Source organism: Triticum aestivum, chromosome 6B (assembly GCF_018294505.1).
Source record: "Triticum aestivum cultivar Chinese Spring chromosome 6B, IWGSC CS RefSeq v2.1, whole genome shotgun sequence".
In the NCBI taxonomy this organism is placed as follows: Eukaryota; Viridiplantae; Streptophyta; class Magnoliopsida; order Poales; family Poaceae; genus Triticum; species Triticum aestivum.
In genome coordinates, this window is record NC_057810.1 from 640,953,690 (window position 1) to 641,025,778 (window position 72,089).

Here is a 72,089-nt window from a genome sequence, read left to right on the forward strand (position 1 = left end):
AAAAGCAAAAAAGAATTATCATAAAATAAATAAAGCAAAAAAGAAAACAAAAAATGGGAAAAATAAAAAAATGCCACCTATTGGGCCACCACGACCTGAATACGACTAGAAATCTTATTGGGCCAGGATTCAGGCCCGCAGACTGCCCAGCAGGCCCACAGGCAGAGACACAAGTTTAGGCCAGTAGGCCTGCAATAGTGTGGAGTTCAAATAGGAGGGCAGAGTTGCACTTATAAATAGGTGCGGCCGCTCCTCAGCTAGCGAGGTGGGACTAAACATCCCACTGCACCGCGCCAGCGCAAGGCCTTTAGTCCCGGTTGGTGGCACGAACCGGGACTAAACGGGTGCGTTGGTACCGGATGATGGCACAAACCGGTACCAATGCCCCCCCTTTAGTCCCGGTTGGTGCCACCAACCGGGACTAAAGGCCTCTGCTTCCCGCCCTTTGGGCTGCTGAAAAGAGGCCTTTGGTCCCGGTTGGTGCCACCAACCGGGACTAAAGGGGGCATTGGTCCCGGTTGTGCCATGAACAGGGACCAACGCTCTGCCTATATAAGCGGCAGTCGTGAAATTTTGGTTCAGTTTCTTCCCCGCCCGCCCGACGTTGCCAGGCTGCCCGCCGTCGCCATCGTTGCCCCGCGCCGTCCTGCGCCGCCCCGATCGCCGAGCCGGCCCGCCCCACCCCTGCCCGTCGCCGCGCCGCACCGCCCCGCCCCGCGCCGCACCTCGACGTCGCCGCCGCCGTCCCCGACACCGTCGCCGTGAGCAACTAATTTAATTTGATGTTAGTAGTAGTTAATTGAGTTAGATTTTGTTAGTTTTTTTGTAGTTCATAGATTTTTTTTGTTAGATTTTTTTTTCTGTTCACTGAATTTTTCTATTAGATGTGTTAATTGAATTTTTTCTGTTCATAGATTTTTTTCTGATCATAGAATTTTTTTGTAGTTAATTGAATTTAGATGTGTAGTTTATAGATTTTTCTGTTATATTTTTTTCATATTGTGTTAGATTTTTTTATGATTTTTTCTGTTGTAATTTAGATGTCAATTTTTTATGATTTTTTTTCTGTTGTAATTTAGATGTCAATTTTTTTCATATTGTGTATGTAATTTAGATGTCAAATTTTTATGATTTTTTCTGTTCATAGAATTTTTATGATTTTTTTCTGTTGTAATTCTGTTGTAATTGTTTATGTATAGGAAAATTGTGAATGATATAAGTCATTTATGAATATGTTCGTATTTAGAATAGAGGAAAAAGGAAAAAATAAGAAGAGAAAGTGTTTAATATAATTAGTTAGAAAAATAATAGAACTATAGTTAAACTAGTTTATTTTTAGTAAGTACTACTTTATTTTATTTATAGTAAGTGCTTCATATATAGTTGAATTAGCTAGTTGATTTAATAAACTACTTTATTTAACTATATGTAGAAGTAGTTCCCGTGTTGACGTCGGCGATGCCTATCCCGCATCCTCGTCGTCGTCGACTCGGTGGTGGAGGCCTGTTTGATCAGGGCCATATTCGGGACCGGGCTCCGCCGGGCTGGTATTGGGAGGTGCTACCTTCCGGGGGATGTAGGTTGGTGAGGAGGCAGCCCGTTGTTGACCCGATTCTTGTTTGGTGGCGGTCCCGTGGGCCAGTGACGATGCCGAGGCTTCCGGACACCGCGGAGGTGGTACGTCATCGTGTCAGCGAGGAGGACGAGCACGTCCGTCGCTACATGGTTGCATTGGAGGGCAGGTTCGACAATACCTGGCAGGTTCTTCAGGGATCTCACTGGAGCTATGATCCTGTGATGGTTCCTTATCTTTGGGTGTCCACCGCCCGCGACGATACCCGTCGGGCGCTATGGTTCTAGCTGTATTAGTGATGCTATATGTATGATAGTATTTGAGGAGTATTAGTGATAATATTTGACGATGTACGGACACAAGAGATATGTACTTTTGCTTATAATTGAATGCATGCTAATTTGAATACTACTTTATTTTATGATTTGGTTTTGCTTATTGAATGCTCATATTGGAAAAGTACTCCTACTTTGAATGCTAAAATTGGAGAGCACTATGCAGAAATCTAGGAGCCCCCTCCATCATCCACTCCGTCGTGGGGGTAGCTTCTCCTTTATTCCCGTGTGCTAGACAATTAATAATGCACTCGGGAATGAAAGGAGGAGCTACGTACCATCACCGATAGTCAACCCGTGATTAATAATAATGATCTAGTTTAATATTTGAATTATGAACATAGGCCGGAAATGTCGTACTCGGACGACGAAAACCGCCCGGGGGAGTGCGACTGGTGCCACGACGACCGAGGTATGTGCGACAGGTTCATTGAGCTGGACGAAGATCGGCGCTTCAGCATTAAGCTCGAGGAGACCTTCGATGTTCATACCGTACGCAACGACGACAATAGTTTATCGTAATTAAGCACGACTTCAACTATTTTAACATGTATTTTTCATCTTTTCCAATTCGACTAGCTTATCCCATGATATGCAAGATGCTATGTCTTGGAGAGGATGGGTTTTGAAGACCATGAAAGTATGGAAACCAAAAAAATTCTCCTAAGGGCCCATCATGGTGTGGATTTTCAAGTAAAGCTGTGCAATGCTGAGAGTGTAACCCATTTTGGTTGCAAAAATTGGGAAGCACTTTGCAAGATGTATGGTTTTGATGAGGGTATGCTTGTCACCATGGATCTTGGTGATCCTACAATCGAGTAAGACAGACCTTCGATTTGGGTCCTTGTGGATACACCTCCAATTCTTCCCCCATGTGAGCTTAACATAGTTATTAAGTAATTTATATTGTTTATTTCAAAATAGTTGATAGCTTATTTCCATTGACAGCTTATTTTCATTCTTCAAAGAATGTGCGGAAGATGGTAGACAAAACTCACTACACCGATGGCTTCGAATTAACTTATAGGGAGAAAAATCATCTGATCACATTTTGTACTGATCTTGAGAATTACAATGTCTACAATCGAACTCCTCAACATTATGGTCAATACGTGCCACTAGTGCACGTGTTGAACTACGGTAACTACCATGGAGATACCCTGGTAAGATTTTTTACTATTACGACATCCGTGCATCTTTTTGCACACTTCTAAAACTAGTACATCATTGCTAACTACGAAGTTATTACTATGTTTTTCAACAGATAATCCCGAATGATTGTGTGCCTCATCTGATGTATACGCACGGTAGCCTTCGTGTTTTGAACATACAACCAGGTCTTCCTACGAATCTCAACTGTCCATACCGGGTTTCTAAAAGAAGTGGAGACATGACAATCAAAGAATGAAAAAAATGTATGGACAGTCGTAAGGAGCTTCTTGGAAGCAAAAGGCAGCGAAGCGCAAGAATTTGAGACAGGATGATCTCCATTCTTCATAATGGAGAGTCAGGGTTTATATTGTTTTATGCTATTTGACCTTAAGGGTGTTTAGGTCCTACCTGATACTGATGATCATGTGCTAAGAACAATTATGTAGGGTTGGGTTCGATTACTATGAGGATGATGATCGTATGACTTATTATTAATAACGAGTAGAAGTTGTATGATGATGCATGATTAGTAGGACTTGTTATTATATATGATGATGTATGATGCGAGCATGCATGAGTTATTATATCAGCGGGTGAAATGAACATAGCAGCAGCGTTGGTAAACCGAGGACGAAGATATAAGAGAGGACACTTCTCTCTATTAGCTAGCTAATAACAACCTAAAAATAACCCCCAAAACCCCTAAAGCAGCCACTTTTTTTAAAAAAAAGAAAAACATCAGCTCCAGCCACCTGCTATCGCGTGGATGCCTTTTGGTTCCGGTTGGTACCACCAACCGGGACCAAAGGCCCCCCTGCCTGGACTCGGCGCACCGGCCACGTGGAGGCCCATCTGTCCCGGTTCGTGTTAGAACCGGGACTAAAGGGGGGAGGTATTAGTAACGACCCATTAGTCCCGGTTCATGAACCGGGACTAAAGGCCCTTACGAACCGGGACAAATGCCCCCTTTTCTACTAGTGATGTATTTTAGACTATAGGTTCACTCATTTTATTCCGTATGTAGTCCATAGTAAAATCTCTATAATAACTTATATTTAGTAACGGAGGGAGTACTTGACTGTAGTTCCTGCAAGAACGATGTGAAGAGAAGACTCCAGAATACTTCCTCCGTTCCTAAATATAAGTCTTTATAGAGATTCCACTATGAACCATATACGGATGTATATAGATGCATTTTAAAATGTAGATTCACTCATTTTGCTCCGTATGTAATTTATAGTAAAATCTCTATAAAGACTTATATTTAGGAACGGAGGGAGTAGGTGCTATTGTGACTTGGGAACATATCAAGAACGGTACATAAACGACGTCACTAGTAGAAAAGTCTAGTATTTCCAGTGATCAATATCCAGTTGAGTTAGGCTTCAATTATGTTTATAGATGAATCGGGAGAGATGCTGCATGCACCGGTGATATGCTCCACTACATCTGGATGCCAGGTTCAGTTTCCATTTGCAGGAACATGCTCGATGACTCCGTTCAGGAAAAGGTGAAAAAATTCTACTTGGCTAGGATTGCTTCTGAAAGAATGTTCGGCGACGTGCATCAACCTCTGTATTGGTTGGCTATAATGGACTCATGGAGAACGTGGCTATACGTTTATCTAAGAAAATTTAGCCAAGAGTTAGGTAAATTTTTAGTTATGATTACATCGCTGCTTACACACAAAAGTTTTTGAAGGAAGAGAAAGGACTTCATAGTTTATTGCTTATCGGACTCTCCATGGATTCATGAACAGAACTTCAGGTTGGATAGGTAATAAGAGCAAGTTTAATAAGGAGTACTTTTAACTATAGTTGTGGCTAGGTCTCAGTCAAGTGATATACTATATAAAAAGAAAAAGGAAAAACTGAAGAAAAAATATTGTACGAATCTCCATGCAATATCAAAGGCATATAGGATCAACTGTGACATAACCAAGCCTCAATCGAATGAGACTTAGCAAAACTGTTTATCTATGCGGACAAGAGAGAAGAAAAATGAGAGGCGGCGGTTTTCATGCAAGGGCACACACTCTACACATTTGCTCTAAACAAACATAATAAATGTGGAGGCAGAGAAATAGAAAGGTGAAGAATGACAAATATCATAGCCAATCTTATTATGCGTGATTATAAATGATAGTTCTGAATGAAATGGCAACAACATATAGCCATCGGCTGGCTATGCTACTGGCCATGTTCTAAAAAGCCAAATGACATGATAAGAATTGAGAAACGTGTTAGGGCTGTCCAATAATGCCATGTCATTGTCGTTTAAGGTAATAATTAGGGGATCTGTTATTCAATCTGTTTTGTGTAGCTTTACTTATTTTTGTGATCACCAAAAAATATTGGGGGATGGGGATTTGTTGGAGCAATGTTTTTGGCCCCAGCTCTCCCTATAGTAGAATATTTTTGGGGAAAGAGGATCGGCTGGAGATGCTCTTACACATCTCAAAAAACTCAGGGGCAAACGCCTCCAATCATCAGCCACCCATGCATGCGCTTCCAGAATGAAGCTCCATGTTGATGAATGTTTCACTTTCTATTAGATTTTATTTCGACATTTACGTATTCACTTCATTGAATCCTCCACATACAAATCTCTCTTTTTAAATTATAAGAAAAGGGGGTTAATTTGAGCCAAGCATGCATGCCAAACTTGTCCGTACTTGCCATGAAATGAAACTAGTATATATCAGCGAGGATAAGGGGATGAGTATGCCACAACGGAGAAGATGCAGCAAGCAAAAGAGTAGGATTTTCCTTCCAGCAAAAGGCATCGCGTACATATTTCATGCAAAGAAAAGCAAAAGCAAAGGCGCGCAGATACCACATATCAGATCCGCGGCCGCGTGATAGGCCGGAGTGGCCCTGGAACTCCAGCCACAAATAGTTTAAGCTGACAGCGCATTCCCAAAAGCCACAAATCATTGCTGCAAATATGACGTCGGACACCGGGCTGCTGCTCCTGCATGCGAGCACTGGCAGGGATTGAATAATCGATGATTGATATCCCCGCGGTGTCATCTTCTAATGACAGGGTTAGCATTACATTTTGTTAATCCAAAGTTTCAAAACTTCAGCAAGAAGCGGCTGGGAGTAGTCCTTCTGGTACCAATAATGCCTCTGTGCTGTCGATGTACGTACGTAGGAGAGTACGCAGATTACTATAGGTTTACAGCTAGCTACGACGACTGGCTTTGGCGAGACGACCGGTGCACTCCGGCTGGTGGTGGTGGCCGGCAGTGTTGTTCTATCAGGGAGCAGCGCGGATTGGAGGCGAATTGGCCATTGGAATGGCTTAAACTAGTTAGGCCAATTGGCCTACGTATTTCCTTTCTTCCTTCCATTTGCCTTTCTAGCTCCCGGGTGACACTGACCGGAGAGGAAGAAAGGATGCGGTTTGTGCGTGGATTCACGGCGGGCCAAATCAGATGGGAACTGAGACGTGTGATGTACCACAGCTCGAGCTGGATTACCTGCCGGTGCCGGCGCCCGTGTGCATGGCTGCTTCGAAGATACGTCCATCTCTGTTCTCCCTTTTCAGGCGAGGCGACGCCGACGGGGGCTAGACGGAAAGTGAAGTGTTACTGCCGAGTGCTGCCTTCGAGACACAAAACCACCAGCTGCCATTGGACGATCAAACGCTGTCCGATGTGGGGGAGAGTCAGACGAACTTTTGTCCTAACCAGCCCTACCCTGAAGAAAGAAAGGGCACTTATTTCATGTGTACAGCACCGAACAGTGGATATGGTACCTTAATTAGTCATTAAACTGCAGCGTCAGTTACACATTGTGCTATATTGGGTGTACGAATCATACTTGACATATGCCGGCCAGCCAGCATAGCCTAGTCCCGGCCATGGCAGAGAGAAAGCGCGAACCGAAGCCGCGAGATGCTATAGTGGAGAGGCCACAATCTCCACCGTGTACGTTCGTGTCAACCCTATCCCTCACCACCACACTCACCCATGCCTCATTGGTACAGCAGTCCGGCATGCATCCCATCCGTACCACCAGATCGGGCGCCATCGCTCCTGGTACGATCGACCGTGCGTTACTTTACAGGGATGCATGCGTTGGAAGGATGGAACTGAGGCAAAGGCAGAGCGATCGATCGAGGAAGTGTTTTCTGCGGGGAGGAGATCGTCCGATTCGACGGATGGATGGTCGTGGATCCTAACAGGAGCGCACCATGCACGGCGCACTAGCTAGCTAGCATTAGGTGGCATGGCGGCCGGGCGCCGGACGTCGATCCATCCGGTCGTACGCCCTCCATTAGCATGCATTAGGTGGACGCCCCTCTCATGCCTCGTCTATGCAGAAAAGGAAAGCCAGCACCTCGCACGGTGATATTATTTATGGCACTAATCAGTCGGATCTTGTCTTGGTTAGAGGGAGATGAGCAGGAGAGGATGAGAAGATATGCCTCAGAGCTAGCGTACGTGGGACAATGAAGGGGGTCGAAAAAAGGAGACGCCTGACCACGAGAATGTGACTTTTCTCTGAACTTCGCTGGCGAGGCTGCACTTGTGGAAACAAGGTGCGGCTTAGTGGTTTTTTAATTCTCTATTAGGCGAGGGTGGGTGGTTTGGTGGTTAAGAAAGATCATTTCATCAATGATGTAGCTATATCTCAATCAAGTGACATAACATGCATGAAATAAAAAAGAACTGAAAATAAAAAAATACACAGATCTCAATGTAAAATCTCATGAATATTAGTACCGATTAAGATATAACCAACTGTAAGTCGACTGAGATTTAACAAGACTATCTTGTGCCTCACTTTTTTTTAAACGTAGTCGTTCCACGCACATCCATTCACTCCTACGAACCCCTATGAATGCACGCCATGTACATGTGCACAATCTTTCCCTAGAAGCATCTCTGAAAAACTGAGCCGTTGGAGGGGCGTTGAGGTGGCCACTCCTGACTATGGTGGCGCTTCGGCATGATGGTTCCACTCCCGCGAGGGTCGTGTCCATGTCTGTGCTTCGGTGACTTGTTCCCTTCGCGGCGGTGGTGGTGTGTCTTTATTGGATGCCAAGGCGGCGGACCTGGATGGTGAGTCTGCACGGCTAGCTCAGCGTGGCGGCAGTGGCGGCATCTCCTCTTGGCTATGCGGGTGGCAAGGCGAAGATTGGCGGGTGTCCCAGGAGTCGTAGTGGCTTCGTCAGTGGCGATCCTTAGTTCTGATCTAGAGGCTTGGCATGGGCGCCCCCCTCCCATCCACCCCTCGTGGGATGGGTCGACAAACTTGAGTCGGCGGGTGGCTATCATGTGGGTCTGAGCGGAAGCTATGCGCTCTGGCATCGGCAGCACCGGCACCTATAGGTGTCACTTCCCTCTGGGTGGGGGGGGGGGCGTTGCTATTGGTTCCCTCATGGTGCCGGGGTTCCGGGGTGAAAACCTTAGTCCATCTTCCGAGCTCGACGACGATGGTGTTTGGCGTCATCACCCTTTGGATGGCATCGTCGTGGAACCTCAGTCCCTCTCGGTTGCAGATGGCATATGCCATCATGTTTGCCTCTTCCTTGGCGCACATCCTCATCTCTGGAGCGGGATGGATCTGTTGATATCCTATCTTAGATGTGTTCCCATGATCTCTGTCTTTGGTCCTTGTTGTGTCCTGGCAGGAGCGGCGCTCCAAGGCCCGGAGCGAGAGGGCGGTCTCTATGATTAGGGGACCCCTTCAAAAGATGGCTCTATGTGTTCGGGTCCTCGCGGTGTATGGTGGTTTCTCATGGCAGCTCGGCTTAGGCCCTATTCAGTGGCCTTGAGTGTTGTTTGGTAGGGATGGCCCCTCTTATCTTTATTGCTCGGTGTTGAGTTTTGTGGCACTTGTGTCATCTGCCCAGTGTCATTCTATTTTCCTTTCGACTTCTTGTTTGAAGGTTTTCACACCACTATGTATCGACTCGGCTGTTTGTGCTTAATCTAATAGGGGTGGGGGGGAGAAAGCCTGTTTCAAGAGATTGAGAAAATTGCCACAAAGACATCACAGTTGGCGAATACACCATACTACTCAAAGAATAGAGCCCAAAAAAACTGGTATATTTCTAGAAAAATGTGAGTCCCTATGCCAAGTCTAAGACTCTATCCCGGGTGGACGAATTCCATCACAAGGATATCAAGGTTCTTTTCGCATGGTGTTAGTCATAAGAAGGAGTGCCATATCGTTATGTAACATTTGTAACCGGCAAGTGCCCTCAAAGACCCCGGGAATATCTCACTCCTTCGAGCCTTCAAGCCGCTCGGATGGTTTAGTGGGAGGCCCTTCTTCAAGAAATTGAAGTGATTACTCCTACCATGACACCAGGTTCCGCCTCATGGCACCTTAAACCTTTGGGCAAGTTCTCGATGAAATCTCTCTACCATGCCATCGCCACTAGTCCTTGTTTCTCCGATCTTTCAAAGCTTTGGTCGTTTTGGTTAGCCCTGAAGATACATATCTTCATGTTTGTCGCAGTTGTTGAGGGGTCGTCTACCTTCTGGTGACCAAGTCCTGAAGCGCAATGGTCCTGGAGATGGATTATGCTCTCTGTGTAACATCAACGATGATATCAACCACATGTTCTCATGCATGTGTTATGCTCTGTTCTATTGGAGCCACTTTCGGAAAGTCGTGAGGCCCAGTTGGTGCCCCCTCAAACTTTCCTAGTTTCTACGAGATCACGGCGGCCAGCTTAGGCTACCACCGTTGCCTATAGTGGGTGGGCTTCATGGTTCTCCCTTGGATGCTATTGACAATTCGCAATAAACTTGTTATAGAGCGGATCCATCTGCGACTTGCCATTGATGCCATTTTCAAACTATGTGGTATCTTGCAGGGGTGGAAGATCTTGAACAAGAGGTAGGCTCGGCATGCCATCGCCGAGGATTCCACACCTTGGCCTAGTAGTAAAAGTTGGCCTGAATAAGTTTTATTAATGTAAGATATCATGCCTTTGTCCCCCTCAAACAAAAACAAAAAGATATCATGCCTTTTGTTAGCAGAAAAAAAAAACAAGATATTGGTCCTTTTTGGAAGAATCTCTTGATTTGCAATGACACATTTAGGCCCAAGAGAAGAGCAGTCACTTGAGTTGCCTGGTATTGATGCTACATCTTATCAGCTGATTTGTTGGGTCTAACCCTATTCTAACTCTTGCTCTCTCTCGCTCGGACGAAAGGTAGATGAAGCACAGAGGACACGATCGAGGTTTACTGGCGACGTACGCCCGGGCAACGAACGCCCTACTTTTGATTGCTGGACTAACCACCGCCCAAGAAACACAACTTAACCCAGCCGGTTTTGTAGCACTGGCAGCAACGCAGCGCCCTGCAAAAACGACAAATTTGACGGGTTGACGAAAAAATTCACAAAGTGAACTGTCACTAGAAAAATCGCTCCGCTAACCCTTTCATGTAGCGCCCGACAGCTAGGCTTCACACTAAACTGTGTAACGCCTGACTGACAGACGCTACACGCCTAGCCAGCGTCGCATCCCGGGCTGCCTGATAATTGCTAAGTTAGTGTGCAGCGGCTGAGAGCTGGACGCTACACTATACAGTGTAGCGCCTAGCGTCTAGGCACTGCACTAGTGGCCCTTCAAGATGTAGTGCAACCACCAGTACAACGCCTATACACCAGGCGCTGCACTGTATAGTATAGCGCCTAGCTCTCAGGCGTTGCACACTGACTTAGCAATTTTCGGGCAGCCCGGGATGCGACGCTGGTCAGGCATATAACGTCTGTTAGTCAGACGCCGCACAGTGTGACGCATAGCTGTCGAACGCTACACAAAAGGATCGAAAAAAAATCATCAACAGTTCAGTTTGTGAAATACTTTCGTCTTGAGATCAAATATGTCCATTTTGCCCGCAGCGCCGACCGCGCGCTTCCGCCAAGCACGCATGCGCGAACGGCTGGCTGACTCCGCTGCACGCGAGTGATCCGCTCGGCCATGCGCATGACGCACACAGCGAGCAACAGACTGCTAACAACCTAGCTACTACCGCCCATGCACACACACGTACGCCCATACGTACACTCACACAGCCAACGAACTAGTTAGCCACAGTCGCCCACACGACGCACACCAACGACCTGAGCTGACTCCGCGGACTCGACCTGACGCTCTCACGCCGGCCGGTCTGCACCGCGCCGGACTCGACTTGGACACGCACGCCGGTCGCCACCGCATGGGCTTATTCCCAACATGATTAACTCATTAACAGTATACCCTGATCCTGACTGCACTAGCTTAGCTCTAGCTAGGGGCAAAGTGACAAAGGCAATGTGTTAACACAAATTCCCTGTCGCGAGTAGTATAGCATTCTCCTCAGGTGGCCGGAAAGTTATCCAAACCCACCGCATTTGGCTCTACGTGCTCCCTACATTTTCCAAAGAAAAAAAATACAAATTGATGGGACGAGAGAGAGAGAGAGAGAGAGATTTGTTCTCCTTTGCGCGGAAGTGGAATATTAAACTGGGAATGGAAAATGTGGCTAATCTAGCACTTGGACGCACGGACATGCTAGCTGAGGCAGCCGCATCCATGACGCGGATCCACCCATGGGCTACAGTACTCCACTTTGCATCCAGCTGCTGAACCCTACGTGCACACTGTAGCCTGTAGGTGGAGCGCGTCTATATAAAGGAGGCGGGTCGCGGTGTTAGCTCATCGCCTCATCGATTGCAGCCATTGCTTGCCAGTGGGAGAGAGAGTGGGAGTGGAGACTCTCGATTTTAAGTCAGAAGAAAGGAAGCTAAGCTAGCCAGCGAGATCTAGAGAGAGAGAGGATGGGTATGGGGTGGAAAATTCTGAGCGATGTGAAGCCATACCTGGCGATGGTGCTGCTGCAGGTGGGGTTCGCCGGGATGTACATCATCGCCGTGGCGTCCCTCAAGGCCGGGATGAGCCACTTCGTCCTCGTCGTCTACCGTAACCTCGTCGCCACCGCCGTCATGACGCCCTTCGCCCTCTACTTCGAGAGGTAACCAGCTAGTAGTTCCATCCATGGGTCATTCTCACACACGTATCGAGCAAACACCACGATCGAGCAAACACACACGTATAATTCGTTCGGCTCATTCTCATTTTTGTCTCATTTAGATGGTGCAACCTGCACAACCACCACTCGAGGATCCTAATCCACAAAAGTAGTAGACATATATGCATCTTAATACCTTATTCTATTTTGTACAGGCAAGATAGATAGCTTTCATCATGCAGCATCTACTACATATGGATGGATCAATCAAAATATCAGAGTGCATTAATTAACATAAGTAGAAAATGACACATAAGTAGGTGCATGTAGCTAGCTAACCGGCCTGTGTGCGGTATGTGTGTTTACGTACGTGTAAACGCACCTGGACGACCTCCACTAGGCAGTGTGCCCTGATTGGCCACTGGTGGAGGTCCTGCCATGCATGGAACCCACATGTCAGCTGGAAGCATGCACCCTTGATTCATACTCCATCTGTGCTGGAAAAGAACGCTTACAATTTTTTATGAAACATAAGATAGCTTTTTTTTAATAAACTTTGTCAAACTTTTCAACATCTCACTTAAGAAAAATCTTGTAACCTTCTTTCCAAGCACTGAGGGAGTACAATTTTGTAGTAGTGTTCATTTTCACGTAGCTAGATCATGATTAATGGAAGATCACCAGCTTACTGTATATTTGCTCCCTAACGTTCGTACAACATGTGCAGGGGACTGCGGCCAAAGATGACAATCACCATCTTCCTCAAGATCATGGGGCTCGCATTCCTCGAGTACGTCCGTACGATTAATTATTTGATCGTCCGTTCATGGTGATCAAGCACATAACTCTTTCTTGATTTCTAACTGATGTGATGTGTTGCATGGGTCTCTCAGGCCTGTGGTTGACCAGAACCTCTACTTCATGGGCGCGAAGATGACCTCGGCGGGATTCGCGACGGCGCTCGTGAACATCCTCCCGGCCGTCACCTTCGTGCTCGCCCTCATCCTGCGCATGGAGAAGGTGCGGCTGCGGAGCCTGCATAGTCAAGCCAAGATCGCCGGCACGGTCCTCACGGTGGCCGGCGCGGTGCTGATGGTACTGTACCACGGCCCCATGGTGCAGTTCCCGTGGACCAAGGGCCAGCACCACGCCACCGCCAGTGGCCAGGGCGTCGGCGGCGCGGCCAACGCGCGGGACTGGCTGAACGGGACTATCATGGTCATCATCGCCTGCGTGGCCTGGGCGTGCTTCTTCATCCTCCAGTCCAACACCCTCAGGAGCTACCCGGCGGAGCTGTCGCTCACCGTGCTCATCTGCGGCATGGGATCCCTCATGAGCGGCGCCATCGCCCTCGTCGCCGAGCGCGCCAACACTCAGGCCTGGGTCATCGGCTTCGACATGCGCCTCTTCACCGCCGTCTACGCTGGCATAGTGTGCTCCGGCGTGGCGTACTACGTACAGGGCATCGTGTCGAGGCAGAGGGGCCCGGTGTTCGTCACGGCATTCAACCCGCTCTGCATGATCATAACCGCCGTCATGGGCTCCATCATTCTCAAGGAGGAGATCAATCTCGGCAGGTACATAATTTTGTGCTGCCACCACATCAAGATGGATATTGATGTATTATACATTAGTGCAACAATACTAATGATCTCATTTCATTGTTGCATTCAGTGTGATTGGTGCAGCGATCATCGTTGGAGGCCTATACTTTCTCATATGGGGCAAGAGCAAGGACGAGGTCAGCAAAGCCGGCGGCAGCAGCAAGGGCGCCGGCGAGCTGCCCTTAACCTCGGTGACCAACGGCCACGGCAGCGGCAGCGACAAGCAAGAGCTCGGCAACGGCAACGGCGGCCATGTCTTCGTCGTCGAGACGCCGGCAGCCAATGGCCACTACTAGTCAAAGGGATCGATCGGAGTAACTATATACTCCAATACATACGATGATCGATCCGTCTGTCTATATATTTCCTGGTAATGCACACATGGTCCATCGATCATGTATGTAGACGAATTTTTCCTACATTTTCTTCTTCTGGTCAGCTTCTCGCTAGCTACGATCCAATCATGTCATGTGAGAGTGAGAGAAGACCAGCGAGTGGTGGCTGTAGCAAGTGTAACGGATGAGACCAGTGATGTACGTGTCCGGATCGCTTGCTTAATTTAATCACGCCTGCTTTGCTTAACTGGTGCTTCAACTGATTAACTATCTTTAGTTGTGACTAGCTAGTTCATTATTCTCATTATTGATGAAAACAGTCCAAATGTGCTTTAGCCTTTGAGAGAAGGACGTCGTGGCATGCAACCACTTCGCATTTCCAATCTACTAAGTGTTTGTGTCTTTAGTTAGGCTAGTTTCATGGATGGCACTACTCTCAAGAAAAGGAATTCCCGATCTAGTGTCCACTGTTTATTTTGAGATTTTTTCTATTTGGTAAATTTTGTTTTCCTTTCTTGTTTCAACATGTATCAAAATGTTTCATTGTGTAACAGTAAATCCAATCCGGAACAAGTGTGGTCTTATTTATTGGTACATGAGGGGACCTTATAATACACTTATGGAGCAAGGAAAAAAGTCATGAAACACGGCAAAGTTTACCCATAAAAAAAACATGAAGCTCAAAGCAGCGGTGCACGGAGGATCCTTGAACGGTATATCCCGTGCATAGTAGGAAAACCACTCTCCACTACATGACTCGCCAGCGCTTTTGACGGCGGCGTCCGTTGCCGTCAGACGGGAAACAACGCCGACGGCTAAACTATGCCGACGGCTGTCCCACGGCCGTCGGCATACGCACCTATACCGACGGCTATACTACGCCGACGGTCTGACACATCTACGCTGACGGGGCTATGCCGACGGCAGCCGTAGGCATAGATCTATGCCGACGGCAAAGGACCTATGCCGACGGTCCTGGGCCGTAGGCATAGCCCGCGAGTCCGGTAGTGAGTAGTAGTAGTGGTGGTGGTTTAATTAGTTGGGATTAGCTACCAGTAAGTTGGCTAAAAATCAAATTTCAGTTTGTCGGTTTTTCTGAGAGATGGAAGAGTCGTGAAGTAGAGCTCCGAGGCCGAGAGTGGATGGTAGAGGGGGAGGGGGAGGGGAGTGCCAACAAGGTGTGGGGATGCCGGCAAGGCTGAGCCTGGGCCAATGACAAAGAGGATTGGGTCCGTTACGTTTTGCCCACATATACGATAAACTGAGCACTTGGCCGGAGGAGGTAAGGGAGGCGAGCTTCGAGGAGTAAGATCAACTGATTTGGATAGAGAAGGCTGGCAGAGTCCAAAAATCAGCTAACACTAGAAAAATTCGGAAGACCTATCTGGCGAACGTCGGATTTTTGGCTTCTCTTAGCGAACGTATTGCTGTCGTTGGATGCGCAGCACATATATATCTTGTTGTGTGTTTGCTTGCCACATCAGCTTTTGAAACTCGTTCATTACAACACAAAAGTTGTGTGAATGCATCATCCTATTCAAATACAACCCACCTGATTCTCAAAAAAAAAAATATACAACCCACCTACCGTACAAGCTAACGCCTCAAGCCTCCACTTGGGAGACCTTAAATCGAAGCCATGTTCCTCTTTTTCTTTACTAGGTGGTAATTTCTTTTTCGTTTAGGTACATGGTTACTTTCCGAAAACAAATGTGTGTGGCAGTTTTATAATTTTTTGAACTTTTTCATATGGAAAATTTAAACATTTTTTAAATGTTCATATGTCAAGTTGTTTTGTACACATGGCAAATTTTAGGAAAAAAATCTTCTGATCCCATGATAAATTCATCACATTTTTTGTCTTGCGAACATGGCAATTTCAGGGTCTTCTTGTAATGCTCCCATGGCATGCTTTGGGAATTTTATTCATGGCAATTTTATCATTAATAGCATATTAATTTTATTATTAAGAGTATGGCAATTTTATTATGAAGAGCACATGGTAGTTTTATTTTCAGTGGCATGACAACTTGTATTTAATTTTCATCACGGCAATTTCCTGTTTGTAATTTTTATGTTTTGAAAACAAAAATATAAAGCATGGCAAATTATGTACTTTTTACACTCAATTGCCATGAAGTGTATTTTTAAACATCATGGCAATTATGAACTTGCTTCAGTATATTTTATTGTACAAACTTTTTTATAAAATAGAGGATGGCAATTGTAAATTTATGTTTTCTCCGTCTTTTTCTGTATAAGAAAATGTTTTTTTGTTGATGACAATTTTCGGACGCTCGAGGGAGAGCATTTCGTTCGCTGGTTTGATAATAAAAAACTGGCGATCGCCAAATATTAGTGTCTATTATGTTTTAGATAACTTACCAATAGTCGGCCCCAATTAGCCCTTATCCCAAACAAATGGTCAACTTTTGTCAACTCGATACTACATCATAAATCTGGCAGGTTGGAGCTAGAGTGGGGCATCAATCGATGACAACGAAGTGTTATGTTGCGCGTACACGCGCATGCATGACTGAAACAGAAAGTGAAGGAATTGAAGCGAGAATCCCAGACGTTCCATCTGCCAAGGTCAATCACTCGAAAGTAGCCACCATATATACCCCGATCGTCGGAGCTGCCTGTAAATTAGCAAGTTCGTTCATCTACTTTGTGTCACACTCACGATTCCCAAGCGCGCTCTCTCGGTGTGCATGCATGTGTGCATGTGTGCGTGTGCGTGACGCGAAGTAATGGTCGTATGTCTTGAAAGAAGAAGAAAAGGCGTGGAAACAGATACCTTCCTGGCATGGACGCGTTCATGTTAAATACTCAAAGGATCAAGTACATCTTGCACATATTGTTGCTAGGCTTTGCCCCTACTCCAAGCTATACAGGATAAGGCTAATCCTATACTAACAACCTGCGCCATCTTTACAACACACACACGCATACAATATACATGACAACATGTCACGCTTATACAACTACTAGCTTATCTTTTAACATCCTCCCTTAATCTTAACGTATTAAGGTTTAGATTACGCTTGAAGGCTTGTAGTTGTCTGACTTGAAGAGGTTTGGTGAATCCATCCGTGACTTGGTCTCCTGTTGGATTAAACCGAATGTCCAGCAGCTTTTGTCCAACTCTTTCTCGAACAAAATGATAGTCAATTTCTATGTGTTTTGTTCTTGCATTAAACACAGGATTTGTAGAAAGATATGTTGCCCCAAGATTGTCACACCGCAGACATGACATGTGTGATCTTCCAATGCCTAGCTCATCAAGTAGGGTTTCTATCCACATTACCTCAGCAGTTGCATATGCCAGAGATTTATATTCTGCTTCAGTGCTAGAGGGTGAGACTGTGGCATGTTTCTTTGCATTCCAGGATATATGATTTGATCCAAGGAAGATTGCAAAACCTCCAGTTGATCTCCTACTATCATCTGGACATCCAGCCCAATCTGCATCAAAGAATGCACTTACTGTTGTCGAAGAAGACTTACATATCTTGAGACCTATTTCAGCACTCCCTTGAATATATCTTACTATTCTCTTAACAGTTGTCCAGTGCAGAGAAGTAGGAGCATGCAGAAATTGACAGACCTTATTAACAACAAAAGATATATCAGGTCTTGTCAATGTTAGATACTGTAATGCACCTATTGTACTCATGTATTTAGTCCCTTCTTCTGGACTCAACAATTCACCTTCATGCAAAGATAGTTTGTCAGTGGTAGACATGGGTGTGTTAGAAGGTTTACAGTCCCTCATGCCTACTCGCTTGACTATGTTTCTCGCATACTTTTCCTGAGTTAACATAATACCATCATGACTCTGTTTTACTTCAATACCTAGGAAGTAATGCAACTCTCCTAGATCCTTAAGAGCAAATTCTCTTTTCAAAAAAATTAGCAATGTTGTGGTGGCTTCTTGTGATGAGCTAGCAACAATTATGTCATCAACATAAATCAACATAAATATAGTCACCTTCCCTCTTTTGAAGAAGAACAAAGAAGTGTCTCCTTTAGATGCCTTGAAACCAAGTTGATGTAGCTTTGTACTCAGCTTGTGGTACCATGCTCTAGGTGCCTGTTTTAGACCATACAAGGCCTTGTTCAATTTACACACATGATGTGGTCTTGAACGGTCATCAAAACCAGGTGGTTGTCTCATATAGACCTCCTCCTCAAGAACGCCGTGTAAGAACGCATTCTGTACATCCAATTGGCGAAGACTCCAGCCCCTAGAAACAGAAATAGACAAGACAAACCTGATAGTAGCAGCCTTAACTACAAGGCTAAAAGTATCTTCACAATCAATCCCATAGCGTTGCTTAAAGCCTTTAGCTACTAATCTAGCCTTGTACCTATCTATCGTGCCATCGGGTCTTTTTTTAATTTTGTACACCCACTTACAATCTATGATATTCCTCCCTTGCTTTGAAGGAACTAGGTGCCAAGTTTGTTTTTTCATAAGCGCATCATATTCTGCATGCATAGCATTTCTCCAGTTGTCATTGCTTAGTGCCTCTGTCAAAGTGTGAGGTTCACCAGAAGATGCAAAGTTCGCAAACTTAAAGTTCTTTTCATACATGATTCTCCCGTCTTTAAATTTCGTAGGTTTCAAAATACCTTTCTGGGCACGTGTAGTAACCCATGGTGACATGCACACAAGAGCCGCCTACTCCACAGCCGCAGAGGATCCCTCCCCTCGTACTGTAGCCAACCAAGCCGGTGTGGCTGATCCTTCTTCAGCCGCTGGGCTCGAATCCCATGTGTGTGGGTCCGACGAGAGTGACCCACCAGCCCGTCCAGCATCGCTCGTGTGCGCGTCGGGTGGTGTTCCACATGTCCCACCTCGACAACTGGCGCGTGTGGGCGAGGGAGGATCCGACCGGGGGCCTGCCACGAGGCGAGTGCCTAACTGCGACCGCGACGAAGACGCGTTCGACCCACCTGACCAGTCGACAGGCGGTGAATCTGGAAGCATCAGGAGATCCTCCTAGTATCCCACAACCGTGTCAGCCGGGGCGCTCGCGCCAGACCCAGAGGGTGTATCCACCTCGTGTTCGGCGTCAGGAGTTCTCTGTTGCTGCTGCATAAAATCACAGGTTGGAGCACTGTTTTTCACCGTTGTCTCCATTAGGGTTAGGATTATTAAACAAGTGATCATTAGCATAATATTCACCCCCTTGATCAGTAGGATTTAATAACTCTGGAGACAGCAAAAGTATTACTGCACGTAAACGAGCGCCGGTGTTAGGATGCAAGGAAGAGAAGGGAAAGATATTCTCATCAAACACAACATCCTGGAAATATAAACACGTCCAATGGAGATATCAAGACATTTGTACCCCTTGTGAAGGTTGCTATAACCAAGAAAAGCACATTGTTTGGACCGAAATTGAAGTTTATGATTATTGTAGGGCTGTAAATTTGGCCAACAGGTGCATCCAAAAATTCTGAGGATAGAATACTTGGGTTTATCATGGAATAGTCGTTCAAAAGGTGCTAGGGGTACGATTTATCAAGTAAGTTGCAGTGATGAATGCTTCGTCCCAAAATTTTAGAGGCAAAGAAGCTTGGGCAAGAAGGGACAGACCCACTTCGATGATGTGGCGATGTTTTCTCTCAGCTGAACCGTTTTGTTGGTGGACATGAGGGCAGGAGACATGATAGGATATACCTATCTTGGTAAAAAAGGAGTTTAACTTAACATACTCACCACCACAATCTGTTTGGAGAGCAAGAATCTTACGATCAAACTGACGTTCCACAAGATTCTTGAAGTCATGAAATTTCTGGAAAACCTCAGACTTATGCTTGACTAGGTAGATACATGTAAATTTGCTGCAATCATCAATGAAACTGACATAATATTGTTTTCTTCCTACTGTTTCAATAGCAGGACCCCACAAATCAGAGAACACAAGTTCTAAAGGGAACTTTGATTCACATATTGGATAGGGAAGTTGGTGACTTTTGCCTTTTTGACAGGCGTCACATACAAGCTCACTATTGAGATAACTAGCACACGGGAGATTATTTTGACTAATGACTTTCTTAAAAATAACAGAGGAAGGATGCCCTAAACATCGATGCCACATGTCTGGAGACAACTTTGTGGCACTTAGAACTTGCTTGTTGACGTTGGATCCCGTGTGCCTAACTGGGTAGATACCTCTCCTACCACTGCCTCAAAGGAGTACCTTCCTCGTTCCCCGTTCCTTGATAAGAAAAGAATAGGGATGAATTTCAACAAAAGAGTCATTGTCAATGGCAAGACGACTAGCCGAGATTAGGCTCTTGTTGGCTTCGGGTACACGAAGGATATTATTTAGATGAAGGTCACGATCTTGGGTGTGAACGGCTGAATGACCAATGTGTTTAATATCCATACATGAACCACTTGCGGTGTGAATCTACTCGTTGCCTTGGTAGCGGTCGCGCACGGTCAGCTTCTCCAGGTTACCTGTGATATGGTCGGTGGCACCACTGTCAAGATACCAGTTGGTGTCCACCCCATACTATGGCGCCGTGAGATTGACCGACTTCTCTTTTTCTCCTTGGTAGGACTCGTCGTAGCGTTTCCAGCACTTCCATGCTGGGTGGCCTATATTTTCCATAGATTTGACACTGCATCATGGGCGCAGAGGCATTGTTGTTGTAGTTGCCCCCGCCACCGCCGTTGTCGGCATGTCCACCACCGCCACGACCTCCAAGCTTGGAGTATTTACGGCCGCCACGATCACCACCGGCGCCGGCTTGCCTGCGACCGCGGTCACCACCTCCGCCGCCAAACTTGCAGCCTCGGGTGTCAGCGTTGGCAGAGGACTGAGATGCTCTACCATGAAGGTTTAGCCTCGTCTCGAAGCTGAGCAGCTGTGAGTACAGCTCGGCCACGGTCATCGATTCCACCCAGGAGCACATGGCAGAAACCACCGCGTTGAAATCTTCTTCGAGCCTAGCTACGATGTGAGAGATGATGTCATCCTCGTCCACCCTCTTCCCTGCGGCGATCAGTTCATCGCAGAGGGACCTAATTTTCTCGACATATTCAGTGATGGAGGAGTTTTCCTTCTGCAAGTTAGCGAGGACGATCCGGACGTTGGTGGTTTGGGAATGGGTGCGGGATGCATGCATCCCTTCAACTGTATTCCAGAGTTCCACCGAAGTGTGGCATGATGCAACCTGGATGGCTATCTCATGAGGGAGACTCGTCAGAAGGTATGAGAAAACTTGCTGATCTTGGGCGTACCAGGTTTGGAACTCCGGGTTTGCTGCCTTCGTTGTGGTCTAGCCATCAGAGGAGGTCACGTCGATCTGCATCGATGGTGGCGGCTGCTCGATGTCGAGGTACTTCGCCATATGCGCTCCTCGGATGGCGGAGAGCACAGTCACGTGCCACAGCGCTTGGTTGCCCTTGCTAAGTTCCTCTATGGCGGCGTGAGCAAATGGCGAGGCAGGGAAGATAATTCAAGGCGTCACCATGGATGAGCTCGAGGACAACTCTGATTACCATGAAAGAAGAAGAAAAGGTGTGGAAGCGTATACCTTCCTGGCAGGGACACGTTCATGTTAAATACTCAAAGGATCAAGTACATCTTGCGCAGGTTTTTGCTAGGATTTGCCCCTACTCCAAGCTATACAGGATAAGGCTAATCCTATACTAACAACATGCGCCATCTTTACAACACACGCACGCATACAATGTATGTGACAACATGTCATGTTTATAAAACTACTAGCCTATCTTTTAACATCCTCCCTTAATCTTAACGTATTAAGGTTTAGATTACGCTTGAAGGCTTGTAGTTGTCTGACTTGAAGAGGTTTGGTGAATCCATCCGTGACTTGGTCTCCTGTTGGAATAAACCGAATGTCCAACAGCTTTTGTCCAACTCTTTCTCGAACAAAATGATAGTCAATCTCTATGTGTTTTGTTCTTGCATGAAACACAGGATTTGCAAAAAAGATATGTTGCCCCAATATTTTCACACCACAGACATGACATGTGTGATCTTCCAATGCCTAGCTCATCAAGTAGGGTTTCTATCCACATTACCTCAGCAGTTGCATTTGCCAGAGATATATATTCTGCTTCAGTGCTAGAGGGTGAGACTGTGGCATGTTTCTTTGCATTCCAAGATATATGATTTGATCCAAGGAAGATTGCAAAACCTCCAGTTGATCTCCTACTATCATCTGGACATCCAGCCCAATCTGCATCAAAGAATGCACTTACTGTTGTCGAAGAAGACTTACATATCTTGAGACCTATTTCAGCACTCCCTTGAATATATCTTGTTATTCTCTTAACAGTTGTCCAGTGCAGAGAAGTAGGAGCATGCAAAAATTGACAAACCTTATTAACAACAAAAGATATATCAGGTCTTGTCAATGTTAGATACTGTAATGCACCTATTGTACTCCTGTATTTAGTCCCTTCTTCTGGACTCAACAATTCACCTTCATGCAAAGATAGCTTGTCAGTGGTAGACATGGGTGTGCTAGAAGGTTTACAGTCCCTCATGCCTACTCGCTTGACTATGTTTCTCGCATACTTTTCCTGAGTTAACATAATACCATCATGACTCTGTTTTACTTCAATACCTAGGAAGTAATGCAACTCTCCTAGATCCTTAAGAGCAAATTCTCTTTTCAAAAAAATTAGCAATGCTGTGGTGACTTCTTGTGATGAGCTAGCAACAATTATGTCATCAACATAAATATAGTCACCTTCCCTCTTTTGAAGAAGAACAAAGAAGTGTCTCCTTTAGATGCCTTGAAACCAAGTTGTTGTAGCTTTGTACTCAGCTTGTGGTACTAGGCTCTAGGTGCCTATTTTAGACCATACGAGGCCTTGTCCAATTTACACACATGATGTGGTCTTGAACGGTCCTCAAAACCAGGTGGTTGTCTCATATAGACCTCCTCCTCAAGAATGCCGTGTAAGAATGCATTCTGTACATCCAATTGGCGAAGACTCCAGCCCCTAGAAACAGAAATAGACAAGACAAGCCTGATAGTAGCAGCCTTAACTACAAGGCTAAAAGTATCTTCATAATCAAAACCATAGCGTTGCTTAAAGCCTTTAGCTACTAATCTAGCCTTGTACCTATCTATTGTGCCATCAGGTCTTTTTTTTATTTTGTACACCCACTTACAATCTATGATAATTCTCCCTTGCTTTGAAGGAACTAGGTGCGAAGTTTGATTTTTCATAAGTGCATCATATTCTGCATGCGTAGCATTTCTCCAGTTGTCATTGCTTAGCGCCTCTGTCGAAGTGTGAGGTTCACCAGAACATGCAATGTTCGCAAACTTAAAGTTCTTTTCATACCTGATTCTCCCGTCTTTAAATTTCGTAGTTTTCAAAATACCTTTCTGGGCACGTGTAGTAACCCATGGTGACATGCACACAAGAGTCGCGTGCTCCACAGCCGTAGAGGATCCCTCCCCTCGTACTGCAGCCAACCGAGTCGGCGTGGCTGATCTTCTTTAGCCGCTGGGCTCGAATCCCGTGTGTGTGGGACCGACGAGAGTGACCCGCCAACCCGTCCAGCATCGCTCGTGTGCGCGCCGGGTGGTGTTCCAAATGTTCCACCTCGACTACTGGTGCGTGTGGGCGAGGGAGGATCCGACCGGGGGCCCGCCACGAGGCGAGTGCCTAACTGCGACCGCGACGAAGACGCGTTCGACCCACCTGACCAGTCGACAGGCGGTGAATCTGGAAGCATCAGGAGATCCTCCTAGTATCCCACAACCGTGTCAGCCGGGGCGCTCGCGCCAGACCCAGAGGGTGTATCCACCTCGTGTTCGGCGTCAGGAGTTCTCTGTTGCTGCTGCATAAAATCATAGGTTCGAGCACTATTTTTCACCGCTGTCTCCATTAGGGTTAGGATTATTAAACAAGTAATCATTAGCATAATATTCACCCCCTTGATCAGTAGGATTTAATAACTCTGGAGACAGCAAAAGTATTTCTGCACGTAAACGAGCGCCGGTGTTAGGATGCGAGGAAGAGAAGGGAAAGATATTCTCATCAAACACAACATCCTGGAAATATAAACACGTCCAATGGAGATATCAAGACATTTGTACCCCTTGTGAAGGTTGCTATAACCAAGAAAAGCACATTGTTTGGACCGAAATTGAAGTTTATGATTATTGTAGGGCTATAAATTTGGCCAACGGGTGCATCCAAAAATTCTGAGGATAGAATACTTGGGTTTATCATGGAATAGTCGTTCAAAAGGTGCTAGGGGTACGATTTATCAAGTAAGTTGCAGTGATGAATGCTTCGTCCCAAAATTTTAGAGGCATAGAAGCTTGGGCAAGAAGGGACAGACCCACTTCGATGATGTGTCGATGTTTTCTCTCGGCTGAACCGTTTTGTTGGTGAACATGAGGGCAGGAGACATGATAGGATATACCTATCTTGGTAAAAAAAGGAGTTTAACTTAACATACTCACCACCACAATCTATTTGGAGAGCAAGAATCTTACGATCAAGCTGACGTTCCACAAGATTCTGGAAGTCATGAAATTTTTGGAAAACCTTAGACTTATGCTTGATTAAGTAGATCCATGTAAATTTGCTGAAATCGTCAATGAAACTGGCATAATATTGTTTTCTTCCTACTATTTCAATAGTAGGACCCCACACATCAGAGAACACAAGTTCTAAAGGGAACTTTGATTCACTTATTGGATAGGGAAGTTGGTGACTTTTGCCTTTTTGACAGGCGTCACATACAATCTCATTATTGAGATAACTAGCACACGGGAGATTATTTTGACTAATGACTTCCCTAAAAATAACAGAGGAAGGATGCCCTAAACATCGATGCCTCCTGTCTGGAGACAACTTTGTGGCACTTAGAACTTGTTTGTTGACGTTGGATCCCATGTGCCTAACTGGGTAGATACCTCTCCTACCACTGCCTCAAAGGAGTACCTTCCTCGTTCCCCGTTCCTTGACAAGAAAAGAATAGGGATGAATTTCAACAAAAGAATCATTGTTAATGGCAAGACGACTAGCAGAGATTAGGCTCCTGTTGGCTTCGGGTACATGACGGATATTATTTAGATGAAGGTCACGATCTTGGGTCTGAACGGCTGAATGACCAATGTGTTTAATATCCATACATGAACCACTTGCGGTGTGAATCTGCTCGTTGCCTTGGTAGCGGTCGCGCACGGTCAGCTTCTCCAGGTTACCTGTGATATGGTCGGTGGCACCACTGTCAAGATACCAGTTGGTGTCCAGCCCATACTATGGTGCCGCGAGATTGACCGACTTCTCCTTTCCTCCTTGGTAAGACTCATCGTAGCGTTTCCAGCACTTCCATGTTGGGTGGCCCATATTTTCCATAGATTTGGCACTGCACCCTGGGCGCAGAGGCATTGTTGTTGTAGTTGCCCCCACCGCTGCTGTTGCCGCCATGTCCACCACCGCCACGACCTCCAAGCTTGGAGTAGTTACGGCCTCCATGATCACCATCGGGCCGGCTTGCCTGTGACCACGGTCACCACCTACGCCGCCAAACTTGCAGCCTCGGGTGTCAGCATTGGCAGAGGACTGAGATCCTCCACAATGAAGGTGTAGCCTCGTCTTGAAGCTGAGCAGCTGTGAGTACAGTCGGGCATGGTCACCGGTTCCACCCGGGAGCACATGGTAGAAACCACCGGGTTGAAATCTTCTTCGAGCCCAGCTAGGATGTGAGAGACGATGTCATCCTTGTCCACTCTCTTCCCTGCGGTGATCAGTTCATCGCAGAGGGACCTAATTTTCCTGACATATTCAGTGATGGAGGAGTTTCCCTTCTGCAAGTTTGCGAGGATGATCCGGACGTTGGTGGTTTGGGAACGGGTGCGGTATGCATGCATCCCTTCAAATGTATTCGAGAGTTCCACCGAAGTGTGGCATGATGCAACCTGGATGGCTATCTCACAACAGATACTCGTCAGAAGGTATGAGAAAACTTGTTGATCTTGGGCGTACCAGGTTTGGAACTCCGGGTTTGCTACCTTCGCCATGGTCTTGCCATCAGAGGAGGTCACGTCGATCTGCATCGGTGGTGGCGGCTGCTTAATGTCGAGGTACTTCGCCATATGCGCTCCCTAGATGGCGGAGAGCACAGTCACGTGCCACATCGCTTGGTTGCCCTTGCTGAGTTTCTCTATGGCGGTGTGAGCAAATGGCGAGGCAGGGAAGGAACTTGAAGGCGTCGCCATGGATGAGCTTGAGGACAACTCTGATTACCATGAGAGAAGAAGAAAAGGCGTGGAAGTGTATACCTTCCTGGCAGGGACACGTTCATGTTAAATACTCAAAGGATCGAGTACATCTTGCGTAGGTTTTTGCTAGGCTTTGCCCCTACTCCAAGCTATACAGGATAAGGCTAATCCTATACTAACAACCTGCGCCATCTTTACAACACACGCACACATACAATGTATGTGACAACATGTCACATTTATACAACTACTAGCCTACATTTTAACATGTCTATGTTCTCCTCCTCTCTTCTCTCTCGTTGTCTTAGAAATAGAACGTGTGCCAACGAAACATGACGGCAGGAAAAGAAGAGGTAAAACTGTGCTCCTCTTAATTAGTCCATATTGGCAATGCTCATGGGTCTGAGTCAGGGTCGGGCTGGAAAAATCATAGGCATTGTGCCAAACTCTAAGATAGGCCCTATCTCTTTGAAAAACTACATAAACATAACTATAATAATATAAAGATCATAATATCTCACACAACAATCTGAAATATCAAGAATGTACCTATTCATGGTTGTACAATAGCATCATTGTAGCATCATTATTTTAGTGTTCATTTAAATAAAATGTTCAATAATATGCCATAATCAATATTTCCTAATACTTCACTCTCAAGTGTTGTTGTGGCCAAATCAGTCTTTGTTGTGTAATGGTAGTGTGCATATAGGACTTCAATAGCTTAGATTTCGCTGATGCAACGGTAATGGAGGCGGTCAATATAACTCAGTAAGCAATACTTGCATTGGAAAAACAATTATGCCGACTTAAAAACTTTAGAATTCAATGGGCCGAACATTTTATTTTGGAATGAAATTTTAATGAAACATAACTTCAGATACGGTTCATTGGAACCAGTGTCAGATTTTTTTCAACCTTTTCAAGAGCAATACTAGATGCCTAATAGATGAAAAAAATTAAACTTAGGTACAAGATTTTAGCAAAAGTAAATGGCAGGAGAAAATTGGAACTCATAGTCAAGTCCTCACGGGATCGTCGGTTATCAACGTGATGACACTTAAGAAATTAGAGATCAAGAGATAGCTTGAACTTTCCTTGCCTTCAGATCATCCCTGTCGACACAGGTGAGGGAGTCCTGGATTAAGGGGTCCTCGGACTGCCGGACTATGAACATGGGCAGGATTGTTGGGCTATGAAGATACAAGACAAAAGACTTCTTCCCGTGTTCGGATGGGACTCTCCTTTGCGTGGATGGAAAGCTTGGTGATTCGGATATGTAGATTCCTTTCTTTGTAACCGACTTTGTATAACCCTAGCCCCCTCCCGTGTCTATATAAACCAAAGGGTTTAGTCCATAGAGGCAATCATAATCACATAGGCTAGACTTCTAGGGTTTTAGCCATTACGATCTTGTGGTAGATCAACTCTTGTAATACCCATATTCATCAAGATCAATCAAGCAGGAAGTAGGGTATTACCTCCATAGAGAGGGCCCGAACCTGGGTAAACATTATGTCCCCCGCCTCCTGTTACCATTAGCCTTAGACGCATAGTTCGATACCCCCTACCCGAGATCCACCGGTTTTGACACCGACATTGGTGCTTTCATTGAGAGTTCCGCTGCATCGTCACCAAAAGGTTTGATGGCTCCATCAATCATCTACAACAATGCAGTCCAGAGGGAGGTTTTTCTCTCCAGACAGATCTTCGTATTCGGCGGCTTCACACTGCGGGCCAACTCGCTTGGCCATCTAGAGCAGATCAATAGCTACACCCATGGCTACCAGGTCAGGTTTGGAAGCTTGAATTACGTGGCCAATATCCACGGAGACTTGATCTTCAACGGATTCGAGCCCATGACGGCCGCTCCTAGTCACTACAATGAACATGACCTAAGTCTGTCATCGGATCGTGCTCAGGAGATAGCGCCTATAACCGCTCTGGCCCTAGATCCGGAGTAGATTGCGCCATCCAAGGGCAGGACGCTTAACCCCGCCATGGAAGCTGTAGACTCAGCGGCGCCGGAGCCACACATAGGTCCAACCTCGAGCGGGGCCTGTGTCGTCGGAACCTCGGATTCATCTCCGGCCATAAGTTCCAAACTGCGTGCATCCGCGCCCATTGAACCTGATCAGGCGTCGATCGTCAAGTTCAGCTCCGCGGACATCTTCCGGCAATCACCTTTAGGCGATGTGCTAAACTCACTAAAATCCCTCTCCTTGTCAAGAGATTCTCAGCCTAACTATATCTGGCTTGTATTGGAAGCTGACGAATTTCGCTTCCCACCCACCACCCACTACATAGCCAATGTCGAGGACTTGACCGACATGCTCGACTATGACTCTGAAGACATCGATGGTATGGACGGCGATGCCGGAGAGGAGCAGGCACAAAAACCACCGCTTATAGGGGCTGGACAGCCACCTCCTCGTATGATGTATACATGGTGGATACACCCAAAGAGAACAACGGCGACAATGAAAATCCAGTCGAGGATAAGCCTCCTGAGATACAGCCAAAGCGCCGGCGTCAGCGGTGCCGCTCTAAGCCATGCCGTGGTAAAAACAGCAATACCATAACACGAGAAAACAATACTCTGGACGATGTCAAAGACAATGAAGACCCCATTCAGCCAACCCCCGAACAGGACGAACGGGAAGATGGGCGAGTTAGCCCCGATGAACAGGCCACAAACGAAGACTCCGAGGATAGTAACTACCTTTTGCTCTCCGAGGATGAGGTGAGCCTTGGCGACGAAGACTTTATCGTGCCTGAGGAGCCCGTCGAAAAGGAGCGCTTTAAGCGCCGGCTAATAGCCACTACAAGGAGCCTGAAAAAGAAGCAGCAGCAGCTTCAAGCTGATCAAGATCTGCTCAATGACAGATGGACTGATGTCCTGGCAGCCGAGGAATACGGCCTTGAGCGCCCAACCAAAAGCTACCCGAAGCGCAAATTGTTACCCCAATTTGATGACGAGGCACTGGAGCCTGTCCTACCAGCGCATAATGCGGCCGACCGACCACCACGTGGCCGAGACAAAGCGGCAGCTTGAGTCGAACACCAGCCCGCACTACCTCACCGTAAAAACAGAAATACAACAGCTCGGGGATACACACATGACCTGTGGCATGACCTGGAAAATAGAGCAGGCCAGACCAGATCAATCTATGGATTGCGGGGTTGAGCCCCGATGCACACTGATGGCCATCCCATCGGACGTGACAAACATAACCACGCCTAGACCGAAGACCGCAGACGTACTCCATCAGAGCTATATCACGACTTGGCCCGGTATAGAGGCGCCGCACACCCCCTTTGCTTCACTGATGAAGTAATGAATTCCCGGAAGGGTTTAAACCCGTAAACATCGAATCTTATGATGGGACAACAGACCCCGTGGTATGGATTGAGGATTTTCTTCTCCATATTCATATGGCCCATGATGATGATCTTCACGCCATCAAATACCTCCCACTAAAACTCAAGGGACCAGCTCAGCACTGGTTGAACAGTCTGCCTGAAAACTCCATTGTCAGCTGGGAGGACTTGGAAGATGCCTTTCTTGACAACTTTCAAGGCACATATGTCCGATCTCCGGATGCCGACGACTTGTGTCATATAGTTCAACAGCCCGGAGAGTCAGCCAGGAAATTCTCGACTAGGTTCTTAACTAAAAAGAACCAGATCGTTGATACATCTCCAACGTATATACAATTTTTTATTGTTCCATGCTATTATATTATCTGTTTTGGATGTTTAACGGGCTTTATTATACACTCTTATATTATTTTTGGGACTAACCTATTAACAGGAGGCCCAGTGCAAATTGTTGTTTTTTTTGCCTATTTCAGTGTTTCGCACAAAAGGCATACCAAACGGAATCCAAACGGAATGAAAGCTTCGGGAGAGTAATTTTTGGAACAAACGTGATCCACGGGACTTGGAGTGGATGTCAAGAAAGAAGCAAGGAGGCCACGAGGCAGGGAGGCACGCCCCCCACCCTCATGGGCCCCTTGCAGCTCCACCGACCTACTTCTTCCTCCTATATAGACCCATATACCCCGAAAACATCCAGGAGCACCATAGGTCGGGTGTTCCGCCGCTGCAAGCCTCTGTAGCCACCAAAAACCAATCGGGACCCTGTTCCAGCACCCTGTCAGAGGGGGAATCCCTCACTGGTGGTCATCTTCATCATCCCGGCGCTCTCCATGACGAGGAGGGAGTAGTTCACCCTCGGGGTTGAGGGTATGTACCAGTAGCTATGTGTTTGATCTCTCTCTCTCTCGTGTTTTTATTTGGCACGATCTTGATGTATCGCGAGCTTTGCTATTATAGTTGGATCTTATGATGTTTCTCCCCCTCTACTCTCTTGTAAAGGATTGAGTTTTCCCTTATAAATTATCCTATCGGATTGAGTCTTCAAGGATTTGAGAACACTTGATGTATGTCTTGCATGTGCTTATTTGTGGTGACAATGGGATATTCACATGATCTACTTGATGTTGTGATCAACTTGCGGGTTCAGTGACCTTGTGAACTTATGCATAGGGGTTGGCACACGTTTTCGTCTTGACTCTTCAGTAGAAACTTTGGGGCACTCTTTGAAGTACTTTGTGTTGGTTGAATAGATGAATCTGAGATTGTGTGATGCATATCGTATAACCATGCCCACGGGTACTTGAGGTGACATTGGAGTATCTAGGTGACATTAGGGTTTTGGTTGATTTGTATCTTAAGGTGTTACTCTAGTACGAACTCTATGACAGATCGAACGAAAATAATAACTTCGTGTTATTTTACTACGGACTCTTGAATAGATCGATCAGAAAGGATAACTTTGAGGTGGTTTCGTACCCTACAATAATCTCTTCGTTTGTTCTCCACTATTAGTGACTTTGGAGTGACTCTTTGTTGCATGTTGAGGGATTGTTATATGATCTAATTATGTTACTATTGTTGAGAGAACTTGCACTAGTGAAAGTATGAACCCTAGGCCTTGTTTCGAAGTATTGCAATATCATTTGTGCTCACTTTTATCATTAGTTACCTTGCTCTTTTTATATTTTTCAGATTACAAAAACCTATATCTACCATCCATATTGCACTTGTATCACCATCTCTTCGCCGAACTAGTGCACCTATACAATTTACCATTGTATTGGGTGAGTTGGGGACACAAGAGACTCTTTGTTATTTGGTTGCAGGGTTGTTTGAGAGAGACCATCTTCATCCTACACCTCCCACGGATTGATAAACCTTAGGTCATCCACTTGAGGGAAATTTTCTACTGTCCTCCAAACATCTGGACTTGGAGGCCCAACAACGTCTACAAGAAGAAGGTTGTGTAGTAGACATCAAGCTCTTTTCTGGCGCCGTTGCCGGGGAGGTGAGTGCTTGAAGGTATATCTTTTTATCTTGCAATCGGATATTTTTGTTTCTTGTTTTATCACTAGTTTATTCTATAAAATAAAACTACAAAAAATGTAATTAAGGGTGCCTCATATGCTTCATCTTTTTAATGTCTTTCGTGAAAATGATGGGAAGGAAAATTGTGCTCAAGTACTAGAAGAAGAATTACATAGAATGCTTGGCATAAAATATGTGAATGATGAGCATGATTGCAATGTTGTTAGTATGAATTCTTTGAATACCTATGATGCTAATGATATGCAAATCCACAATCTTGGGGATGCTATGTTTGATGAAGATGATATATTTTGTCCCCCAAATTTTGATGAGCAAATTTATTATGGTAAAAGCATGCCTACTATTTATGATGATTATTGTGATGACACGTATGCCATATAGAATAAACATAACCATGAAACTTGTCATCATGATTTTAATCTTCAATTGTATTATGCCTCACATGATAGTTATTTTGTTGAGTTTGCTCCCACTACTATTCATGAGAAGAATTTTGCTTATGTAGAGAGTAATAAAATTTCTATGCTTGCAGATCATGAAAAGAATGCTCTATGTGATGGTTATATTGTTGAATTCATTCATGATGCTACTGAAAATTATTATGAGGGAGGAATATATGCTTGTAGGAATTGCAATAATATCAAGTTTCCTCTCTATGTGTTGAAAATCTTGAAGTTATGCTTGTTTTGCCTTCCTATGCTAGTTGATTCTTGTTCCCATAAGTTGTTTGCTCACAAAACCCCTATGCATAGGAAGTGGGTTAGACTTAAATGTGCTAGTCATATTCTTCATGATGCTCTCTTTATGTTTTAATTCTTATCTTTTATGTGAGCATCATTGAAATCATCATGCATAGCTAGGGGCGTTAAACGATAGCGCTTGTTGGGAGGCATCCCAATTTTATTTTTTGTTCCTTGCTTTTTGTTCCTGTTTAGTAATAAATAATTCATCTAGCCTCTGTGTAGATGTGTTTTTATGCTTTAATTAGTGTTTGTGCCAAGTAGAGCCTTTGGGAAGACTTGGGTGAAGTCTCTGTGATCTTGCTGTAAAAAATAGAAACATTTGCGCTCACGAGATTAGCTGCCATGTTTTATTGGAGAGTGCTTTTAGGTTGATTATTTTTTCAGATGATTAATAGAAAAATTCCTCAGGTTCACCAATTTATTTCAGAATTTTTGGAGTTACATAAGTATTCGAATGATACAGATTACTACAGACTATTCTGTTTTTGACAGATTCTATTTTCATTGTGTTGTTTGCTTATTTTGATGAATCTATGAGTAGTATCGGAGGGTATGAACCATAGAGAAGTTGTAATACAGTAGATATTACACCAATATAAATTTATAATGAGTTCAAAACAGTACCTAAGTGGTGGTTTTATTTTCTTATACTAATGGAGCTTACGAGTTTTCTGTTGAGTTTTGTGTTGTGAAGTTTTCAAGTTTTGGGTAAAGATTTGATGGACTATGGAATACGCAGTGGCAAGAGCCTAAGCTTGGGGATGCCCAAGGCACCCCAAGGTAATATTCAATGAAAACCAAGAGCGTAAGCTTGGGGATGCCCTGGATGGCATCCCCTCTTTCGTCTTCATTCATCGGTAACTTTACTTGGAGCTATATTTTTATTCACCACATGATACGTGTTTTGCTTGGAGCGTCATTTTATTTTGTTTTGTTTTGCTTGCCATTTGAATAAAATACCAAGATCTGAAATTCTTAAATGTTATAGAGTCTTCACATAGTTGCATAATTATTCGACTACTCGTTGATCTTCACTTATATCTTTCAGAGTAGTTTGTCGTTTGCTCTAGTGCTTCACTTATATCCTTTTAGAGCACGGCGGTGGTTTTATTTTGAAGAAATAGATGATCTCTCATTCTTCACTTATATTATTTTGATATTATTTTAGAACATCATGGTAATTTGCTTAGGTTATGAATTTTAGTCCTAATATGATGACCTTCCAAGATAGGTATAATAAAAACTATCATATAAAGTGCATTGAATACTATGAGAAGTTTGATACTTGATGATTGTTTTGAGGTATGAGGATGGTAATATTAGAGTCGTGCTAGTTGAGTAGTTGTGAATTTGAGGAATACATGTGTTAAAAGTTTGTGATTCCCATAGCATGCGCGTATGGTGAACCGTTATGTGATGAAGTTGGAGCATGATTTATTTATTGATTGTCTTCCTTATGTGTGGAGGTCGGGATCGCGCGATGGTTAACTCCTACCAACCCTTCCCCTAGGAGCATGCGCGTAGTACTTTGTTTTGACAACTTGTAGATTTTTGCAATAAGTATGTGAGTTCTTCATGAGTTATGTTGAGTCCAAGGATTATACGCACTCTCACCCTTCCACCATTGCTAGCCTCTCTAGTGTGTGCAACTTTCACCGGTACCATACACCCACCTTATACCTTCCTCAAAACAGCCACCATACCTACCTATTATGGCATTTCCATAGCCATTCCGAGATATATTGCCATGCAACTTTCCACCGTTGCATTTATTATGACACGCTTCATCATTGTCATATTGCTTTGCATGATCATGTAGTTGACATTGTATTTGTGGCAAAGCCACTGTTCATAATTCTTTCATACATGTCACTCTTGATTCATTGCACATCCCGGTACACCACCGGAGGCATTCACATAGAGTCATATTTTGTTCTAAGTATTGAGTTGTAAGTTTTGAGTTATAAGTAGATAAAAGTGTGATGATCTTCATTATTAGAGCATTGTCCCATGTGAGGAAAGGATGATGGAAGCAATGATTCCCTCACAAGTTGGGATGAGTCTCTGGAATTTATGAAAAATAAAAGAGGCCAAAGAAGCTCAAATAAAAAAAGAGGCCAAAGAAGCCCACCAAAAAAATGAGAGAAAAAGAGAGAAGGGACAATGTTACTATCCTTTTACCACACTTGTGCTTCAAAGTAGCACCATGATCTTCATGATAGAGAGTCTCCTATGTTGTCACCTTCATATGCTAGTGGGAATTTTTCATTATGGAACTTGGATTGTATATTCCAGTAATGGGCTTCCTCAAATTGCCCTAGGTCTTCATGAGCAAGCAAGTTGGATGCACACCCACTTAGTTTCTTTTGATGAGCTTTCATACACTTATAGCTCTAGTGCATCCGTTGCATGGCAATCCCTACTCACTCACATTGATATCTATTAATGGGCATCTACATAGCCCATTGATACGCCTAGTTATTGTGAGACTCTCTTCTCCTTTTGTCTTCTCCACAACCACCATCCTGTTCCACCTATAGTGTTATGTCCATGGCTCACGCTCATGTATTGCGTGAAGATTGAAAAAGTTTGAGAATACTAAAGTATGAAACAATTGTTGGCTAAAACCGGGGTTGTGCATTATTTAAATATTTTGTGTGATGAAGATAGAGCATAGCCAGACTATATGATTTTGTAGGGATAAATTTCTTTGGCCATGTTATTTTGAGAAGAAATAATTACTTTGTTAGTATGCTTGAAGTATTATTACTCTTATGTCAACATTAAACTTTTGTCTTGAATCTTTCAGATCTGAACATTCATGCCACAATAAAGAAAATTACATTGAGAATTATGCTAGGTAGCATTCCACATCAAAAATTATGTTTTTATCATTTACCTACTCGAGGACGAGCAGGAATTAAGCTTGGGGATGCTTGATACGTCTCCAACGTATCTATAATTTTTTTATTGTTCCATGCTATTATATTATCTATTTTGGATGTTTAATGGGCTTTATTATACATTTTTATATTATTTTTGGGACTAACCTATTAACCAGAGGCCCAGAGCAAATCGTTGTTTTTGCCTATTTCAGTGTTTCGCAGAAAAGGAATATCAAAGGGAGTCCGAACGGAATGAAACCTTCGGGAGAGTAATTTTTGGAACAAACGTGATCCAGAGGACTTGGAGTGGACGTCAAGAAAGAAGCGAGGAGGCCACGAGGCAGGGAGGCGTGCCTGTGCCCCCCCCCCCCCCAGGCGCGCCCCTACCCTCATGGGCCCCTCGCAGCTCCACCGACCTACTTCTTCCTCCTATATATACCCATATACCCCGAAAACATCCAGGAGCACCATAGGTCGGGAGTTCCGCCGCCGCAAGCCTCTGTAGCCACCAAAAACCAATCGGGACCCTATTCCGGCACCCTGCCGGAGGGGAATCCCTCACCGATGGCCATCTTCTTCATCCTGGCACTCTCCATGACGAGGAGGGAGTAGTTCACCCTCGGGGCTGAGGGTATGTACTAGTATCTATGTGTTTGATCTCTCTCTCTCTCTCGTGTTTTTATTTGACATGATCTTGATGTATCGCGAGCTTTGCTATTATAGTTGGATCTTATGATGTTTATCCCCCTCTACTCTCTTGTAATGGATTGAGTTTTCCCTTTGAAGTTATCCTATCGGATTGAGTCTTTACGGATTTGAGAACACTTGATGTATGTCTTGCATGTGCTTATCTATGGTGACAATGGGTTATTCACGTGATTGCTACGTCTTGAACTTGCGTTGGTTTTCCTTGAAGAGGAAAGGGTGATGCAGCAATAGTAGTGTAAGTATTTCCCTAAGTTTTTGAGAACCAAGGTATCAATCCAGTAGGAGGCTCCTCAAAAGTCCCACACACCTACACAAACAAACAAGAACTCACAACCAACGCAATAAAGGGGTTGCCAATCCCTTCACGGCCACTTGCGAAAGTGAGATCTGATAGAGATAATACAATAAGATAAATATTTTTTTGGTATTTTATAATATAGATAGGAAAGTAAAGATACAAATAAAAGTAGATTGAAAGCTTATATGATAAAACATAGACCCGGGGGTCATATGTTTCACTAGTGGCTTCTCTCAAGATAGCATAAGTATTACGGTGGGTGAACAAATTACTGTTGAGCAATTGATAGAAAAGCGAATAATTATGAGATTATCTAGGCATGGTCATGTATATAGGCATCACGTCCGTGACAAGTAGACCGACTCCTGACTGCATCTACTACTATTACTCCACACACCGACCGCTATCCAGCATGCAGCTAGAGTATTAAGTTCATAAAGAACATAGTAACGCATTAAGAAAGATGACATGATGTAGAGAGATAAACTCATGCAATATGGTATAAACCCCATCTTTTTGTCCTCGATGGCGACAATACAATATGTGCCTTGCTGCCGCTGCTGTCACTGGGAAAGGACACCGCAAGATTGAACCCAAAGCTAAGAACTTCTACCATTGCAAGAAAGATCAATCTAGTAGGCCAAACCAAACTGATAATTCGAAGAGACTTGCAAAGATAACTTGATCACACATACAAGAATTCAGAGGAGATTCAAATATTTCTCATAGATAAACTTGATCATAAACCCACAATTCATTGGATCTCGACAAACACACCGCAAAAAGAGTTACATCGAATAGATCTCCAAGAAGATCATGGAGAACATGGTACTGATATCCAAAAAGAGAGAAGAAGCCATCTAGATAATAACTATGGACCCGAAGGTCTATGGTGAACTACTCACAACTCATCGAAGAGGCTATGGTGTTGATGTAGAAGCCCTCCATGGTCGATTCCCCCTCCGGCGGAGCGTCGGCGAAGGCTCCAAGACGGGATCTCGCAGATACAGAAGGTTACGGTGGTGGAAACAGTTTTTCGTGGTCGCCTTTGATGTTCTCGGGGTATGTGGGTATATATAGGAGGAAGAAGTAGGTCGGTGGACACTCGAGGGGCCCACGAGATAGGGGGCGCGCCTAGTAGGGGGGCGCACCCTCCACCCTCGTGGCCGCCTCGGCTGTTGCTTGACTTGCACTCCAAGTCCTCTGGACCACGTTCGTTCCAAAAATCATGCTCCCGAAGGTTTCATTCCGTTTGGACTCCGTTTGATATTCCTTTTCTTTGAAACACTGAAATAGGCAAAAAAAACAGCAATACGGGTTGGGCCTCCGGTTAGTAGATTAGTCCCAAAAATGATATAAATGTGTAAAGTAAAGCCCATAAACATCCAAAACGGGTAATATAATAGCATGGAACAATCAAAAATTATAGATACATTGGAGACGTACCAAGCATCCCCAAGCTTAATTCCTGCTCGTCCTCGAGTAGGTAAATGATAAAAACAGAATTTTTGATGTGGAATGCTACCTAGAATAATTCTCAATGTAATTTTCTTTATTGTGGCATGAATGTTCAGATCCAAATGATTCAAAATAAAAGTTCTTATTGACATAAGAAATAGTAATACTTCAAGCATACTAATCAAAGCAATCATGTCTTCTCAAAATAAAATGACTAAAGAAAGTTCATCCCTACAAAATCATATAGTTAGGCTATGTTTCATTTTCATCACACAAAATACTCCCATCAAGAACAACCCCGGTTTCAGCCAAGCAATTGGTTCATACTTTTTAACGCGCTTCAGCCTTTTTCAACTCTCACGCAATACATGAGTGTGAGCCATGGATATAGCACTATGGGTGGAATAGAATATGATGATGGAGGCTGTGTGGAGAAGACAAAAAAGGAGAAAGTCTCACATTGATGAGGCTAATCAACGGGCTATGGAGATGTCCATCAATTGATGTCAACATGAGGAGTAGGGATTGTCATGCAACGGATGCACTAGAGCTATAAATGTATGAAAGCTCAACAAAAGAAACTAGTGGGTGTGCATCCAACTTGCTTGCTCACGAAGACCTAGGGCATTTGAGGAAGCCCATCGTAGGAATATACAAGCCAAGTTTTATAATGAAAAATTCCCACTAGTATATGAAAGTGACAACATATGAGACTCTCTATATGAAGAACATGGTGCTACTTTGAAGCACAAGTGTGGAAAAAGAAATAGTAACATTGCCCCCTTTTTATTTTTATTTTTTTTCTTTGGGCCTTTTTTTGCCTTTCTTTTTTTCCTTTTTTTCTTTTTGGCCTTTCTTTTTTATTTGGGGACAATGCTCTAATAATGATGATCATCACACTTTTATTTATTTACAACTCATGAATTACAACCCAAAACTAGAACAAGATATGACTCTATATGAATGCCTCCGGCGGTGTACCGGGATGGGCAATGAATCAAGAGTGACATGTATGAAAATTTATGCTTGGTGGCTTTTGCCACAAATACGATGTCAACTACATGATCATGCAAGGCAATATGACAATGATAATGTGTGTCATGATGATGAATGGAACGGTGGAAAGTTGCATGGCAATATATCTCGGAATGGTTATGGAAATGCCATGATAGGTAGGTATGGTGGCTGTTTTGAGGAAGATATAAGGAGGTTTATGTGTGATAGAGTGTATCGTATCACGAAGTTTGGATGCATCAGTGAAGTTTGCACCAACTCTCAAGGTGAGAAAGGGCAATGCATGGTAGCGAAGAAACTAGCAATGATGGAAAGGTAAAGTGCGTATAATCCATGGACTCACATTAGTCATAAAGAACTCATATACTTATTGCAAAAGTTTTATTAACCCTCGAAGCAAAGTACTACTATGCATGCTCCTAGGGGGGAGGTTGGTAGGAGTTAACCATCGCGCGCCCCCGACCTCCACTCAAGGGAAGGCAATCAAAAGAGCACTCTATGCAATAAATTTGTTACACAACTTTTACCATACGTGCATGCTACGGGACTTGCCAACTTCAAAACAAGCATTCTTTAAATTCATAATCACCCAACAAGCATGACTCTAATATCACTACCTCCATATCTCAAAACAATTACCAAGTATCATATTGATCATAGCATCCAGTTCACTTCCTATGATAATTTTTATTATACCCAACTTGGATGCTCATCATTCTAGGACCAATTTTATAATCATAGAAAATACCATGCTGTTCTAAAAGACTCTCAAAATAATATAAGTGAAGCATGAGAGCTCAAACATTTCTTCAAAATCAAGCCACCGCCGTGCTCTAAAAGATATAAGTGAAGCACTAGAGCAAAAACTATATAGCTCAAAAGATATAAGCGAAGCACATAAAGTATTCTAATAAATTCTAATCAAGTGGGATTCCCCCAAAAGGTGTGTACAGCAAGGATGATTGTGTTAAACTAAAAAGCAAAGACTAATATAATACAAGACACTCCAAGCAAAACACATATCATGTGGCGAATAAAAATATAACTCCAAGTAAAGTTACCGATAAACGAAGACGAAAGAGGGGATGCCTTCCGGGGGCATCCCCAAGCTTAGGCTTTTGGCTATTATTGAATATCTTGGGGTGTCATGGGCATGCCCAAGCTTAGGCTTTTGCCACTTATTATTCCATAGTCCATCAAATCTTTACCCAAAACTTGAAAACTTCACAACACAAAACTCAACAGGAAATCTCATAAGCTCCGTTAGTGCAAGAAAGAAAAACCACCACATAGGGTACTGTAATGAGCTCATTCCTTATTTATACTAGTAAGCGTGCACGTGCAACGCACGTCTCAACTATTATTGTATTCGTGTTACTCTAGTCGGGTGACATGGGAAAACCCTACCTGCACCGCAAGACCACCCCCTGCTCCCTCGCTTCACCGCCATCGGAGGGGACGCCGACAAAGCCCACTTGTGCCCCAAGGAAGGTGAAGGCAGGGCATCCTTTTCCGCAGGCTGTTATCTTGGCACAGGTCTCAGGTGATCGGTGGAGCGTGGCGGTTTGATGTTGTGTGCCGCGTGCTGCTCATAGGGAGGCGTCCCTCTCAGCAATAGTGCCACCCCTAGACGATGATGGGTGGCGGTGGTGGTCATGCAGCTCCATGTGGGAGAGTCGTGGAAGCACCTATGTTGTCTGTGGGGGCGCAGTCCCAGAAAGGCCTAGCCCCAGTGGTGCCCATCAGGACGCCCATTGGCGGCTTCTGCTTCTTCTCGCGCAGGTTGGATCCGCGTCTTGTGGGTGAGGCAGCATTGGTGTGTCTGGAAGTGATGGTTTGGCGGAGGTAGGCAGGCGGTGGTCAGACTCAGGTCTCCACTCTGGTCGACGACGATGCTTAATTGTTTCACCTTTTGTTTTAAAATAAATGGTAATGAAAATAATACAGGTCCGCTTTTTCCCACCTTGGTCACTCACAAAAATAAGAATTCCCATAGAAAAGATATTCTAATACTAATAAAGATATTACAAATGGTCCTATCATTTAAATGAATCATCGTATGCATAGAGCACTGGCACCTAATTATCTCAGTTTTTTATATGGTTAATCAATTGTTATAAAACGTAGGCATCTTCAGTCTCGATGTAGTTGAGAAGGTGAAAAAACGACTTCCTTCAATTTATTTATTTTTTGCGAAAAGGCCTAGGATTATTGAGTACACCCTCCGTCCGGAAATACTTGTCGGAAGAATTCATGTATCTAGACGTATTTTAGTTCTAAGTACATCGACTTTTATCCATTTATCTGACAAGTATTTTTGGACGGAGGGAGTATTAAGTAAGAGCATCTCCAACAGAGGCGCTAAAAGTAGTCCACGCTGAAAAAATCACTAATTTAGCGCGCGAAGCATCTCCAGCAGACGCTGCAAAAGCCAGCACGCTGTAAAATCCATCCGGCACGCTGGGAATTTCTGCATCACACGCGGGATATTTGTTGCGCGGCATACAGCGCGCTGGACAATGACGCACGAAGACCAGCTGCTCCGCTCCGCTTCGCTCCCTCTGCTCGTTCCGCCGTTTCCTGCAACTCGCCGCCGCCACTCCTCTGCGTGCTTGTCATCTGCTCTTCCCAGCATGGGGCGGAGCCGCCACTGCCCTTCTGCTCACCGGCTGGAGCTTGCCGCCTCGAGTTCGCCGGCCGGGAGCGCGTGCCGGCCGGAGCCGCCGTTGCCCTTCTGCTCGCAGCCTCCCTGTAACTTGCCGCCTCGAGCTCAGTGGCCGAAGGCTAGCGTTGCATGCGGAGCTCGCGGTTTCCGATCGATTGCAAGCCAGCTGATAGGGAAGCCAAGCTAGCTAGCTCGTGTTTGTGTATCAAGCTAGCTCGCATGCGGTGGCCGGCGATTTCAATGATCCAACAATTTGGGACCTAATTGCCTTTTTGTTTTGGTCAGATGGATTTATCTGTAAATGTTAGGGACCTGTTTGTTGTAGATATATTTGTGATGCTTTATTTTTTTAGTGCGTCTGCTGGACCGATGCGCGCCGTCCGCTACGCGCTATATTTTTGTGCGTCTGCTATACTGAATCTGCCACGGTGCACTAAAATTACTAAAATGGCGCTGTAAAATTATTTTAGCGCGTCGCTTTTTTGGGCGTCTGTTGGAGATGCTCTAACACACGTCCATACAAACCCAAGTTGTAAAAATAGGAACACTTGTAAGGAAGTAGAAGAAAGAACCGTGAAAAGGTTCGGCATTGTTTGGAGAGGAGCGATACTCTCGATGGTATTCCGAGCAAGGTATGGCAGATCCCAACGATGGTTCTTCTGCTCTGCAGAGAACCGGCTCATGCGCCAACTAAGCCACCGTGCTCGCTTCGTCCTTATTTTTCAGACGATGAAATTGAACATGTCGTCGCCACCGCGCTCGCTTCGTCCACAGAAAATGATTCCATGCACGTGAAAAGGTCGTCAGGTCTCATGTTGCATATCCCTATAGAAAACTGGAAAAAAAACCTCCTGCACGCTCCATCCATACAATCAATGCATGTGCGTGCGCGCAGGAGACAACCATGAAGAGAAGAGGTTATACAGTCAATGCACCGAAGTTGTGTGCATCCTCCTGTTTTTGTCCTATGTACTCGCCGCCGGCAGCACCGTCGGAATGGGCGTGTGCAGCGCCTGCTGCATGCTGACGCAGGTGGACATGGACCCAGAGCCCATGGACAACCTCAGCAAGTGCAGGAGCGCACCAGGGTTGCCATGGCTAGCCGGCATGATGGCTCCTTGGTCGTCCTCGCCGTTGCCGGTGTCCACGTCGTAGAGGTCTCCTGCAGGCGCCATCCATGGCCTCCTGCCGCCATGTGCCGCCGCGACAGTCGCCGTGGCCTCCTGCCGTCGTTCGCGCTCGTCATGGCCTCCTGCTGCTGATCGTCATCGCCACTTGTTGGTCCGCTCGGTCCGGCCCGGTCTGGAGCGCCGCCGGTCTAGTCACGGAAAACATGACTGCCAGGCTAGTCAGACCGGCATGGACCGTCTCCACCCTGATCTGATAGCGCGTTGAATCGGAGGCCACGGCAACTCCGGTATCCCAGACGGCGGCGACAGAGGTGGTGTGTGTAGCGTGCCCTTTGTAGAGGCAATGGCGGATAGTGCGAGGGATTAGAGAAGATATGTTTTCAGGCGAGGAATAACAGGAAGGGACGATGACATAGATAGGGAGGGCACAGGAAGGGATGAAGGGGCATGTTTCGACGCCGATAGCATCCGACGCGGGGTGGGATTGTAGGAAGAGATCAATTAGGTTGAGTGGCTTTCTCTTTTAGCTGATACTAATAATTAGATGCTCCAGCAACAAAAAAGGACAATAATAATTATATAACAATTATATATGGTATAGGAGTAATAATTATCAAAGATTTGGTGGGATGCTTGAGCGGAAGTTGCCGAAGCAGACGTATAAAATTTTGGTCCACTGGTGGAGCGGTCTACCTTCAGTAATTGCTAATTGCACCCTTTGATATCTCATCAGATTAATCTAATCCGTTAGATTTCATTAATTTAGATGATCAAACGGTGATAATTAATCGGTGTACACTTAACGGGGTATCTTTAAAAAGGAAAATGTTTGCCTGTTTAATAGTAGTAGAGATAGGTATGTGTACAACACAACTAGGAGTTGGAGCAAGGAGATCGACGGCGGCACGAGCAAGGCTGCCTCAGAAATTCAGATCGAGAGGTTTGAGCAAGGACCGGACGGCCAAAGGTGGAGGTCTCCAGTTGGAGCGAGATCGCGGTAATTATTGCGTAATTATTAGATCATGGTAACTATTGCTAATGAATTATGATTAAAATAGGCCCAGGTTGGTAAGTTTTGCTTAATTATAATGACGTAGATTATGGTAATTATTGGTAATTGATTTTGATAAATGTTATTGGTAACTGATTTTGGTAAATGACGTGATACAACATTGAGGCAATCCGGTCCATTGAGAGATGACGGATGTATGGCTGAGATGTAATGTTTCTGCCACAACTCGATTGTTTAATAGTAGTAGTAGATTCTTATTCCATGGTCCATCAAATCTTTACCCAAAACTTGAAAACTTCACGACACAAAACTCAACAGGAAATCTCATAAGCTCCGTTAGTGCAAGAAAGAAAAACCACCACATAGGGTACTGTAATGAGCTCATTCCTTATTTATACTAGTAAGCGTGCACGTGCAACGCACGTTGCAACTATTATTGTATTCGTGTTACTCTACTCGGGTGACATGGGAAAACCCTACCTGCACCGCAAGACCACCCCCTGCTCCCTCGCTTCACCGCCATCGGAGGGGACGCCGACAAAGCCCACTTGTGCCCCAAGGAAGGTGAAGGCAGGGCATCCTTTTCCGCAGGCTGTTATCTTGGCACAGGTCTCAGGTGATCGGTGGAGCGTGGCGGTTTGATGTTGTGTGCCGCGTGTTGCTCATAGGGAGGCGTCCCTCTTAGCAACAGTGCCACCCCTAGACGATGATGGGTGGCGGTGGTGGTCACGCAGCTCCATGTGGGAGGGTCGTGGAAGCACCTATGTTGTCTGTGGGGGCGCAGTCCCAGAAAGGCCTAGCCCCAGTGGTGCCCGTCAGGACGCCCATTGGCGGCTTCTGCTTCTTCTCGCGCAGGTTGGATCCGCGTCTTGTGGGTGAGGCAACATTGGTGTGTCTGGAAGTGATGGTTTGGCGGAGGTAGGCAGGCGGTGGTCAGACTCAGGTCTCCACTCCGGTCGACGATGATGCTTAGTTGTTTCACCTTTTGTTTTAAAATAAATGGTAATGAAAATAATATAGGTCCGCGTTTTCCCACCTTGGTCACTCACAAAAATAAGAATTCCCATAGAAAAGATATTCTAATACTAATAAAGATATTACAAATGGACCTATCATTTAAATGAATCATCGTATGCATAGAGCACTGGCACCTAATTATCTCAGTTTTTTATATGGTTAATCAATTGTTATAAAACATAGACATCTTCAGTCTCGATGTAGTTGAGAAGGTGAAAAAAACGACTTCCTTCAATTTATTTATTTTTTGCGAAAAGGCCTAGGATTATTGAGTACTCCCTCCGTCCGGAAATACTTGTCGGAAGAATCGATGTATCTAGACGTATTTTAGTTCTAAGTACATCCACTTTTATCCATTTATCTGACAAGTATTTCTGGACGGAGGGAGTATTAAGTAAGAGCATCTCCAACAGAGGCGCTAAAAGTAGTCCGCGCTGAAAAAATCGCTAATTTAGCGCGTGAAGCATCTCCAGCAGACGCTGCAAAAGCCAGCACGCTGTAAAATCCATCCGGCGCGCTGGGAATTTCTGCATCACACGCGGGATATTTGTTGCGCGGCATACAGCGCGATGGACAATGACGCGCGAAGACCAGCTGCACCGCTTCGCTTCGCTCCCTCTGCTCGTTCCGCCGTTTCCTGCAGCTCGCCGCCGCCACTCCTCTGCGTGCTCGTCATCTGCTCTTCCCAGCATGGGGCGGAGCCGCCACTGCACTTTCTGCTCGCCGGCTGGAGCTTGCCGCCTCGAGTTCGCCGGCCGGGAGCACGTGCCGGCCGGAGCCGCCGTTGCCCTTCTGCTCGCAGCCTCCCTGCAACTTGCCGCCTCGAGCTCTGTGGCCGAAGGCTAGCGTTGCATGCGGAGCTCGCGGTTTCCGATCGATTGCAAGCCAGCTGATAGGGAAGCCAAGCTAGCTAGCTCGTGTTTGTGTATCAAGCTAGCTCGCGTGCGGTGGCCGGCGATTTCAATGATCCAACAATTGGGGACCTAATTGCATTTTTGTTTTGGTCAGATGGATTTATCTGTAAATGTTAGGGACCTGTTTGTTGTAGATATATTTGTGATGCTTCATTTTTTTAGTGCGTCTGCTGGACCGATGCGCGCCGTCCGCTACGCGCTATATTTTTGTGCGTCTGCTAGACTGAATCTGCCATGGCGCGCTAAAATTACTAAAATGGCGCTGTAAAATTATTTTAGCGCGTCGCTTTTTTGGGCGTCCGTTGGAGATGCTCTAACACACGTCCATGCAAACCCAAGTTGTAAAAACAGGAATGCTTGTAAGGAAGTAGAAGAAAGAACCGTGAAAAGGTTCGGCATTGTTTGGAGAGGCGCGATACTCTCGATGGTATTCCGAGCAAGGTATGATAGATCCCAACGACGATTCTTCTGCTCTGCAGAGAACCGGCTCATGCGCCAACTAAGCCACCGCGCTCGCTTCGTCCTTATTTCTCAGACGATGAAATTGAACATGTCGTCGCCATCGCGTTCGCTTCGTCCACAGAAAATGATTCCATGCACGTGAAAAGGTCGTCAGGTCTCATGTTGCATATCCCTATAGAAAACTGAAGAAAAACCAAACGTCATGCACGCTCCATCCATACAGTCAATGCATGTGCGTGCGCGCAGGAGACAACCATGAAGAGAAGAGGTTATACAGTCAATGCACCGAAGTTGTGTGCATCCTCCTGTTTTTGTCCTATGTACTCGCCGCCGGCAGCGCCGTAGGAATGGCCGTGTGCAGCGCCTGCTGCACGCTGACGCAGGTGGACAGGGACCCAGAGCCCATGGACAACCTCAGCAAGTGCAGGAGCGCATCAGGGTTGCCATGGCTGGCCGGCATGATGCCTCCTTGGTCGTCCTCGTCGTTGCCGGTGTCCACGTCATAGAGGTCTCCTGCAGGCGCCATCCATGGCCTCCTGCCGCCATGTGCCGCCGCGACAGTCGCCGTGGCCTCCTGCCGTCGTTCGCGCTCGTCATGGCCTCCTGCTGCTGATCGTCATCGCCACTTGCTGGTCCGCTTGGTCCGGCCCGGTCTGGAGCGCCGCCGGTCTAGTCACGGAAAACAGGACTGCCAGGCTGGTCAGACCGGCACGGACCGTCTCCACCCTGATCTGATAGTGTGTTGAATCGAAGGCCGCGGCAACTCCGGTATCCCAGACGGCGGCGACAGAGGTGGTGTGTGTAGCGTGTCCTTTGTAGAGGCAATGGCGGATAGTGCGAGGGATTAGAGAAGATATGTTTTCAGGCGAGGAATAACAGGAAGGGACGATGACATAGATAGGGAGGGCACAGGAAGGGATGAAGGGGCATGTTTCGACGCCGATAGCATCCGACGCGGGGTGGGATTGTGGGAAGAGATCAATTAGGTTGAGTGGCTTTCTCTTTTAGCTGATACTAATAATTAGATGCTCCAGCAACAAAAAAGGATAATAATAATTATATAACAATTATATATGGTATAGGAGTAATAATTATCGAAGATTTGGTGGGATGCTTGAGCGGAAGTTGCCGAAGCAGACGTATAAAATTTTGGTCCGCCGGTGGAGCGGTCTGCCTTCAGTAATTGCTAATTGCACCCTTTGATATCTCATCAGATTAATCTAATCCGTCAGATTTCATTAATTTAGATGATCAAACGGTGATAATTAATCGGTGTACACTTAACGGGGTATCTTTAAAAAGGAAAATGTTTGCGTGTTTAATAGTAGTAGAGATAGGTACGTGTACAACACAGCTAGGAGTTGGAGCAACGAGATCGACGGCGGCACGAGCAGGGCTACCTCAGAAATTCAGATCGAGAGGTTTGAGCAAGGACCGGACGGCCAAAGGTGGAGGTCTCCAGTTGGAGCGAGATCGCGATAATTATTGCGTAATTATTAGATCATGGTAACTATTGCTAATGAATTATGATTAAAATAGGCCCAGGTTGGTAAGTTTTGCTTAATTATAATGACGTAGATTATGGTAATTATTGGTAATTGATTTTGATAAATGTTATTGGTAATTGATTTTGGTAAATGACGTGATACAACATTGAGGCAATCCGGTCCATTGAGAGATGACGGATGTATGGCTGAGATGTAATGTTTCTGCCACAACTCGATTGTTTAATAGTAGTAGTAGATTCTTATTCCATGGTCCATCAAATCTTTACCCAAAACTTGAAAACTTCATAACACAAAACTCAACAGGAAATCTCATAAGCTCCGTTAGTGCAAGAAAGAAAAACCACCACATAGGGTACTGTAATGAGCTCATTCCTTATTTATACAATAAGCGTGCACGTGCAACGCACGTCTCAACTATTATTGTATTCGTGTTACTCTACTCGGGTGACATGGGAAAACCCTACCTGCACCGCAAGACCACCCTCTGCTCCCTCGCTTCACCGCCGTCGGAGGGGACGCCGACAAAGCCCACTTGTGCCCCAAGGAAGGTGAAGGCAGGGCATCCTTTTCCGCAGGCTGTTATCTTAGCACAGGTCTCAGGTGATCGGTGGAGCATGGCGGTTTGATGTTGTGTGCCGCGTGCTGCTCATAGGGAGGCGTCCCTCTCAGCAACAGTGCCACCCCTAGACAATGATGGCTGGCGGTGGTGGTCACGCAGCTCCATGTGGGAGGGTCGTGGAAGCACCTATGTTGTCTGTGGGGGCGCAGTCCCAGAAAGGCCTAGCCCCAGTGGTGCCCGTCAGGACGCCCATTGGTGGCTTCTGCTTCTTCTCGCGCGGGTTGGATCCGCGTCTTGTGGGTGAGGCAGCATTGGTGTGTCTGGAAGTGATGGTTTGGCGGAGGTAGGCAGGCGGTGGTCAGACTCAGGTCTCCACTCCGGTCGACGACGATGCTTAATTGTTTCACCTTTTGTTTTAAAATAAATGGTAATGAAAATAATACAGGTCCGCTTTTGCCCACCTTGGTCACTCACAAAAATAAGAATTCCCATAGAAAAGATATTCTAATACTAATAAAGATATTACAAATGGACCTATCATTTAAATGAATCATCGTATGCATAGAGCACTGGCACCTAATTATCTCAGTTTTTTATATGTTTAATCAATTATTATAAAGCGTAGGCATCTTGAGTCTCGATGTAGTTGAGAAGGTGAAAAAAATGATTTCCTTCAATTTATTTATTTTTTGCGAAAAGGCCTAGGATTATTGAGTACTCCCTCCGTCCGGAAATACTTGTCGGAAGAATCGATGTATCTAGACGTATTTTAGTTCTAAGTACATCCGCTTTTATCCATTTATTTGACAAGTATTTCTGGACGCAGGGAGTATTAAGTAAGAGCATCTCCAACAGAGGCGCTAAAAGTAGTCCGCGCTGAAAAAATCGCTAATTTAGCACGCGGAGCATCTCCAGCAGACGCTGCAAAAGCCAGCACGCTGTAAAATCCATCCGGCGCGCTGGGAATTTCTGCATCACACGCGGGATATTTGCTGTGCGGCATACAGCGCGCTGGACAATGACGCGCGAAGACCAGCTGCTCCGCTCCGCTTCGCTCCCTCTGCTCGTTCCGCCGTTTCCTGCAGCTCGCCGCCGCCACTCCTCTGCGTGCTCGTCATCTGCTCTTCCCGGCATGGGGCGGAGCCGACACTACCCTTCTGCTCGCTGGCTGGAGCTTGCCGCCTCGTGTTCGCCGGCCGGGAGCGCGTGCCGGCCGGAGCCGCCGTTGCCCTTCTGCTTGCAGCCTCCCTGCAACTTGCCGCCTCGAGCTCTGTGGCCGAAGGCTAGCGTTGCATGCGGAGCTCGCGGTTTCCGATCGATTGCAAGCCAGCTGATAGGGAAGCCAAGCTAGCTAGCTCGTGTTTGTGCATCAATCTAGCTCGCGTGCGGTGGCCGGCGATTTCAACAATCCAACAATTGGGGACCTAATTGCGTTTTTGTTTTGGTCAGATGGATTTATCTGTAAATGTTAGGGACCTGTTTGTTGTAGATATATTTGTGATGCTTTATTTTTTTAGTGCGTCTGCTGGACCGATGCGCGTCGTCCGCTACGCGCTATATTTGTGTGCGTCTGCTAGACTGAATCTGCCACGGCGCGCTAAAATTACTAAAATGGCGCTGTAAAATTATTTTAGCGCGTCACTTTTTTGGGCGTCTGTTGGAGATGCTCTAACACACGTCCATACAAACCCAAATTGTAAAAACAGGAATGCTTGTAAGGAAGTAGAAGAAAGAACCGTGAAAAGGTTCGGCATTGTTTGGAGAGGAGCGATACTCTCGATGGTATTCCGAGCAAGGTATGGCAGATCCCAACGATGGTTCTTCTGCTCTGCAGAGAACCGGCTCATGCGCCAACTAAGCCACCGTGCTCGCTTCGTCCTTATTTTTCAGACGATGAAATTGAACATGTCGTCGCCACCGCGCTCGCTTCGTCCACGGAAAATGATTCCATGCATGTGAAAAGGTTGTCAGGTCTCATGTTGCATATCCCTATAGAAAACTGAAGAAAAACCAAACCTCCTGCACGCTCCATCCATACAGTCAATGCATGTGCGTGCGCGCAGGAGACAACCACGAAGAGAAGAGGTTATACAGTCAATGCACCGAAGTTGTGTGCATCCTCCTGTTTTTGTCCTATGTACTCGCCGCCGGCAGCACCGTAGGAATGGGCGTGTGCGGCGCCTGCTGCATGCTGATGCAGGTGGACAGGGACCCAGAGACCATGGACAACCTCAGCAAGTGCAGGAGCGCATCAGGGTTGCGATGGCTGGCCGGTATGATGGCTCCTTGGTCGTCCTCGCCGTTGCCGGTGTCCACGTCGTAGAGGTCTCCTGCAGGCGCCATCCATGGCCTCCTGCCGCCATGTGCCGCCGCGACAGTCGCCGTGGCCTCCTGCCGTCGTTCGCGCTCGTCATGGCCTCCTGCTGCTGATCGTCATCGCCACTTGCTGGTCCGCTCGGTCCGGCCCGGTATGGATCGCCGCCAGTCTAGTCACGGAAAACAGGACTGCTAGGCTGGTCAGACCGGCACGGACCGTCTCCACCCTGATCTGAGAGCGCGTTGAATCGGAGGCCGCGGCAACTCCGGTATCCCAGATGGCGGCGACAGAGGTGGTGTGTGTAGCGTGTCCTTTGTAGAGGCAATGGCAGATAGTGCGAGGGATTAGGGAAGATATGTTTTCAGGCGAGGAATAACAGGAAGGGACGATGACATAGAAGGGAGGGCACAGGAAGGGATGAAGGGGCATGTTTCGACGCCGATAACAGACGCGGGGTGGGATTGTGGGAAGAGATCAATTAGGTTGAGTGGCTTTCTCTTTTAGCTGATACTAATAATTAGATGCTCCAGGAACAAAAAAGGATAATAATAATTATATAACAATTATATATGGTATAGGAGTAATACTTATCAAAGATTTGGTGGGATGCTTGAGCGGAAGTTGCCGAAGCCGACGTATAAAATTTTGGTCCGCCGGTGGAGCGGTCTGCCTTCAGTAATTCCTAATTGCACCCTTTGATATCTCATCAGATTAATCTAATCCGTTAGATTTCAATAATTTAGATGATCAAACGGTGATAATTAATCAGCGTACACTTAATGGGGTATCTTTAAAAAGGAAAATGTTTGCCTGTTTAATAGTAGTAGAGATAGGTACGTGTACAACACAGCTAGGAGTTGGAGCAAGGAGATCGACGGCGGCACGAGCGGGGCTGCCTCAGAAATTCGGATCGAGAGGTTTGAGCAAGGACCGGACGGCCAAAGGTGGAGGTCTCCAGTTGGAGCGAGATCGCGGTAATTATTGCGTAATTATTAGATCATGGTAACTATTGCTAATGAATTATGATTAAAATAGGCCCAGGTTGGTAAGTTTTGCTTAATTATAATGACGTAGATTATGGTAATTATTGGTAATTGATTTTGATAAATGTTATTGGTAATTGATTTTGGTAAATGACGTGATACAACATTGAGGCAATCCGGTCCATTGAGAGATGATGGATGTATGGCTGAGATGTAATGTTTCTGCCACAACTCGATTGTTTAATAGTGGTAGTAGATTCTTATTCCATAGTCCATCAAATCTTTACCCAAAACTTGAAAACTTCACAACACAAAACTCAACAGGAAATCTCATAAGCTCCGTTAGTGCAAGAAAGAAAAACCACCACATAGGGTACTGTAATGAGCTCATTCCTTATTTATACTAGTAAGCGTGCACGTGCAACACACGTCTCAACTATTATTGTATTCGTGTTACTCTACTCGGGTGACATGGGAAAACCATACCTGCACCGCAAGACCACCCCCTGCTCCCTCGCTTCACCGCCGTCGGAGGGGACGCCGACAAAGCCCACTTGTGCCCCAAGGAAGGTGAAGGCAGGGCATCCTTTTCCGCAGGCTGTTATCTTGGCATAGGTCTCAGGTGATCGGTGGGGCGTGGCGGTTTGATGTTGTGTGCCGCGTGCTGCTCATAGGGGGGCGTCCCTCTCAGCAACAGTGCCACCCCTAGACGATGATGGGTGGCGGTGGTGGTCACGCAGCTCCATGTGGGAGGGTCGTGGAAGCACCTATGTTGTCTGTGGGGGCGCAGTCCCAGAAAGGCCTAGCCCCAGTGGTGCTCGTCAGGACACCCATTGGTGGCTTCTGCTTCTTCTCGCGCAGGTTGGATCCGCGTCTTGTGGGTGAGGCAGCATTGGTGTGTCTGGAAGTGATGGTTTGACGGAGGTAGGCAGGTGGTGGTCAGACTCAGGTCTCCACTCCGGTCGACGATGATGCTTAATTGTTTCACCTTTTATTTTAAAATAAATGGTAATGAAAATAATACAGGTCCGCTTTTGCCCACCTTAGTCACTCACAAAAATAAGAATTCCCATAGAAAAGATATTCTAGTACTAATAAAGATATTACAAATGGACCTATCATTTAAATGAATCATCGTATGCATAGAGCACTGGCACCTAATTATCTCAGTTTTTTATATGTTTAATCAATTGTTATAAAGCGTAGGCATCTTCAGTTTCGATGTAGTTGAGAAGGTGAAAAAATGACTTCCTTCAATTTATTTATTTTTTGCGAAAAGTTCTAGGATTATTGAGTACTCCCTCCGTCCGGAAATACTTGTCGGAAGAGTCGATGTATCTAGACGTATTTTAGTTCTAAGTACATCCACTTTTATCCATTTATCTGACAAGTATTTCTGGACGGAGGGAGTATTAAGTAAGAGCATCTCCAACAGAGGCGCTAAAAGTAGTCCGCGCTGAAAAAATCGCTAATTTAGTGCGCGGAGCATCTCCAGCAGACGCTGCAAAAGCCAGCATCCTGTAAAATCCATCCGGCGCGCTGGGAATTTCTGCATCACACGCGGGATATTTGTTGCGCGGCATACAGCGCGCTGGACAATGATGCTCGAAGACCAGCTGCTCCGCTCCACTTTGCTCCCTCTACTCATTCCGCCGTTTCCTGCAGCTCGCCGCCGCCACTCCTCTGCGTGCTCGTCATCTGCTCTTCCCGGCATGGGGCGGAGCCGCCACTGCCCTTCTGCTCGCCGGCTGGAGCTTGTCGCCTCGAGTTCACCGGCCGGGAGCGCGTGCCGGCCGAAGCCGTCGTTGCCCTTCTGCTCGCAGCCTCCCTGCAACTTGCCGCCTCGAGCTCTGTGGCCGAAGGCTAGCGTTGCATGTGGAGCTCGCGGTTTCCGATCGATTGCAAGCCAGCTGATGGGGAAGCCAAGCTAGCTAGCTCGTGTTTGTGCATCAAGCTAGCTCGCGTGCGGTGGCCGGCGATTTCAACGATCCAACAATTGGGGACCTAATTGCATTTTTGTTTTGGTCAGATGGATTTATCTGTAAATGTTAGGGACCTGTTTGTTGTAGATATATTTGTGATGCTTTATTTTTTTTAGTGCGTCTGCTGGACCGATGCGCGCCGTCCGCTACACGCTATATTTTTCTGCGTCTGCTAGACTGAATCTGCCACGGCGCTCTAAAATTACTAAAATGGCGCTGTAAAATTATTTTAGCGTGTCGCTTTTTTGGGCCTCTGTTGGAGATGCTCTAACACACGTTCATACAATCCCAAGTTGTAAAAACAGGAATGCTTGTAAGGAAGTAGAAGAAAGAACCGTGAAAAGGTTCGGCATTGTTTGGAGAGGAGCGATACTCTCGATGGTATTCCGAGCAAGGTATGGCAGATCCCAACGACGGTTCTTCTGCTCTGCAGAGAACCGGCTCATGCACCAACTAAGCCACCGCGCTCGCTTCATCCTTATTTCTCATACTATGAAATTGAACATGTCGTCGCCACCGCGCTCGCTTCGTCCACAGAAAATGATTCCATGCACGTGAAAAGGTTGTCAGGTCTCATGTTGCATGTCCCTATAGAAAACTGAAGAAAAACCAAACCTCCTGCACGCTCCATCCATACAGTCAATGCATGTGCGTGCGTGCAGGAGACAACCACGAAGAGAAGAGGTTATACAGTCAATGCACCGAAGTTGTGTGCATCCTCCTATTTTTGTCCTATGTACTCGCCGCCGGCAGCGCCGTAGGAATGGGCGTGTGCGGCGCCTGCTGCACGCTGACGCAGGTGGACAGGGACCCAGAGCCCATGGACAACCTCAGCGAGTGCAGGAGCGCACCAGGGTTGCCATGGCTGGCCGGCATGATGGCTTCTTGGTCGTCCTCGCCGTTGCCGGTGTCCATGTCGTAGAGGTCTCCTGCAGGCACCATCCATGGCCTCCTGCCGCCATGTGCCGCCGAGACAGTCGCCGTGGCCTCCTGCCGTCGTTCGCGCTCGTCATGGCCTCCTCCTGCTGATCGCCATCGCCACTTACCGGTCTAGTCATGGAAAACAGGACTGCCAGGCTGGTCATACCGGCACGGACCATCTCCACCCTGATCTGATAGCGCGTTGAATCGGAGGCCGCGGCAACTCCGGTATCCCAGACGGCAGCGACAGAGGTGGTGTGTGTAGCGTGTCCTTTGTAGAGGCAATGGCGGATAGTGCGAGGGATTAGAGAAGATATGTTTTCAGGCGAGGAATAACAGGAAGGGACGACGACGTAGATAGGGAGGGCACAGGAAGGGATGAAGGGGCATGTTTCGACGCTGATAGCATTCGACGCGGGGTGGGATTGTGGGAAGAGATCAATTAGGTTGAGTGGCTTTCTCTTTTAGCTGATACTAATAATTAGATGCTCCAGCAACAAAAAAGGATAATAATAATTATATAACAATTATATATGGTATAGGAGTAATAATTATCGAAGATTTGGTGGGATGCTTGAGCGGAAGTTGCCGAAGCAGATGTATAAAATTTTGGTCCGCCGGTGGAGCGGTCTGCCTTCAGTAATTGCTAATTGCACCCTTTGATATCTCATCAGATTAATCTAATCCGTTAGATTTCATTAATTTAGATGATCAAATGGTGATAATTAATCGGTGTACACTTAACGGGGTATCTTTAAAAAGGAAAATGTTTGCCTGTTTAATAGTAGTAGAGATAGGTACGGGTACAACACAGCTAGGAGTTGGAGCAAGGAGATCGACGGCGGCACGAGCAGGGCTGCCTCAGAAATTCGGATCGAGAGGTTTGAGCAAGGACCGGACGGCCAAAGGTGGAGGTCTCCAGTTGGAGCGAGATCACGGTAATTATTGCGTAATTATTAGATCATGGTAACTATTTCTAATGAATTATGATTAAAATAGGCCCAGGTTGGTAAGTTTTGCTTAATTATAATGACATAGATTATGGTAATTATTGGTAATTGATTTTTCTAAATGTTATTGGTAATTGATTTTGGTAAATGACGTGATACAACATTAAGGCAATCCGGTCCATTGAGAGATGACGGATGTATGGCTGAGATGTAATGTTTCTGCCACCACTCGATTGTTTAATAGTAGTAGTAGATTAGTGTTAAACCTACTGTATTTAAAGTTCTCTATGGTTCATACGACTTAATACTAGCCATAGATGCATCAAAATAAGCAAACAACACATGAAAGGCAGAATCTGTCAAAAACAGATCAGTCTGTAGCAATCTGTAACTCTCGAATACTTTTGGAACTCCAAAAATCCTACCAAAATAGGAAGTCCTGGGAAATTTGTCTATTGATCTACAGCAAAAAGAATAAACGCAAAAGCACGTTTCTGTGAATTACTAAAATTGTTTTCGTGCGTGCAAAGTTTCTGTTTTTCAGCAGAATCAAATTAACTATCACCATAGGTTATTCTATAGGTTCTACTTGGCACAAACACTAATTAAAACATAAAAACACATCTAAACAGAAGGTAGATGCAAAATTTATTACTGAACAGAAACAAAAACAAAAAACACAAATAAAATTGGGTTGCCTCCCAACTAGCGCTATCGTTTAACGCCCCTAGATAGGCATAAAAGTGAGGATAGATCTAAGTAGTGCCATCTTTGGCACTTGGAAAGAAAAGAGAAAAATTCCTTTCTATGGCATTCATCCTTCTATTTTGGGAAAGCACATTGACATTAATGAAGGAAGTAAGATGCATCTAAACTAGACTTCATCTCTTTGATAATTTCGTTTTGTTAAAAGCATAAGAGGGTGGTAGATTCAACCTTATCATTCATCGGGTGCCCAAATATAGTTTTCATTCTTTCATAGGTATCTATAGCATCCCCTTCAAGAAAACCTTCTTCAAAAATAGAATCTAAAACTTGCTTGAAAGAAGCGGGTAAGCCAACAAAGAAACTTTTTAAGTAAACCTCAATTTGACATTGTGGTACATAGCTAGCTCGAATCCTTAATAACCTATCCCAAGCATCTTTTAAAGACTCATCAAGTAATAACGTAAAATTCCGGAATCATCTTCATCAAAATTATTTAAGCTCTCATTGGTGACCCCGGTGGATCTTTCCATAGCATCATTATTTATGAGCTTAGAGAGGATAGAGGGGTTATCCAAGGTACTAGAACCCTGGAAAGGACCCTTAGTTCTTTTTGATTTGGCCATGGTAACGGGAAGGCAAACAGAAAAGAGAGAGGAGATTGGGAAAGAGAGGGCGACTAAAATGGCAAGGGTGAAGTGGGGGAGAGGAAAATGAGAGGCAAATGGCAAACAAGGTAAATGCGAGGGAGATGAGTTTGTGATGGGTACTTGGTATGTCTTGACTTGAGCGAAGACCTCCCCGGCAATGGCACCAGAAATCCTTCTTGCTACATCCTGAGCTTGTGTTGGTTTTCCTTGAAGAGGAAAGGGTGATGCAGCAATAGTAGCATAAGTATTTCCCTCGGTTTTTGAGAACCAAGGTATCAATCTAGTAGGAGGCTCCTCAAAAGTCCCACGCACCTACACAAACAAACAAGAACTCGCAACCAACGCAATAAAGGGGTTGTCAATCCCTTCACGACCACTTGCGAAAGTGAGATCTGATAGAGATAATATGATAAGATAAATATATTTTTGGTATTTTATAATATAGATAGGAAAAGTAAAGATGGAAATAAAAGTAGATTGAAAGCTTATATGTTAAAAGATAGACCCGGGGGCCATAGGTTTCACTAGTGGCTTCTCTCAAGATAGCATAATTACTACAGTGGGTGAACAAATTACTGTCGAGCAATTGATAGAAAAGCGAATAATTATGAGATTATCTAGGCAGGATCATGTATATAGGCATCACATCCGTGACAAGTAGACCGACTCCTGCCTGCATCTACTACTATTACTCCACACATCGACCGCTATCCAACATGCATCTAGAGTATTAAGTTCATAAAGAACAGAGTAACGCATTAAGAAAGATGACATGATGTAGAGGGATAAACTCATGCAATATGATATAAACCCCATCTTTTTATCCTCGATGGCAACAATACAATACGTGCCTTACTGCCCCTACTGTCACTAGGAAAGGACACCGCAAGATTGAACCCAAAGCTAAGCACTTCTGCCATTGCAAGAAAGATCAATCTAGTAGGCCAAACCAAACTGATAATTCGAAGAGACTTGCAAAGATAACTTAATCACACATAAAAGAATTCAGAGGAGATTCAAATATTTCTCATAGATAAACTTGATCATAAACCCACAATTCATCGGATCTCGACAAACACACCGCAAAAAGGGTTACATCGAATAGATCTCCAAGAAGATCAAGGAGAACATGGTATTGAGATCCAAAAAGAGAGAAGAAGCCATCTAGCTAATAACTATGGACCCGAAGACCTGTGGTAAACTACTCAAAACTCATCGGAGAGGCTATGGTGTTGATGTAGAAGCCCTCCATGGTCGATTCCCCCTCCGACGGAGCGCCGGCGAAGGCTCCAAGATGGGATCTCATGGATACAGAAGGTTACGATGGTGGAAATAGTTTTTCGTGGTCGCCTTTGATGTTCTCGGGGTACGTGGGTATATATGTAGGAGGAAGAAGTAGGTCGGTGGACGCCTGAGGGTCCCACGAGATAGGGGGCGCCCAGTAGGGGGGCGCCCTCCACCCTCATGGCCGCCTCGGCTGTTCACTACTAGGAAAAGGCCTACTAGTGGCGCACCAGTTTTGCCTACTAATGGTGCACTACTAGTAATGGCGTACCACGCCACTGGTGCGCCATTAGTATACCAGATACTAATGGCGCACCTGTAGTGCGCCATTAGTATGCCTAGAGGTGCGCCATTACTATCTCACTTAGTAACGGCGCACCACATAGGAGTGCGCCATTGGTAACAAATTTTTTTCAAAAAAAAAATTCCATTTTTTTTCTTTTTTTTTAATCTCGGGTCACTATGGCTTAATCTCGGGTCAATATGCTTAATCTCAGGTCAAATCACACTCCATGGTCAAACTTCCCAAAAGGTCACCCATCCTCACACTACTCCAGCCCAAACAAGCTTAACTTCAGATTTCTATCCAACCCCAGCACCAGCTCACTTCACAGGCACTTGTTGATATATCTTGCATATCAATACTATTAAACCTTGTTGATGTTTAGGACTTTGTTCATGTTCATGAGTGTGATAAAATTTTGAAAAATTATTTCAAACTTCCGTTCATATTACGTATCATATTTTGAAAAAAAAATCCTAAAAAAAATTCGAAACTATTTTTTTTTCTGTTACTAGTGGCGCACCTAGCAAACGGTGCGCCACTAGTAAGTTTGAAATTTTTTGAATTTTTTTGCCTCCAGATCTTAAAATCCCCGTAACTTTTTTCTGTTAGGTTTTTGAGGATTTTGAAATTTGGATGTAACTTTTCAAGTAGATGATTTTTCATATAAAAAACTTTTTCATCCGAGTTAGTATGCAAAAGTTATGCCCATTTTACAAATTCCCAAGAGATTTTGCAAAGTCGAAATTTATATTTGCAAATTTTCCCAACAACAAGACCACATATCACATGGGAAACTTATTTTCTTTTATTTTTTTTACATTTCCATCATTTTCTTTTATTTTTTTAACTGAAAAGGCGGTCCACAGGGGGGGTGCATTCGGGGGAATTTTGGGTCAAAATTAGGCCATTACTAACTTTGGAAAAAAATAAAAAAAATAAAAATTGTTAGTAATGGCGCACCGTGGGTGTGGTGACTAGTAATGGCGCACCACACCCACGGTGCGCCATTACTAACTTTGTACTAACTTTGAAAAAAATAAAAAAATATATGTTAGTAGTGGCGCACTGAATGTGTGGTGCGCCATTACTAGTTAAATTAGTAATGCTGCACTATCCCCTGGTGCGTCATTACTAGTTTTGTAAAAAAAATACTAATGGCGCACCGTGTATGTGGCGCGCCATTAGTATTTCAAGTTTAATGGCGCATCTATATATGGTGCGCCATTTCTATATACTAATGGCGCACCACACATGTGGTGCGCTATTAGTGTCCATTTCATCTATAGCCGTTTTCCTAGTAGTGGTTGTTTGACTTGCACTCCAAGTCCTCTGGATCACGTTCGTTCCAAAAATCACGCTCCCGAAGGTTTCATTCCGTTTGAACTCTGTTTGATATTCCTTTTCTTCGAAACACTGAAATAGGCAAAAAAACAGCAATACAGGTTGGGCCTCCGGTTAGTAGGTTAGTCCCAAAAATGATATATATGTGTAAAGTAAAGCCCATAAACATCCAAAACGGGTAATATAATAGCATGGAACAATCAAAAATTATAGATACGTTGGAGACGTACCAGTGATCTACTTGATGTACGTTTTGGTGATCAACTTGCGGGTTCAGTGACCTTGTGAACTTATGCATAGGGGTTGGCACACGTTTTCGTCTTGACTCTTCGGTAGAAACTTTGGGGCACTATTTGAAGTACTTTGTGTTGGTTGAATAGATGAATCTGAGATTGTGTGATGCATATCGTATAATCATGCCCACGGATACCTGAGGTGACATTGGAGTATCTAGGTGACATTAGGGTTTTGGTTGATTTGTATCTTAAGGTGTTATTCTAGTATGAACTCTATGACAGATCGAATAGAAAGAATAACTTCGTGTTATTTTACTACGGACTCTTGAATAGATCGATCAGAAAGGATAACTTTGAGGTGGTTTCATACCCTACAATAATCTCTTCGCTTGTTCTCTGCTATTAGTGACTTTGGAGTGAATCTTTGTTGCACATTGAGGGGTTGTTATATGATCTAATTATGTTCTTATTGTTGAGAGAACTTGCACTAGTGAAAGTATGAACCCTGGGCCTTGTTTCAAAGCATTGCAATATCGTTTGTGCTCACTTTTATCATTAGTTACCTTGTTGTTTTTATATTTTCAGATTACAAAAACCTATATCTACCATCCATATTGCACTTGTATCACCATCTCTTCGCCGAACTAGTGCACCTATACAATTTACCATTGTATTGGGTGTGTTGGGGACACAAGAGACTCTTTGTTATTTAGTTGCAGGGCTGTTTGAGAGAGACCATCTTCATCCTACGCCTCCTACGGATTGATAAACCTTAGGTCATCTACTTGAGGGAAATTTGCTACTGTCCTACAAACCTCTGCACTTGGAGGCCCAACAACGTCTACAAGAAGAAGGTAGTGTAGTAGACATCAATCGTCGACTGTCCGGATGCCGAAGCCCTAGCGGCCTTTAAGCATAGCATCCGTGATGAATGGCTTGCCCGACACCTCGGCCAAGAAAAGCTAAAATCCATGGCAGCCCTCACGACACTTATGACCCGCTTTTATGCGGGAGAGGATAGTTGGCTAGCCCGTAGCAATAATCATACAAGCGATCCTGGCACTTCTGAGGCCAGAAACAGCAACGGCAAGCCACGACGCAATAGACACAAGCGTCGAAGCAATGGTGACAACACCGAAGACATGGTGGTCAACACCGGATTCAGCGGTTGTAAGTCCGATCAGCGGAAGAAGCCATTCAAAAGAAACAATCTGGGCCCGTCCAATTTGGACAGCATACTCGATCATCCATGTCAAATCCATGGCACTCCTGATAAACCAGCCAATCATACCAACATAGAGTGTTGGGTTTTTAAACAGGCCGGCAAACTAAACGCCGAGCACAAGGCGAAGGGGTCCCAAAGTGAGGACGATGACGAGGAGCCCCGGCCACCAACACAGGGACAGAAGAAGTCCCCCCCCCCCCAAATCAAAATGGTGAACATGATATATGCTACCCATATCCCCAAGAGGGAGCGCAAGTGCGCGCTCAGGGACGTTTACGTGATAGAGCCAGTCGCCCCAACATTCAACCCATGGTCATCCTGTCTGATCACTTTTGATCGCAGGGATCATCCGACCAGTATCCGTCATGGCGCTTCAGTCGCACTGGTCCTCCACCCAATCATTGATGGGTTCCATCTGATAGAGTCCTCATGTACGTGGCAGCAGCCTGAACCTGCTTTATCAGGATACAGTGCGCAAAAATGGGTATTGGTCCCTCAAGAATCAAGCCCACAAAAACCACCTTTAAAGGTGTCATACCAGGTGTAGAGGCCCGTTGTATGGGCTCAATCACACTGGAAGTGGTCTTCGGATCCCCGAACAATTTCTGAAGCGAAGAATTGATCTTCGATATCATCCCCTTTCGCAGTGGCTATCACGCACTACTGGGACGAACCGCATTCGCTTGATTCAATGCAGTGCCGCACTACGCTTATCTCAAGCTCAAGATGCCCGGACCACGCGGTGTCATAATAGTCAATGGAAACACGGAACGCTCCCTCCATACTGAGGAGCACACCGCTGCCCTCGCAGCAGAAGTACAGAGTATCCTTTTTAGGCAGAACATCAATTCGGCGGCCAAGCTTCCAGACACTGTCAAGCGAGTCCGAACTACTCTACCGCAGGACAATCCAGCTCGTCAAGAGCTTGACTAGAAATTCGGCCTCCGTCCTAGTCCCAATCAAACGGTGGCATTCGTACCGCACGCACATAACTACGCACTTAAAATACCATGGGCATAGACGGAGGCACAGCTAGATCGTGGTCCTTAGTACGGATCAACCGCTACTGGACCCACATACTTTTACTTTTTATTTTTCTTTCCAGGTCTCTTTTCTTTCCCAGATCCTTCCTAGTGACCTGATCGACGGACCTATAGAGGGACGGATACACCGAGACGGCAAGAAGCATTGACGTATGGGGGAATTTCCTGGTGGTTTCTTTAAACGATCGCTATACCTGTTTTTGAGGACCCGCACGCAGCTCTCCCTTGGTCGTGGCATGTTAAATAGCCATGTTGCTTATCGCATTACTTGTAGAACATACATTGTGACGTATTAATCAAACTACAATGAAAAAAATAGTTTGCGACCCAGTTTTTACAGCATTAGCCTATTATTTCAAAAAAAATCCCTCTCTTGATATTTTTATCAAATCGCGCCCGTACACTCTGGTTCACCTTAATTCGGGGGCTTCATTACACTCCATAATACGGCAACAAAGTTCGAACTCTTTTTTACAGTGTAGTTCGGCACTCCAAACTTATAGCATTATATGCATCGGCTTCGAATCATGTCTTTGGTCAATAGTTGGGTTGCCCGGCTCCTGTGCTTGCTACCTTACGTTTCGCTATATCGGCTAAGGTAGTAAAGGGAGAACTACTGCGATTGTGTCCTGGTTCATCCAGATGAGCACCTCAGTAGAGAAAGCCAAAAACTGACTGTCATGATGCGGCATGAGCTGGTCAGCTCCTCGAGAGGTTACAAATCTTTAGCATTTTTTTCCGCATTATGTGATGAATTGGTTTTTATCCGATCAGGTGTTTACAGCATCCCAAGTTCGAACTTACGAACACTAGGGGTTGCGCCTAAACTTCTATTGTCGAACTCCTATGGCTAAGTGAGGGTGATAAAGCCACATAGTCCGATTGCTTTGTTCGTTGCGCTAAACACCTCCTTTAAGGACCAAAATTTGGAGTAAAGAGTGTTTAGATTTATCCCGAACACCCCCGTACTATATACGTGGGGGCGGAAGCCGACGACTAGCCAACTCTCAGATTTAACAATACGGCCGCACAGGAGGTAAAATTTTAAATAACAAGCATTATATTATATAACGATCTTGTTTCATAATACAGGACAGGATAACATGAATGTATTCAGGGAAACATAACATCCTTTGCACATTTCTCCACCACAATGCGGGACCCCTCCATGACATTGTCAAAATACAGCTCAGGGGTGCGGTGCTCCTTGCCCGCGGGCGGTCCCTCGGTCATAAGCTTCGCGGCGTCCATCTTCGCCCAATGCATCTTGACTCGGTCGAAGGCCATTCACACGCCTTCGATGCAGACTGACTGCTTGATGGCATCCAGCCGAGGGTAGGCATTAACGAGCCGCTTCACGAGCCCGAAGTAGCTGCTGGGGATGGCTTCGGCAAGCCATAACCAAATTATTAAATCCTTCATGGCTAGTTCGGCCGCCTTGTGCAGTTCGACCAGCTGTTTTAGCTGATCGCTCAACGGCACCAGATATTCTGGTGCAAGATATTGCGACCAAAATAGCTTCTCCGTAGAGCTCCCCTCTTTGGCTCGGAAAAATTCTACAGCGTCTGAAACGCTGCGCGGCAGATCCGGAAACGCCCCTGGAGAACTCCAAATCTGGGTTAGTAATAGGAACCTTTTCTTCACATATTTGCTCTGCACAATAAAGGCCTTACCCGTCAAGATTTTTCTGGCCTCCTGGATCTCCTGGAGGGCGCCTTGGGCTTCAACCCGGGCATCGTGCGCGTTTTGATGGGCCTTGGCGAGTTTGGACTCTTGATCCTTAATGTTGCGCTCCAAGGACTCGCACTTCTTGACGACGTCCTGGAGCTCCTGCTGGACCTCACTGACCCTGGCCTCGTGCTTTTCACAGGCGGCCTTTTCCTTGGCCGCTTTCTCCTCGGCCTCCGCCAGCGCCTTTTTGAGGGTCTCCACCTCGGTCGCCGCTCCTAACAAATAAAATGGCACTTTAGTCAGCACAGATCATTCATCCTTCCTGAATATATACACGGTTCTTGCATACCTTGATTATCTTCCAGCTGCTTTTTCATGCGGTCGAGCTCCTCCTCGGTCCGCTCCAGACTCTGCTTCAGTCCGGAGACTTCAACAGTATGAGAGATCGCAGCCAACAGTGACGCCTGTTTGTTCACATAGACACGCTAGGTTGGTCTCCTGTGAAAATTATTTGATCCTCTGTTTGGCTTTTCTATCTGAACACCGACAGAGTATCAGGGGCTACTGTCTACACTGTGACATTCTTTTTATAATTATGTTGCTTACCTCAAAGCCTGTTAGAAGGCTCATGCAGGCTTCGGTCAGTCCTCTTTTTGCGGATTGAATCCTCTCAATCACCGTATCCATAAGGGTACAGTGTTCCTCAACAATGGAAGTGCCTCGCAGCGCTTCCAACAAATTATCTGGCACCTCTGGATGGACAGAGGTCACCGGTGGAATAGGCACACCTACTTCTTTCGAAAGAGGCGGTTGGCCTGATTCCAGAGCCATATGGGTCTCCGGAACTGTATTCGGATGGGGGCCGAATTGGATATGGCCCCCATCGTCAATATCCATGGGGGTTTGCTCCCCCATGTGTCCGACAGCCGAGGCTTCACCCTCCGGTGCCGCCCTGACAGCCTCCTAAATCTCTCCCGGGCCTGGGACCCTTTGGGACGACGCCTCGGCGCCATCCATGTCCTTGGGAGAGGAGGCCACAGGAAGGGTCCCATTGTCCATCGCATCCGGGTCCAGCAAATCCTTCAAAGATAAGGACCGCTCGAGGTTGGACCAAGCCGGACTGCAAATACATGATTCAACACGTCAAAACAATGAAGTAGAGAGACCGGATATATGAATGTGTCCGAATACTCATGATTTGGCTAGGGGCTTGTCCCTGGGCTGCCATTCCGAACTGCTGTCGGTGGCCACGGTGGAGCTATCTGGAAGGGAAGCTTTCCCCTTCTTGGATGCCTCAGCCTCCAGACGCGTGGAGGCTATCCTCTTCTTTCTCCGCCCTGCAGGGGGGTATGGCTTTCTTGTTCCTCCTCCTCCTCTTCCTCGTCATCCTCGGCGGCAGAGGAGTGAGCCTCGGCTTCTTCGGACGTCACGTCCGAAGTGCCCTTGCGACGGAGACCACCTCTGGTCCCCTTGGCCTTCCTCTCCGGCACCTGATAAGGCGCCGGAACCAGCATCTTCATCAGAAGCAGGATTTTTGGGTCCACAGGCAGTGGAGCCAGACAGTTAATCCGCTCCGCCTTCTCTGTCCAGGCCTAAAAGAATCAATAGGGAAGCTTAGATGCCTTGTTCGAGTATGCAAGTAAAGGGTACACCTTGAAAACATGAAAGAACTTACCGGACTAGCAGGGTGGGTTAAGTCGTGCCTGTGATCCTCGGTCGTGACCGGCCGCGCCTCGTTGGCCTTGAAGAGCACCTTCCAGATGTCTTCGTGTGTAGTGCCGAAGAGCTCCAGCAGGGTCTGGTGCTTGGCCGGATCGAACTCCCATAGATGGCAAGTCCGACGTTGGCATGGAAGGATCCGGCGAATAAGCATCACCTGGATCACATTGACAAGCTTGATTTTCTTGTTTATCATGTTCTGAATGCACGTCTGGAGCGCTGTCAGCTCGTCCGGGGAAGACCAGGTCAGGCCTTTCTCTTGCCAGGAGGTGAGCCGCATCGGGACTCCGGGCCGGAATGTGGGAGTCGCGGCCCAGTTGGTGCCGCGCGGCTCTATGACGTAGAACCATTTCGACTGCCACCTTTGACAGTTTCCACGAAGGAGCCTTCGGGCCATGTGACATTGGGCATCTTGCCCACTATGGCGCCTCCGCACTCTACTTGTTGGCCACTCACCACCTTTGGCTTCACATTGAAAGTCTTCAACCATAGCCCGAAGTGAGGTGGGATGCAGAAGAAGGCCTCACACACGACAATAAATGTCGAGATGTTGAGAATGGAGTTGGGGGCCAGATCGTGGAAGTCCAGCCCGTAGTAGAACATGAGTCCGCGGACGAATGGGTGGAGAGGGAATCCCAGCCCGCGGATGAAGTGAGAGATGAACACCACCCTCTCATGGGGCTCGAGGGTGGGTACGATCTATCCCTCGACCGGAAGCCGATGGGTAATCTCCTTGGCCAAGTACCCGGCCTCCCGGAGCTTCGTAATGTCCTTCTCCTTGACGGAGGAGGCCATCCACTTGCCCTGCACTCCGGATCCGGACATGGCTGGAGTGCTTTTTGGGGGTGGAGAAGATGAGAACTTGGGCACTGGAGCTCGAGAATAGGATGGGCAGAGAGAAAGAGAAGGCGTGGGTGAAAAAGGGTGAATCCTTATCCCTTTATAAAGGCAGTGAATATCATGCGCCTCCCCACTCGCCTTAAAACTCGCCTATTCCCCAAGGGACGTGCAGATGGCACGGTTGGGTTACCCATGCCCGTATTGATGAGAATCCCGCAATAAGGGGACACGATCTCTGCTCTGACAAGACGTGCCAATAAAATCGCACCTTGAAATATGGAGCGGCAGGCTAAAAATGGTTTGAATAATGACCGGGCAGTGACGTGATGTCACGCTACAAAAATTTGTCAACGGATTGGACTCGTGAAATATTATACACTCTATGGTTGTGTGTGGTATTTGTTTTGCAGAGTCGGACACGTTTTTGTGTTCGAAGAACTATCATGGAGTATTCGGAGAAGGAACCCGTCGTGCAATGTCAAAGACAATCTGCGCCTCGGACACCTCGTCATTGAAGCCTGGTTCAGGAGCTACTGAGGGAGTCCTGGATTAAGGGGTCCTCGGACGGTCGGACTATTAACATGGGTCGGACTGTTGGGCTATGAAGATACAAGACAGAAGACTTCTTCCCGTGTCCGGATGGGACTCTCCTTTGTGTGGATGGCAAGCTTGGTGATTCGGATATGTAGATTCCTTTCTCTATAACCGACTTTGTATAACCCTAGCCCCCTCTGGTGTCTATATAAACCGGAGGGTTTAGTCCATAGAGGCAATCATAATCACATAGGCTAGACTTCTAGGGTTTTAGCCATTACGATCTCGTGGTAGATCAACTCTTGTAATACCCATATTCATCAAGATCAATCAAGCAGGAAGTAGGGTATTACCTCCATAGAGAGGGCCCGAACCTGGGTAAACATTGTGTCCCCCGCCTCCTGTTACCATTAGCCTTAGACGCACAGTTCAGGACCCCCTACCCGAGATCCGCCGGTTTTGACACCGACAACGGGCTATCGTTCCTCATTGAGACCTTTTGCAAGCCATCAATATTATTCTTGAATATTGACTCCTGAGCAAGGATCACGGTGGTGCCCTAACCTGTTGCGTCGATGGCCACCAGAGATTGGCGACTGAGGAAGAGATGCGTCGCTTCGGTGGCTTCGATTGATCGCTGGAAGAGGTGTGCATCCTGATGAGGCTACTTCATGCATGCTAGGTGCTAGGCAACATAGCCTAAGTGGAAGACCGGAAGAGGCACATATTATTTTGAAGCATATATGTATTAATGCATGCAAAAATTGGGGACCCAAAAAACTGGGGCCCTGTGCACCCGCACAGGTTGCACTCCCCTGTGCTTGGGCCTAGTCCGAGTGAAGATCAAGGATGGTCAGTGATGCTTGGGTCATTTGATTGTGTGCATTGGAACAAAGAATTGTCCCATGGGATGAAATGGTCAGTAGAAAGGGCATCATCCTCGGGGTAGTTGCATCACTGGATCTATGGATTTGGCATTTGTACTTTGGATTGCATTACTCTCATAGTGACCTTAATTAATGTCCTTTTGACATCACCACTACTTGGAAGGCTTGTTGCCCGAGATGCTCCACCTTTCAACTATGTTTTTGATGGCCATGGCTTCACAATGGACTACTTCCTTGCCGACGGCAACTATTCCCCATCAGCCACATTTGTGAAGAATTCAACCTCCGGTTGGCAACAAGAGATCTCACTTTCAACATCATCAAGAGGCGGCAAGAAAGGATGTTGAGTGAGATTTTTTTTGTGCTTCAAAAGTGATATGCAATTGTTCATGGCCATGTCGAGTATTGGAAGCCACAAGTCCTCTGACAAATCAAGACAACTTGCATTATCATGCACAACATGATCATCATGGATGAGAGAGGAATGTCGGAGAAATTTTATTACACCCCCTTGAAACACAATGCAAACAACATCCAGAGATTCCTCACAACGCATTGAAGGATCAAGAATCAAGAAGTTCATCACCAGCTCCAAGATAATCTTGTTGAGCACCTGTGGGCACTTCATAACACTTGATTCTTGTGCCTTTGTCTTCCTTTATTTGGATTATTACTTTGTTTGGACCCCTTCATGTGTTTGGCTTAGAATAATTAAATTTAAAAGCATTGAATTCGAAGTATGCTCATGAATTTATCAAGTTTTGAATTAGTATGTCTGTAAATATCTAGTTCAAATGAAGTATGTAAACAAAAAAAAGAACTGACAACAAAAAAACTCAGAAAGTTAAGTTTTAGGGGTTCAGTTAGCTCCATTTTTTTTCAACTCCTTTGATTTGAGGAGTTAAGGTTTGGGGAGGAGTTTGAAAATTTAAGTTTAGAGCTTTCAGTTAGAGGTGCCCTTAGTTAGCCTAGTTTGGTGAATCTGCTAGCTAGTTTTTTTTTCCTGTCTTTAGTTAGCCGGGTTCGTTTAGTGGATGACACTGCTCTCTCTTCTTAACTACTATAACCATCCTGGTTTACTAGTTCCCCTCGTATTCTGCGTCATATTTTTATAATGATTTTAACTAATAAAATATAGGTTATACTACATAGCAAAAATAATATCAATAGAAACTATACTCAAATACGAACCCAACAATACAATTTTTTGTTACATGCATTGGCATTTTGCTAGTCAAATATATGGGCAAATTTTAAGCCCAGGATACGATAAGGACTAGTAAACCAGAACGGAGGTAGTAGTCCTCATCCCAAATTAACGAGTAAGTCAACTTGTGTCAACTCGATCCTACCTCATAAATCTGGCAACTTGGAGCTAGAGAGTGGTGCATCAAATCCATGACAAGGAAGTGTTGTGTTGCGCGCACACGCGCATGCATTACTGGAACCGAAAGCGAAGGAATTGAAGCGAGAATCCCATCTGCCAACATCAATCACTCAAAAGTAACCACCATATATATATGCCCGGATCGTTTTAGCGGCCGGTAAGCAAGTTTGTTCATCTTCTCTATTTGGTCGACCTATCGACATGGCTTTCCCCACATCTTATTCGCCAATGATTCTTTGTATATGTTCTCCTGGGAAACATCCGGCAGGAGATGGATCGGAACAATGAACAGATTCTAGCATATATCCATGTGAGTGCCCGACAGATGGAGCTGGCGCTTGTGTTCATGCGAGTGAGCGAGCGAGTGGCGGATCACACTGCTGCTTAGCAAAGCGTAACGGCCGGATGAGGCCGTGACGTACGTGTCCGGCCGGATCGCTTGCTTAGTTTAATTAGATCTGCTTTTGCTCAACTACTGAGTGAATCTCCCCGGCCTGCTCGATGGAGATGCCTACATCGATCGTTGGTGCTTTTACTGATTAAGTAACTTTCTTCATTGATTAGTCTTTTTTCGAAAAGGGGATTTGCCCCGGCCTCTACTTTAAAAAGATGCATACGGCCATATTATTGACAATCAAAAGGTCCAACAAATGTCTCGAAATCTCAAACAAAGGAACAGGTGCTCAACAAAGAGCACGAAAGCAATAACAGGACAGCCACAACCGGCAGGCAATAAAACAACGGGCTTGCTAAAAATCAGTCGACTGAGATTTAACCAAGTCTCAGTCGACCATGCAACATTTTTTCTCAACGGTTGTAACTTTTTTTTATACCGGTTGCAGCATTTGTCTTGTTGGTTGTAGCATGTTGTCCCTCATCGATTGTAGCATATCGTCTCACCCGTTATAACATTTGTCATTGACGGTTGTAGCATTTTAATCACACAGGCTGCAGCACCAATTTTCATTGCTTGTAAAACCGTTGCAACATTTTTCATCATCGGTTGTAGCATCTAGCCGTGCCGCTTGCAGCAAAAAAACTATGCTGACGTCATTTGACTGAGACTTGGTTAAGTCTCAGTCGACTGAGTTCTAGACAGACCCATAAAACAAATAGGAAACTAAACACCTATCTATGTCTGTCTGTCTAGTGGATCATCGATTCGATGGAACGTAATGGTCGTATGTCTATCTTCTCGTCTTCTCTTCCCTCGCTGTCTTAGAAGAAACAGAGCGTGTGGCAACGAAATGTGACTGTTGTTAAAGAAGAGGCAAATATGTATTCCTCTTAATTAGACCCTACTACATTGGCGTGCGCTGCTCTCGAAAAAGACACGTCAACTTGTGTCAACTGGACCCAGCTTCAGAGTTCTAGCAACTTGGAGAGTGGCGCATCCATGACAACATAATTAAGTCTGGTGTTGCGCGTGCACGCACATGCCTGACTCAACGAAAGCGATCGAATAGAAGCGAATCCCAGACGTCTCCTCTGGTAGATCAATCGATCACTCCCGCCAAAAGAGAGAGAGAGAAAACCAATCAATCAAAAAGTAACCACCATATATGCCCGGATCGTCGGAACAGCCGGCAAGCAAGCCAAGTTAACTCACCTTCTTTGTGTCACACTCACGGTAGCACAGTACCCTCCCTGTCTTCCTCGTTCGTGCATGTGAGTCAGTGAGAAGGTATTTAGGACCTCCTTGGTCGATCGATCGACATGCATGATCTTCCCTGCATCTTATTTCTCGATCTGTTCTTCCTTTGTTTCGCCAAAGCTTTCTTGGAGAGATCGAGCGGGAGATGGGTCGGAGGGCCGAACTGATTCCGGCATATATCCTGGACTCCCCGACAGATCGAGCTGAAACTTCTGTTCGCGTCGACGTTACGCGTGGAACTTGCCTCTGGTATACAGCTTTAACTTCGAGTGAGGAGGATGACTCCCGGCCTCTGCATCTGGGCGATACATACGGCCACTTTATTAATCATTCTCATAAGACCTTACAAAGCCATACAACAGCAAGACTAAAGCCATCGTCTAAGCAACAACTGTCGCTACACCTATTCAATTGATGAAGCGGCGCAGATAGTCTGGGCCTAATACCAAACATACATCGCAGCCAAACCTAAACATCAAAGACCTGAGGTCCCAACCAGGACGCCTGTCGGGTATGGGGCACCTACCAGTCCGGCGCTCTCCTCAACCAGGACGCCTGCCGGGTATGAGGCCGCCGCAGCCACCTGCCACTAACCATCTTCGGAGTTGTACTGTTGCATGTACCGTGCCAAGTCTCTCTGCCATCGACGCCACCACGACGCCCGACAGCGTCGTCCTCCTGCGCGAGTTCATCCTCCCACAACGAACTCCGAATCTGCACTGCGCCACGCCGTCAAGATCCGTCACCATCAGTGTGTAGGATGAAGCACCGCTCCACCAAAGAATCCGTCCTCTGGTCCCTCGATCACGTGTGTACCTCCAAGAATGACGCCCCCAAGGGAGTAACGACACCAGAGCGCCGCCGTCATCCGATCATCCGATCTAGGGTTTCCCCCAGAGGTCGCAGAGAATGGCCTTGAACTTCTCCACGGCGATGCATTCAAGAAGGGAACGATGCAGATAGCGCCGCCACCGCCGGCCTTAGCAGTAGCCGAAGGCAAGTTTTCACCCAGATCAATTCGAAGGGATCCAACTCTCGTGCCCAGGCCGCCGTCACCACCAGCACCACCAGGCAGACCCTGGAGTACCGGCATATCAGCGAGCCGCTGGCACCACCGCGTCCAGATCGCCGGCCACGCCGGGCCGCCGCCATCCCCGCGCCGTCCGGGTCAGAGACAGAGCCACCGACCGCGCACAGGGACCGCCACAGCCTGCACACGCCGGAGCGTCGCCGAGATCCCAACGCCCGCCACCGCTTGCCGAAGCCAACCGCCCGAGCACTGGCTCCACCGTGGAGCCATCAGATCGGGGACGAAGACGCGGGCCGACCACCCTCACATACCCCGCCGCACGCCCGAGCGCCGGCGCCACCGCGGCGCCATCAGATCGGGATGAGGAGGAGCCCGCGCGCTCGCCGCCCCGCGCAGACCACGCTGCCGCC

At 46.0% G+C, this 72,089-nt stretch overlaps 1 protein-coding gene and 2 pseudogenes across 1 annotated transcript; 1 reads left to right on the forward strand and 2 right to left on the reverse strand.

Moving 5' to 3' along the window:
• The first annotated feature begins 11,727 nt into the window (after nucleotides 1-11,727).
• Nucleotides 11,728-14,229, forward strand: LOC123138428 (WAT1-related protein At1g44800). The gene is made up of 4 exons (XM_044558406.1): nucleotides 11,728-12,046; nucleotides 12,771-12,833; nucleotides 12,937-13,620; nucleotides 13,718-14,229. Exons 1-4 carry the CDS (start codon nucleotides 11,853-11,855, stop codon nucleotides 13,941-13,943), a joined length of 1,167 nt encoding a protein of 388 aa, XP_044414341.1. The 5' UTR covers nucleotides 11,728-11,852; the 3' UTR covers nucleotides 13,944-14,229.
• Nucleotides 14,230-20,854: 6,625 nt separating this feature from the next.
• Nucleotides 20,855-20,993, reverse strand: LOC123140396 (uncharacterized; annotated as a pseudogene).
• Nucleotides 20,994-25,604: 4,611 nt separating this feature from the next.
• On the reverse strand, nucleotides 25,605-25,742 carry LOC123140402 (uncharacterized; annotated as a pseudogene).
• Between the last annotated feature and the right edge of the window lie 46,347 nt (nucleotides 25,743-72,089).

Bases quoted from the DNA above. Each gene is read 5' to 3' on its own strand.
- LOC123138428 (XM_044558406.1), top strand. From the start codon at position 11,853: ATGGGTATGGGGTGGAAAATTCTGAGCGATGTGAAGCCATACCTGGCG. The intron at 12,047-12,770 runs GTAACCAGCTAG...CAACATGTGCAG, and splicing joins TTCGCCCTCTACTTCGAGAG to GGGACTGCGGCCAAAGATGA. The intron at 12,834-12,936 runs GTACGTCCGTAC...TGGGTCTCTCAG, and splicing joins ATGGGGCTCGCATTCCTCGA to GCCTGTGGTTGACCAGAACC.